General features: G+C 45.5%; 1 protein-coding gene across 3 annotated transcripts; it reads right to left on the bottom strand.

Annotated features, from left to right (window-relative positions):
• Window positions 1-17,567: 17,567 nt before the first annotated feature.
• On the bottom strand, window positions 17,568-59,156 carry EHF (ETS homologous factor). Of its 3 annotated transcripts, XM_032357213.1 has the most exons (10): window positions 58,980-59,156; window positions 47,841-47,910; window positions 38,130-38,229; window positions 34,172-34,417; window positions 31,630-31,692; window positions 28,886-28,954; window positions 28,697-28,765; window positions 23,524-23,586; window positions 21,902-22,097; window positions 17,568-21,813 (listed from the first exon to the last, which is right to left on the bottom strand). In XM_032357213.1, exons 3-10 carry the CDS (start codon window positions 38,224-38,226, stop codon window positions 21,714-21,716), a joined length of 903 nt encoding a protein of 300 aa, XP_032213104.1. In that variant the 5' UTR covers window positions 38,227-38,229; window positions 47,841-47,910; window positions 58,980-59,156; the 3' UTR covers window positions 17,568-21,713. The 3 variants fall into 3 exon arrangements, with proteins under 3 accessions (XP_032213104.1, XP_032213103.1, XP_032213102.1); XM_032357212.1 differs by lacking the exon at window positions 47,841-47,910 and having other exon boundaries at window positions 58,980-59,155; XM_032357211.1 differs by lacking the exons at window positions 47,841-47,910; window positions 58,980-59,156 and having other exon boundaries at window positions 23,524-23,583.
• Between the last annotated feature and the right edge of the window lie 12,659 nt (window positions 59,157-71,815).

Below are 71,815 nucleotides of genomic sequence, written 5' to 3'. Positions count from 1 at the left end.
ACCTTTCCCAGCGATTCCATTCCCAGGTATATATCTCAGATGATTTTTTAACCCAGTCCCAGAAGAGCCCAGGTACCATAATATTCATTGCTGTGTGATTGCAGCAGTGACAGAGCCTTTGAGACAACTAGCAGGTCCCTCAGTAAAAGAGGAGAGAGGGTAATTATGGGAGAGACTTACCCTGGGGCACTGTGTAGCAATGAGAAGCAAGGAATTCGGTGTAATGACAGTAATATGAAGAGGCTTTTTAAAAAAACGTTATACCTAGTATTAAAAAAATTAAAAATGGAGCGAGATATATAATGGAATAGAAATTATATAACATTGAAAAAAGCACACAAAAACACATTTGAAGAACATATATTAAAATTTAAAAAACTAAATGTGTACCCTAACAACAAACACATTAAGTAGAATAGAATGGTTGCCCATAAAAGTGGGACTGAAAATAAAATACAATAAATAAGTAAGTAAAACCAGAAAGAGATGTTTAGGGGACCACTAATAATTGTGTTCAACAAACTGCAGAGTGTGATTAGCTCATCACTAAAGCTATCCTTACCAAGGGCTCATAGTCTCATAGGGAAAATGATACTACAAAAGTCAGACATTTTTTATGCATTAAGGAATTCAAGTGACAAAGAGAAGATGCTTATTATACAGATGTTCCAATCAAGCCAGGTGGACTGTGATGAAACCATATTACAGAATATATTAGCAAATAATATGGAATGGCCATCTTTTTTTTTTTTTTAAAGATTAAACTCCCTAGACTTCTCCTTTTGGGAGTATGTAATGGCACAGTTCATTCTGAAAATCTGAGCAGAATTATGTGAGGCAACCCATCACAAATGCATGTGTAGGGATGCATGGGTTTGCATTAAGGGTACTGTGTTCACTGCAATTCTCATCAGCACTTTGGACTATGCACTGATAATTAGGGACAGCAAGATGAACATAGCTATTGTATGTAATATCAATAAGTCATTTATTATGCATATCTGTCTATGTTCCTAGATTTTAAGATGACCCTGTAGAAGTACAAAGTACTAGCATACAAATGAACATTTCCTCCTGCCCTATTCTCTCCCCACCCCCGCAACCTGCTGAGAATTCCTCCCCCATCATCACTGAAACATTGAAATAACAGAAATGCTCAAGGACAACTCGATTTCTCCCCCATGAGTTGTTTTGCTGGTATCCTAGGGATTTGTCTCATCTGCTCTGCAAGCACTGTTTCATTTAATGAAGTCCACACCTCTACCAACCCTTTTGGAATTCAGAATGATCGTTGCTGACGATGGCAGGTCACACATGGACAAAAGTATACAATAACATATTTCTGCAAAACTGATTGGGTGCGGGTGTAGAGCTTTGTAGAGGTATAATGCGTAATCCTGGTATAAAACTACTAAATTTCATCTATGCTAATTGATTGTAAGATACTCCATTATTTTATGTGTCATTAAGTAAGAAAAAACACTGTCAGTTACGCTATGGCATAATGGCATCCTTTAAAAAAACAATGCGTGTGCAGCAGCCTGGAGAGCCAGGATTTACACGCCAGCTCTTCTGTTTCTAGCTGGGTGGCTATGAACACACCAGCTAACGTCTCTAAGCCTCAGTGTCAGCTCTTGTAACAGGAACACCATAACAGTACCGGTTAATAGGGCTTGTGCGGGGATTAAATGAGATTGTGAATGCAAAGTATTTACATCATATCTAGCACATACTAGCCCTCAATTCTTAAAATATATTAGCAATTTTAGGATTAACAAAAAGTTTGTAATAGTATGGAATGTTCTCATGGCATAATGATAATAAAAAAGCAAGATATAAAATTACTATTATTTAATCTCAACAATATTCTTTTTCTTAAAGATTTTATTTATTTATTTGACAGAGAGAGACACAGGGAGAGGGAGCACATATGCAGGGGAAGTGGGAGAGGGAGAAGCAGGCTTCCCGCCGAGCAGGGAGCCTGATGCGGGGCTCGATCCCAGAACCCTGGAATCATGACCCGAGCCAAAGGCAGATGCTTAACCAATGAGCCACCCAGGCACCCCAATCTCAACATATTCAAAAGAATTAAAGCATAGAAAAAATGCTGCAGCAAAATATATGAATATTAGCATGTGTTAACATATATAACACGCATTTGAAGCAAAATTGTGAATTACACTTTTTTCTTTATTCTTTTCTTATTTTTCTAACTTTATTCTTTTCTTATTTTCCTAACTTCTCTCTTATTTTTTTCTTCTTTCTTATTTCCTAACTTTATTTCCTAACCTTATTTCTTCTTTATTTACTAACTTCTTTCTTGTTTTCCTAACTTTATTCTTATTTTCCTAACTTCTCTATGATAGTCATTTTAATGACTATACAAACAAAAAAGTTTTGACTATATTTCGACTTACTCCTAGATATTTCTTTCACACTTGAAAGCTTCTTTTCACACATTTGCCACTGAATGAGTAAGGAAATGCTATTACTGTAGAGTCAACAAATGTACCTACTGAGCATCTGTCCTAAGACTACTCCTTCCAGCCCAAGAAGGACGCTGCTAATCGGGCACAGCCCCTGTGATTCTCCCCCTGAATCCTAACTGAGATGACAGTCCTTCTCGGTACAATCTGCCAGCCCTTTCTTTCCAATCAAATGAAAGAGCACTGTGGGGGAAGGCATCTCTGGTCTCATGCGTCATTCCTCTCCCAGGATATTGACATCTTAACTGTTGCCATATTTCATCACTAGATCAAAACTTCAGTCTAAACACAAGGTGCCTGAGATTTGGGAGAGGAGATTTGGGAAGAGGGGGCTTTCCATCCCAAGAACTAAAACTTTTCCTTTAACAAAAGGCTGTAGAATTAATGGCAGAGTTTCCTGTCTTAAACCTATCACAGAATTCCAGATCTTCCTAAACAGTCATAATATTGAATATTCTATGACTTGTGCTGATCAGGCAATGGGTTGCAACCTCGGTTTTGCCTCTTATTTTTTATCCCTTTCTATATTCCAGGCATCTGGCTCTCAACGGGTTCTAAATCAACTGGTTTTCTGGTGACCAATCTCTCCTAGCAAAAAAAAAAAAAAAAAATGGAGACCTCTTTCTTTCCCAGCAAAGCCATGAATTCTTCTTCCTTTCAGACTTTGTTCTTTACCTTTTCAGATCTACTCTACCAGGATGGCACAGTGCAGGTGACTGATACATGAACAAGTCCTCCCAGGCATGTCCTAAAAGCCTGTTCCCCAGGAGACAGAACAGGTGGTCAGGGTAATGCCATGCCCAAGCTTTGGAAGTGACTGGTGGATGAGTCATGTGGCTGTGTCACTGTGTTTGTTTACAGGGACCAAAGCTACATTTGTATCTAAGCTTGTGGATTCAGAGAAGAAACAGTCTCATGGGGAAAAAAGGAGGGGGTCATATTATTCGAAATTACCTGCTAGAGATGAGTGTTAGGCTGCCCTAAGGGGAAGTAGGTTAGCCCTTAAAATTCCATTGAAAGGATGAAGGGTCCAGTATAGTGGGTAGTTTATAGGGACAGATGTTTATCTCTGAAGCAAAGAGGAGATTTCTTCCTTCCGTATACCCAGAGTGGGCATGGGAAGCATGGGAAGCATGGGAAGCATGGGAAGCAGCTCCAGGACAGCCTTTGGAAATGTTGGCTGGTATGGCAGAAAGAACATATGACTTGGTTTTAGAACACCTGCATTCAAGTTCTACTTTTGTCACCTAATGACAGTATGATCTTGGGTGAGCCTTAACAACACTGAGCCTCAGTTTTATCATCTGTAAAAGGGTAACTATAATTATAGACTGTTGATATGAACCATTGAGGTAGCTTATCTGGATCTCCTGGTGTGTAGTCAATGCTCAATGAACATTTCGTTCCTTCTCCAGCTTTGTCAGCTATGGATAGTAGGGCTTGGAGAGATCTTATAATTTGCCAAAGGTCTCCCCCATCAGTGGCGAACAACACATGTTGTTCTCCATGTGGAAAGTGGGAGAGCTGGGACCCAGTTAGTATTCCGGTTTAAAATCTAATTTTCTGAAAGTTCTTTGAGCCTTCTTGTCTATCAATGCTAGCCGGCGGGGACCTTGTTGGAATTGAGGTTGAGGAGGGGTCAAGAAAGGAGAAACCCCATTAAGAAGAGTTCACTGAGAAAAACCCTTTAGCTCTGTGGTTCACTAATGTCACCAGCACTGCTGAGCCAACCATGTCACTGTAAAGCAATAACCACATAATGACAACTCCCACTGACTGGTGGCTTCTTGGGTAGCCAGTCATAGGCCAAGCATTCCCACCTCACAAATTTGTTGAGAAATTGCAATAAGGCAACCTAGCTGAAACTCTCAGCAGAACTCACAGCATACAGTAAGTTCTCAATAAATGGTAGTTGCTGGCACTTTACATACCTGGTCTCATTTTACCTTTCCAACAACTCGATAAAACATTTATTACTACTCCCTCTGTTTTACCATTGAAGACAGATAAAAATAAAGGGACTTGGCCATAGGTAAAAACAATCCATGGAAATCAGGACTTAAACTAGATATGTTTGAGTCCAAAACCTACACTTTTAGCCATTAGGATATACTGGGTCTCAGTCTGCTAGGGGAAGTTGTGACCTGCTAACTAGTCTCAGTTTAAAGTTGCCTGGTTTTCCCATTTCCCATGGGGCCTGAGTCCTAAAACTGAGCCGAGCAGGAGGGCAGTGATACTGCATTGAGTCAAGGGAGGTCTGGCTCCACACTCACTCATCATGGCCAGGAGCCTCTGAGACTGAAGACTGATGGCTCAGAAGGAAGGAACTGGAATAGGTTTGTGTAGTAGGAACCTTAGAAGTTTTCTAATCATTAAGGTCAGTGGATCTGTTCATTCTACATGGACTTTGTTGGTTTTGGAAAGCTTTGCTCAAATGAAATTTTATAGGAAATCACAGTGTAAAAGTCAACAAAAGTAGAATCAGTCTGCTAAAAATGAGTGGGAGATCCAGAGTCTCAGCATCTCCAAGGAGCCCTGACGTATTCACCTCTTCATTCAAGATGGTGGCCATTCAGCTGGCGGCAAAAGAACTACGTCATCAGCACGTGCATACAGACAGTGTGGGTAGTGGGAAGTGCCTGGGCTTTGAAGTCCCTCGTTCATATCTCAGCTCTTCCATTTCTGATGTGCATGGTATGGGCAAAGAAAAGAATCTCTCTGAGCATATCTCCTCCCATGTAAAATGGCACTCTAGTCCCAACCCAAGAAAGTTGAGAGGGAAAAAAAGAGGCAGTAATAGATGAGAATGGCCTCAGACAGTAAACAACACAGAGAAGAAGAGAAAACAACTGGGGTGCCTGGGTGGCTCAGTCAGTTAAGAGTCTGCCTCTGCTCAGGTCATGGTCCCAGGGTTCTGGGATCAAGTCCCACATCAGGCTCCCTGATTCTCCCCTGCCTGCTGTTCCCTCTGCTTGCACTTGCTCTCTGTCTTGCCTACTCTCTCTGAGTCAAATAAATAAATAAAAATATTTAAAAAGATAAAAAAAGAGAGAGAAGAGAAAACAACTGTTCACTATTAGCTCACTGAACTGAGTTTTAGTTTTGGTTGGTTTTTGTGGTTTGTTGTCTTTTGTTTTTGTGGAAGGAAGAAGAAATTTGTAAGGGTTAAAATGAATAAAGAAAACATATCTTAAAACAAGCATACATAATCATCAAAGCTGAAAAATGCACATCCTCACCCTCACTCAACATTTACCTTGTGCCTAGAACATGGGATAGACAATAGGACTATTACCTGTCCTAGAGGAACTTAGAGCCCACTGTATGCACAATTGTACACACACACACACACACACACACACACACACACATACACCCAGGACATTTCCAAACTCTTCTCAGTGTGGCAAAAGATGACAACACTGCAGCCCTGAGTCCTGGACTCTGGGAGTCTCTACCCTGGTTCTTAGTGAAGCAGGAAAAACACCAGAGCCTTCTTATATAGGTCTTCTCAACAGGGTATTTTTCCTTGATCATTATCAACATCTGCCTTGATTTTGCCCAGGTCCGGTATAAGGGGATAACCTGAAAACCTTATTTTTTTTTCCCCACATGTGCCTCTTCCACCCCAACCTACTCTCTGGAAAGAAATATGAAGAATAGAATGGAATAATTTTCAAATGTTGCTTCTTTCAGGAGCTCAGACATAAGCTTTCTGTTAACATATTGAAATTTGAGATGAAAACAAACCTGGAGGGAAATAATTCCCATAGTTTCTGGGTGCATAATAAGGTCAAAATTATTCTCTCATAAGGAGAACAGGCCCAGTCATTGCAGTGGAGAAGGACCAAGCCGAGTCAAGGGACCCACGGTCTAACCATCTCGCCCCATCCGGTTGCAGGCAGGATGTGAGCAGGAAAAAGATCTCGGGAAATGCCATGATCAAGAAACAAGAAGATGACTCATGGGTATGGAAGAGGCAAGTGTGGGATCTTGGGAAAGTTACTGAATATGTTCAACTTAGGATGAGAAACCAAATATAGGTGCATTAAATTATTCCACAAATATTTATTAAGCATGTATAAGGGGTGTTAGTATCTCTAATTATAGTTACTCTATAATTTAGCATCTTAAAATAAGAAACATTTATATTCTCATGCAGTTTCTGAGGATCGGGGGTCTAGGAGCTGCTTAGTTGAGTAGGTCTGGCTCACAATCTCTCATGACGTTGTAGTCAAGTTGTCAGCCAGGGCTTTAATCATCTGAAATCTACGTTGGGGCCAAAGGATTCATTTCCAAGCTCACTGATGTGGCCATTGTCTGGAGACCTCAGTTCCTCATTACACAGGCCTCTCTGTGCTGACTTCTTTTGGAGGAATTAGTCCGAACAAGAAAGAAAGAGAAGGGAAGGCTGGATCTCTTCTGTAGTCTGTTAGAAGTGACACACCATTACTCTGCCATCGTCTATTGCTCCCACAGACCAAACCTGGTACATGGATGGAGCAGATTATACAAGGATATGAATACCAGGGAATGGGGAATCACTGGGAGGCCACCTTAGAGGCTGGCTACCACAAGTTTTTTTATAATCCTCAATGCCTTTGCCCCAAGGCAGTGAACCTGACTATTACTGTCCCAACTTAGACAACTGTAGAATTCTAAGACTTTGTCTGAACAAAGGAATTTTTTTGTTGTCCTTCATCAAACAAGATTTTAGATGAAATCTAGTCATAGTGCAAGTATCCCTTTGCATTTATTGAGTGGATGCCCTATGTCAGGCAATGTGCAAACTTTATATAGATTACCACTGGGCTCTAAGCATCTTCAAGAGTAGGGAGTCCTGTGGTCCCAGAGACAGAGGAAAGGACCAGATGCTCTTTTGAGGCCCTTTCTAAACTGGGATAGTTTTTCCTTCTTCCCAGAGAACTTTTTTTAGTATTAATTTTATAGTAGGTATGTTAGTAGCTCATTCCAGTAATTTTTTTCTGTCTGGAAAGTCATTATTTGGTCTTAACATTTGAAGGATATTTTTGATGGGTACAGAATTTTAATTTGGAAAACTTTTTCAGAACTTTATAGAAGCTACTCCGTTCCAAAGTCTTCTGGCTTCCATTATTTCTGAAGAGAAGTCATGGAACGATTTTTTTTCGCTGTTTACTTTTAAGAATTTCTCCTTGTCTCTTGCCTTTGTTTTTTGTTTTTCAGAGTGTAAAAATGAAGCCTAGGTGTGATTTTCTTTTGCTTCTTTCGTCTCAGAGTTTGCAGAAATCACTGACCTTGTGGGTTTCATCTATTTTGGAAAATTCTTGCCCATTACCTCTTCAATGTTGCTTTGGTTCATTCTCTCTTCTCTCATTCTGGCACTCCAATTATATAATTTTTAGACCTATTTACTGCCTCCATACATATTTTCTATTACTTAGTTTTTTTTTCTAGGTTTTTGTCTTTTGGTCCTAGTAATGTTTTATTGAAGTATGTATGAAAAACCATCAAGACATTGAATAATGTTATCTTCCTCTTTTTTTTTTAAGATTTTATTTATTTATTTGACAGAGAGAGAGAGAAAGAGCACAAGCAGGGGGAGCAATAGGCAGAGGGAGAGGAAGAAGCAGGACCCCCGCCAAGCAGAGAACCTGACTTGGGGTTCCATCATAACACCCTGGGACCATGACCCAGGCCAAAGGGAGATGCCCAACCAACTGAGCCACCCAGGTATCTCTCTTACCCTCCTCTTGAAAAACTTCACTCTTTTTTTTTTTTTTTTTTTTTTTTTTTGGTGAGCCAGACGGATGAGGGGCTATCAACTTCCACCAATCAAGTAATTAGCTGATGTGAAGTAGATTTACAATTATGGCAAGGATTCACCACTTGGGTAAACTCCACCTTCCGGAATTCCCAATAAAAGCCTCAGATGTTTATTGAATATTTTTCTGCCTGCTTGGTCCTGAATCCTAATCCTCAGCCCTTTAGCTTTATGACACTAACAACATTCCATTCTGCTTTTCAGAGCCCAGGTTTATTCATCTCTTACCATAAGCAGTTTCAGAATTTGGCAAATTGTGAGGGGAGGGGAATCTGATGGGGGGTTGGGATTAGTTCTTCAGTCCTCTCTTCTCATGGTTATTCTAATTGCTTAAGCGTCCGCTTTTTTTCTCACCAGCCCCACAAGACTATCAAAACTGGTTTCTCTGTCTCTTGGTAGTTGCCTCCTACCTGAGCTTTTTGTCTCAAATCCAAAATTGAAAATGACCTGAGATTAGAAAGTCACTCAAAATGTCAATTCACCTGGCATGATTCCATCTTCCTTGGGACTTTGTCCCCTCAACTCCTGGTTGCCTTAGGAGCTCTCAGTGTCTTTGAACCTTTCTAGTCCTCCTGCTATGAGCTACTGTGTTCTGGTTGAAAGTAGAAGTCTATAGTATTATTTAAAATTTGAAAAAAAAAAATTAAATAAATAAATAAAATAAAATTTGGAGAGTTGGACCATAATTTTCATCTATTTTTATGAAAGGTAAGAATGGAAATATGCAGCTAGAGTTTGATTTGTAGATAATGGGAAGACTTTTTAAAATATTTTATTTATTTATTTATTTGAGAGAGAGAGAGATCAAGCTGGCAAAGTTAAAGAGGGGCAAAGGGAGAGAGAGAAGCAGAAGCAGACTACCCACTGAATATGGAGCTTCCATGCAGAGCTCGATCTTAGGACTCCAGGATCATGACCTGAGCTAAAGGCAGGTACCTAACCAACGGAGCCACCCAGGTGCCCCCATAATGGAAAGATCTTGAAGGTGTTAATACCCAGTGATTGCATGACTGGAGCTGTGTATTACATAGTTTCCTGGTAAGAGTGTATGAAATAGAATAGAGGTGAAAGAAGCAGAAAATGGAGAAACTGGCCATTGTTTCCCCAGCTCTTATCTGCTTGAGAAATGACCCAATCTTGTAGGCTCCCATTCCTTGCTCTAGAAAAATCAGAAAAAGGTGTTTTTCTTGCAATAGTGAGCTTATGGGTGACTTCTAACAGAAGCGATAAAAAGTAAATGAGGGGTAGAAATAAGGACTTTGGAGCCTGATTGACCCTGGTTTAAATCCTATCTGCCACTAACTAATTGCATGAATTTCATAGCATCAGAAGATTTCGGAAACTCTTTTGCAACCTTTACAATGGGGGTACTAATATCACATAGAGTTATTTTACAGGTTAAATGGGATTTTAGGACCATGCTTGAGCCAAGATTCAAACTCAAGCAATCTGGCCTTGGAGCCTAGTGTTTAAGTACTACAATATTCTGCCTCTCTAAGAATCAGAGATTGTTGAAATTCCCCAAGTCAAATATTACAAAGGCAATCTTCTCCATCATGCAGGTCAGTTTAGGGACAATAGAGATCTTGCACAGTCACTCAAGTCCTACCATTGTCCTGGCTCATAGTTCCAACCAGATTAGAGATCTGTGGCTCAAAAGCTGGACTCTTTCAGGAGGTTACAAAACAGGACTTTGTCCTGTAGATAGACAAACTGCAATCAGAATTTCTGATAAGAAGTTGTCAGCTTCATTAATATGAGGGAAGGTTGCTCTTACTCAGGATTTTGTCTCTGCTTGTCCCAGGACTGAACTGTAACGAATGCCTTATAACATTCCATAAGAGAATGAAATGAGTTTCATCCATTTGGCAGGACAATTCCTTCCCCTGTTTCCCCACCTCCCCACCAGGTTCTTGGCTCTTTTACATTTTCCCAGCACCAGGTAAGACCTTCCCATAAGGAGGGAAGCCTGGGTGGCTCAGTCAGTTAAGGGTCCGACTCTTGATTTCAGCTCAGGTCATGACCTCAGGGTCATGGGCCTCCATGCTAAGTGGGGAGTCTGCTTAAGGTTTCTCTCTCTCCCTCTCCTTTTGCCCCTCCTCCCACTTGGGCTCACAGGCGGGATCTATCTCTCTCTCTCTCTCTCTCCCTAAAATCAATCAATCTTTTTTTTTTTTTTTTTAAAGACCTTCTTACAAGGAAATATTTGCTGTGATAGTCAAGTCTTCAGTCCAAGGTTCTACTCCTCTTAACAAGAATAGGGCCCCCTGTAACTTGAGAAAAAACTAAGCTCGCAAAGACCAAGCCACATGTTAATAGTTCTCTGGCCTCTAAAGCTTTGTTCATGCCCTTGCCTTTAAAGGAGTGATCTTTCCATCAATTCCTGTCACCAGCTATCTTCATTATTTCATTCACTAGTACTCTTCACTTTGCAATCAACAGAAAAGTCAGAAATCTAAAAGAAGAACTTATGTTCCTGTAACTGAAGTCCAGTAGTATGAGGGCTTCAGGTGTAGCCTGATCTAGGGTTCAGGATATCATCAGGGATCCAGTATCAGTCCTCTGAAATTTGATTTGTTCTGCCCCTCCCCACTATAGTAACTTTATCCTCAGGCTAACTTCCATTATGGAAAGAAAAAAATAGTTGCATTAGTTCTATGATTCATATCCTCACATCATACAATCCTGAGAAAGAGAGTTCTAATCCCCACCTTCCCAGAAAAATCTACTGAGAGTCACAGAGCACATGAGCTTAGATCATAAAGATATAGAATACTCTGATTTGCTCAGCCTGGGTCATGGGCTCCATTCCTGGAGCTCAAGGAAGAGCTAGCTTCCTCAAAATGACGTGGGTCCCCGGTGGAGACCAAGAACTACTGGAAAGAGAGAATAGATACACAAGAGCGATTCAAAAGAATTCACCACATTATGAAACCCAGACATCTGAGAGGTGAATCCAAATAAAGAAATATGTAAAAAAATGGATAACCAATGTAAAAGGACTGGTGACAAACATTTAACACACTTAAATTTTTAGATCTAAGACTAGACAACTTTGGGAATCAGGGTTTTGATTTTATCAAAAAGAATGGAAGTATTTAATCCTCAGCAATAGCAAAATGGAAAAAAAAAACCCACTAACTGGAATCAGTAAATGGGGGAAGGGAAATATGAGGGACAACACAGGTTAATTTTATCACCTTTCAGAGTAAGGATTCAACCAATCCCATCTAAAATGGCAACATGTACCTTTAGAAAGCATAATCCCTCCAAGGTCAATATTCTTACTTTATTGTCTTGAACGTAGAAGTATCTTTTTGAACTAAATGTATTTTATATTAAAGAAATATTTATTTGAATTCAGAGATCCTTTCTATTTTTCTGTTTCTTTTTCTTCAAACTGAGTTCAAGTCAAATTGAATGATTTTTTTGTTAAATAATGTTTAAGGTCATATTTTATAAAATTCTTTCCATCTACATACCTATTTTTTATTGAGTAATTAATTCATTAATATGGTCCAGATATAAAGTTTCACAGGGAAAAGTCATGCTTTCCCCCATATCCTCTACCCTCCTAGTTCCCAGCTCTCAATCCATCTATCTTTTTATTATTCTAGAGACCCGGAATGGATGTCTACCAAATGTGTACACTGGTTATTTTGAGTGTGGGAATTTGATGTTTTTTTAACTTTCCTCTATATTATATAACATATACGTAGGTGTGTATATGTATATATATATTTGGATATGTATGTATTATATATATGCATATATATATTAGACATCATTTTTTAAAATGATATTAAAAATGAAAATCCTGGGGTGCCTGGGTGGCTCAGTGGGTTAAAGCCTCTGCCTTCAGCTCAGGTCATGATCTCGGGGTCCTGCAATAGAGCCCCACATCAGGCTCTCTGCTCAGCGGGGAGCCTGCTTCCCTTCCTCTCTCTGCCTGCCTCTCTGCATACTTGTGACTTGTGATCTCTGTCTGTCAAATAAATAAATAAAATCTTTTTAAAAAATGAAAATACTTTCTTTCCTGCAATGGCCAATTAAATCCCACTCTTGTGAAGGCTTTGAAGGTGGTCAGGACCAGAAATTACCTCTTATCTCCATAGTCTGCATCCCTTCCTCAGCACCACTCACGCAGCACACACATATTCCCTGAGACTAACGTTGTTTGTGGACATAGAATGCATGCCTCCTGCAGGAGCTCCCTGGGCGTCCAATCTGTGGTTCCACCACTAGCATTACTGGGATCAATCAGACTCAAGAAAAGGCGGTATCTTTCATGAGTTTTGTATTTCAAATTTACTCAATACCTCAGGGACCTGCTTATTTTTTGCACTTTTGGAAAATTCTACTTTCTAATTCTAAGAAAGCCTACTCAAAAAAGGGACTTCATCCAGCAGTTGAAACCTCAGGTGGTTCTTTCCTGAGTAGTTTAGGAATTCATGCAGTAGAAACATTGTTGCAAGGGAGCTAGGTTTAAGTCCTAATTCTGCCACTTGTCAAATGCTCTAATCCTTCTGGTCCTCAGTATCTTCATCCGAAGGGGAAGATGGTCATAATGATATTACCTGCCTCATAGGATTAAATGAGATCCTACAGCAAAGTGTATGGTACTTTTCCTGATACAGTCAGCACTAAATAAACATCAGCCATCACTGTCACTGATGAGCCTTTTCCCCAGGGAGCAAACTCACCAGGTGGACACGGTTCTTAGATCTGGAAGAATGGCTTCTGCTGAAACTGGCTATATACATCCGGGGGTCCAGACTCTGCTGCTTTGTCTCCACTCCTCTCCCACTGCTACGGTCCTATAAAACCACCAGAGATGCCTCCGTGTTCACTTTAGCAACCCAACCCACCCCAGGGCAGAATCATAAACATTTACATGATATTTGGACTAGACTCAAACTTATTTTCATAAATTCCTGGATCTTTCTATTTGCAATGACTCTGGAGATGATCTAGTCCAAACTGCCAATTTACAAATGAAGAAACCAAAGCAAGAGGGTCAAAGAAACTTCCTGAAGGACCATGGCTAGTTGGTGATGGAGCCATGACCAGCTCCCAGGATTTATCTTCCTGCATTCTCCTATTATTGAGCATACTGCAATGTCATACCCAATTATTTGTCTGTCTTCCCCAGAAAGCATAAGCTCCAGCTTAGGAACTCCTGCTTGTTTATGAGGAACTCGAGTTTTAAAGAGAGAGGTTAAGTCAATTGGCCAAAGTCACCCAACTTATAGTAGAAAGAATGAGATTCGGAGCTGGAGTTGTTGCAACTCAAAAGCCTATGCTTTGTACTCTGTTGGCCTGTTTTTCAGTTCCAGTGACATAAGGGTATCTCCTTCCTAAAGAAAACATGGACATTGATGGACACAGCACAGTGGAGTAGAACCAGAAGTGACATGGGCTTCCACACTAATCTGCATTGTAAGCCAGGACCAGTCACTTGATCTTGACTTGAGTCCATCGTGTGTTCTGAGGCAGCGCCTGGTACAGTGCCTGGAACCTTGGCTGTAATCATTATGTACTTGGAAACAGTGAAGTACTTTGTCCTCTGTGCCATGCTGCCACATCCTTTACTTCTTGCCTTCCATCTCACCAGGAACTCAGTGGAAAATCCAACATGGCCCCAGAATCCTATGTATCCCCATTCAGGTGAGTCATGTCCTCAGGTCAAACTTAAGAGATCACTTCTGTTTTCACAGCTTTGGCAGGGATCACTGACTCTATCAAGTGTGAATACACTGTTTGTTTTCCTTCTTCTCTTTCTGTTTGCCATTGGAAAAGTCCATTAATGCTGAATGACATGACTAAACAGTCAAAGAGAGAACAGTTGATGTGTTAATAACTCTTAGGTAAATACCATTTGTTATTGTCACCACTGAGGCTTTCAGAGAGGTGGCACCAATCCTGGTCCAGGACTGTCCTCTTGTCAGCCCTCCATCTTTCAGCAACCTGGAAAGACGGGTTTGAGGCGGGAAGGAATCTGAAAGGGACGGGTGAGCAAGAGGAAGGAAAGGCATGGGAAAGAAGTGAGAACTCTGAAAGAGACATAGGGTAAGAGCAAAGAAGGTGTGCGCACGCACACACACACACACACTCACACACACACACACACACTGACGCTGAGCAGAAAAGTCGGAAAGCTGATGATTCATCACATCTTTTACTTGATTCTGTGTTCTCCGTGTTCCCTCCTCAGCAGTGCCAAGGACCCTTGCATTTATGGTTTTGGAGCAGCTCTAACTTGGTCTCATCTGCTCTTCCACTGACATCGAGGAAGTGTGGGTTTTCCTCCCAGACCAGGCTAGGCTCCAGAGGGAAGATGATGTTGACTGGATTCAAAGAATCAGCATAAGAAATTTGCATGGCATCGCCCTGGAGACAGAGGAAAGGGAGGTTCTTGAGGATGTCCCCATGTTGGGGACGGAAGACCCCTGTGATTATGAGAACCTGTAACGTGTACTTGTAAGGATTCATGAATGGGAAAACAAGGGAACTGGCTTCCCCTCCTAGCTAAAAGCCTGTGTGACCTTGGATCTATGCATTAAGCTCTCTGTGCTCTTAAGACAGGGTTTTGCACCAAATGATCTTCCAGCTCTAACTGATTAGGAAAGGAGGCTTTTTGAACTGAAACCCACATGACTGGAGGTAGCCAGCCACATGACACAGGGAAGAGGGAAGAGCTAAAGCAAAGCCCCTGAGGCAGCAGTGAGTTTGGCTGTGACCTTCAACAGAGCATTTTCAGTGACTTGATGTGCACGCTAGTTAATGGAAAAGCATTGACTTACAAGGCAATAGCCAATAATGGGTAAACGATTTAAAAAGTGAGTCTTGAAAAAGAGGAAGAAAATGGCATCAGTATCATTTGTGGCAGACAGTGGGAGCTCCCAGGCATTCCTGCTTACGGACCTCTCATTTCCCTGCCCATTTTGGTGATCTTCCCTCAATGCCAATATTCCCAACCAGAAAGCCGCATCCTTAGAACACTCGTATTAATGACTGTAGGGTATGTGTGGGGTTTGGAGATAAGAATAATAAAATCCTCCCACTCCAAGTCTCCACTGACAGCATCAAACTTGTTTGCACTGGTAGCTACTGTCACCATTCCAGCAAACACAGAGAGATTTGCTTTGGATCTTTATTTTGATTGTTCTCTACAATTCAGGGTCACCTTTAGTTTCCAAGGTTCCCTGGATCTTATTTCAGCCTGGGTTAGTTTTGTTCACTACCCTTTCCACCCTTAACCTCCTCCTCCCAGTCAGATTCTCCATCCCGGCTGTCCCTTCGATCTTTCTCTGATTATGGAAATGTTCTACGGCGACACCATCCATCACGGGAACCAGTGGCCATATGTGGCTGGGCAGCGCTTGGAATGCAGATGGTGTGACTAATTTCTATAATTTTAACTCATCGATGCTTCAACAGCCACATGCGGCTAGTGCCTGTAGTTTGGGACAGATAGTCCTAAAGAGTTAAAAATTCAGGGGGGTTCACAGTTTCCCAAAAGGAGTCACTTGGCAAGTCCACTGTGATTGCTGACCAATGCATCAACGCAAATAAATAGCACCCAGGGCAGAGAGGGAGTTTCTTCCTAATGAGAAAGAAATAGAATATATTCGAAGTTGGCCAAGTGTGATATGCATGAATATTACCAGCATACTAATTTGGCCCAAACAGGAAAATACTGCTTCTCCAACGTCAGCGAAGTCATCTCTACATATCATCCTTTCCCTGGGTGTCCCTTGATGAAAAAGGTCCATTTTGCGTACATTTGGGAAGTTGGGAATGCTTTCCCTCTCTTATGGGTTCACAGTGCTTACGATTATCATAAAGGCTCTAAGAATTCTTAAAGAATAACTTCATAAGATTTTGTGTGACTCAGTCTTCCTCCAATATATTGAACCATGAAGCCGTGTGTGTGCATGTGGTATAAATTAGCATCCCAGTGAACTAGAGAACATCAGAATTAGGAAGATGGGTTTTGGGGAACTGAGGTCTGGGTGCACAAGGACAGCTTTACTGCTAATTTCTAGCTGTGTGACCTTAAGAAAGTCATTTAACCTTTCTGATCACTGTTTCCTTCATGTGAAAATTGGAGATCATATCTATATATCTGAGACTTGTGGGAGGATTTAATATAATTATGTATGTAAAGCACATCTCATGGTTCCGGCAACAAGAGGATCTTCCCCAAATGCTCACCTATTATTATTTTCATCTTATAGGCTATGAAGTTAAGAACTGAATGAGACTTTCTGGGCCCCAGGAGACAACATAGCTCTACCTTTGTTAGGAACAAATAGAACTCACTGACTACCTTGAAATTTTTGTTAAGCATCGTATGGGAAGCCTGGGTATGAGTGGGAGCTTTTCTACCTCCTTCTGTTCATCCTTCCATAAGAACTATGCTCGGTGTTGAATGACTCCCTGCAATTCATTTGCAACACAACAGCCAGAGGGGTTCTTTTAAACCAGAGATGAGAGCATGTCACTTCTCTGGGGCTCCCCACCTCACTCAAAAGAAAACCCGGAGGCTTCATAATGTTCTCTGTGTTCTATGTCATCTAGCCTGCCAGTGACTAGTTTACATCATTTCCTACTATTGCTTATGCTCTGGCAAATAGACTTCCTCGCTGCTCTTCGGACAGGTCAAGAACACCTGAAGGAAACTCAGGACCTTTGCACTTGCTGGTCCCTTCAGTATGTGACCATTCCCCCTTATCTGGAAGGTTCCTTTCCTTTCATCTTTCAGGTCTTCACTGAAATCCTTCCTCCTTACCCCTGGTGAAACTTGCATATATCCCTATATATCCCAGCACTCTCCAGTCCTCTTGGTTCCGCATTTCTTTATGACACCTCTGATATTTGCTTGTTAGTGTTTGGTTTCTTGTCTGTTTCTATCCAAGAAACATGAACTTCATGAAAGTCAAGATTTTTATCGCTTTTATTTTCTACCATAGCTTAGAGTTTAGGATAGTGCCTGGCACATAGAAGATGCTCAATAAATGCTTACAGAATAAATATGTGCAGCAATTGCATGCGTTTTGTTGCTGTAGACCAACTGCATTTCCTCTGGGCGATTTGCTGAAGCATGAAACACACAATTACAGGCTGATCTCTGTGTTTTTTATTCATGTTTTCTGGGACCCATCGAACAAAAAAAAAAAAACCATACTTCCAAAAATAAAATTCTTTCATACAATAAAAATACTCAGTTTGAATTTCACATAGTTTAAAGGATAAGATTTCTGATTTTTTTTTTAAATAGTGGCAGTAGGATTGTTTCCCAGAAATTGTTGACCCAGAAGCCAAATGGAAGAAAAGCAAGAATTGTGCAGATAGCTACGGAAAGATTAATCCCAATTAAGCTAAACTTGTGAGGGCTTATACGTTTCAATGGTTCATAAGGCACAGTCCCAAAGGGTTTTTATTAAATGCTCTATCTCCTATTCCAGAAAAGGCATCCTGAGAACCAGTGCTGAAGCTAATCCAGTTCTGGTATTGTGACTACTATGCCGTTCCTTCTTTCACACCGCATGTATCGATGCAACAGCATCCTGTGGAACATCTCTTAACGTTCTGTAGAATTAAAGACACTCCTCACATAGATGGCTCCATTCTGTGCCCACAGTAGGCACTCAACAAATTATTTTTTAACTATAAAATAATAAGATAATTGCCTTTCCCTCTTACTATTTTACCTTTTCCTCTATTGTATAGATTTGAAAAGCAACACACTTGCAAAATTAAAATCTAACATGCACGACTAACCTTATCAAAAGATCCCTTTTTTCAAAAAGACAAAAATATATATATAAACCAACCCCTAAACACTAGAACTGCTTTACACTTAAATAGCAATGTACATCATATAAACACATTCATAACCTTCATTGGTTAAAACAGGTCAAATGTCCATTACTGGCTTCTCGTACCAGATAAGTCTCACAGCTCCTAACAAGGGAACAGAATTCTCATTCAACATGTGTTGACTGGTGGAACCAAACAACCTGACTGTTTGGTTTCATTTCAGGACAAGTAGGAAGGCAAAGTAAAAAGTCTCACAGTAGAATGCTCATCTAATACATAATATGTTCTCGAAGTTTTGGCCATTGTGCTCTTATTCCAGTAAAGAAATGATTCACATCCCGATTGTGGATATGGACAAGTCTTCCAGAAGACGTTCATTTATTAAGTCAACACATACTTACCAAGGACTGAGCCCATGCAAGGTGCTGGGAAACAATATGGATAAGATCTAGTTCCTGTCCTCTAAGAGCTTACAGTCTAGAAAGGCATGAACTTTGAGGAAGAACCAGCATGTTCAAAGGAAAGCTCATCACCCATATCTGCCCTGTTCAGAAGGCAAGTTCAAGAATCTGTGGGTGTATGTCTCTGGGATCCAGGATCTTGCTCAAATTTCAAGAAAAATATCCAGGAGACTCAGATTATGTGAGTCTGGTAAAATCTTAGCAACACCTTTCTTGCCTCAGAGTCCCAGGAAAATGGCAAAAAGGCTTAAAGCCTAAGCTTTGGAGCTCAAGGAGACCAGATGTAGGGATGCTGTGAACATCCAGCAGAGCTAGGCTTCTTGAGCGAGAAGCTGTGAGTGCCCAAGAGACTGGAGTTTGGGGGGAGGCTTCATTTGATGCTGGCTTATCTCTGGGATTTTGCTCTCCCTTGCAACACTGTGGTGGGAAGTACTCTGTTCACACCCCAAGCTGGCATGGCTCAATTCCCTTGAGTTCTCCAAGTCACGAACAGCACATAGAAAATGCATCAACTCAAGCCAAGACAATAGAGAGATATGCTGAGAACTTAATACTCTAGCCTATTTAAGCAGGAACTGGGTGCCAAGAAACCGTCACTTTCAACAAATAGCACAATCTGTTAATTATCTGCAGAACTGTTCCAATCAGTACTCCCCAGATTTTCTTACTGCCGAGCAGAAACTGCTCTTCAGGGGGAGGGTGCAGAAAGAGCCAAGGCCAATTTGGAGGAATGTGAGAAACTTGCAGGTGTGGGGAAGGGTGAGCTCAGGGAAGGATCTAGCGCCTCCCCCGCCCCCCCATGATAAATAGGCAAAGCCAGGGAAGAAAGAACAGAGAACGAAATAGCAGACGTCCCTAATAGCGCCACACGGTTCAGATGTACACAGACATGCAAACATTTATGCATTTATACCAGTTCAGATGTTTGCATGTTTAATTTGTTCCAGGTGAAACGTAGTAAAATGCTGGAAAAGCCTCAGAGTCCTTCAGCTTCGCTGGGAAAGCAAGGTGTGTCTTTTAGGCAGTGTGCTTCGGGTCTGTGTGGCTCATTGTTTTTTCTCTCAGGTCCCTCGGTAACTGTTCCTTGACAACACCCAGTAACACCTCTGTGGAAGTGACCAAGCCAGGCAGAAGCAAAAACGGACTTGGTTGTACCTTCAGAAGATCATCTCGCTAAGCTGCCGCTCCAAGGTCGCCGTCCGTAATGGTTCTCGTTATGATCAGGACAAATTCTGAATTCTTACTTCCAACCTTCTGAATACATTACAAACACTCCACAACCTTCGACTATGACTCGTTCACCTTCGTTGGGTGAGACACCGCGGTGGGTGTTCTCTTCGTGGATGACATTAGCTGTCTCCGTCCCCATATTATTGCTCAAAATAGAGAGGCAAAAGGGGGGAGAAAGCGAAGGACGTGGGGGGCCAAAAAGAAAAGGTGCAAAAGGGATCTCAGGGTTCAAACCCATTCTCAAAGTGTCTACAGGCTCATGTTCCTCCCAGGCTGCAAGGCCCAGGATTAAGTCTCCAGGCAGCCCAGAGCAATGCCACTGGAGAAATCCCCAACTCCTTACTGGCCATAGCCCCTGAACTGAGCATTCTGTTTCTCTTCCATCTACCTTTCTTTTTTCTGTTTTTAAAAAAAAAAAAATCCTCTGGACACAAATCTAGGCAACACACCATTCACTTTGGGATGAGTCCAGATAAGACAGGAAAGAAATCATCCAAAAGAACAAAGATTTTCCCTGGATCTCTCTCTCTCTCTCTCTCTCTCTCTCTCCCCCCCCCCCCATTCTTCTCTCAGCATTTCCTTTTGCAATGTAAATTTTACTCTGCTTTGTCATTCTAGTGAAATGTCTTCTATTATAATTCTTGTTACATAATTCTGTTTAACTTCTCTGACTTTGGTTCTCATCTGGGATTCTGAAAATCCCCTCTAGATTTCCCATTTCTAACATTCCCATTGTCCCTAATATTTTAAAACGTAAAAATTGATGGACTTTGAAGTCTTACTTTTACTTCACTCTGGGAGCTGAAAGATCTACACATATTTTTGTTCTAAGAGTAAATCGCCATCTTTGTCTCGGCGGGCTGCCTCAGTGGTTCTCAATCAGGGACAATCTTGCCCTTTTTCAAGGGAAATGTGGCAACGTCTGAAGATGTCACAACTTTGGGGAAGGGAGGGCAACTGGCATCCAGTGGGTAAAGATCACAGATCCCGCTAAACAACCTACAAGCACAAGACAGCCAAACAATGCACAAAAAAGAATCACTCAGCCAAAAACATCCACATTTTGTTCATCGAGAATCGATGGGCTGTAAATACAAGAGCAAACTCATCACCACTTCCTTTTTCCCATTTATTTTCAAACAATTGGGATTGAAAACAACCAAGGCTAAACTCTCTCTTAAATACCTAGAAATGAGCAGAGACAGCATTTGAAGTTTTTTTCCCCCAGTCATCGACGAGGGAGGGAGAGAGACAGCCTTGGCGTCAGGTAAATCATTCTTGAATGAGTAGAAAGCCTTCACCATTATTCTGCTGATTTAAGCGCGGCAAGTCATGTGATTATGAAGTGATTATAGTCCACTTGGATTTTGGAAGTCTTCATGCTCCCCTCACTGGCTCCAAAAGGTCAGGTTAAACTTCCAGCATCCTTGGGTTCATCCTGTCAATCTGAGACCTTGGAGTTCACCTTAGTGACCTCTCCCGCCTCTCCCGATGAGGCCACGTGGATGCTTACACGCAGAGGACATGTCACCTTTTCCTAACATAAAAACATTTAATGCCCTCTAATTTTTTTCTCTTTCTTTTAGCAAGAAGCACAAGGCTACAAATCCTGCCCTTCTCGCCGTGGAAAGGAACTTCACAATAGAGGCAAAAACCAATCACGACCACATAGAGCATCATATTTCACAGAAAACTGTGTACGTTTGTCCCCCATATAGGACATACTTCAAAGTAACAAAATAATTTTATCAACTGTAGTGTTCCTTCTTCCCATTAGAAGTAGATGGTTTTCCCCCTCAAGGTACATAAATATCAGAGAAAAGTAGTCTTTGAAATACTTATGTCCAGGAGCTCTTTGCTGGCTATCATTTGGGGGAATGTTTGGGTTCGTGCTCAGTGTTGGCAGGTTCAGTTTTCATTTTCTCGCCATCCACGTGCATTCTTCCCAAATTTGTATACGAGTCTTCTTCCGTCTACACGTTCCAGAATTTCTCTTTTGTAGTAATATCTGTAACAAAGGACATCACATAAGGTGGCCATCAACAAAGACCACCAGGGGAAACAAGCGGTCATGGTCAGGGCTGGAAACACCTCACCTCATCGCTCGGCTGAGTTTTTCATAGGTCATGCTGCTGTTGTTTTTCTTTTTGCCCCATAGCTGAGCCACAGCCTCTGATTTCAAGAACCTGAAGATGCCCTCAGACCGGTCTTCCCACTTGATTAACCCTGGGTTCTTGTCTGGGTTCAGGAGGATGTCACGGATGAATTCCCATAAGTGGGTCCCTCGTGGATCTGAGGACAAGTTGAAAAAGGAATTTATAAAGGGCCTAAGTCACAGCAAAGAAGGGGGAGAGGAAGCATAGAGTTGCCACATCTTCTATCAAGGAGAAGAGACTCAAATTTCCCCTATCCACCGGCACAGTCAGATCACAGAATCATCAAATATTATATCTTTTAAAAGGGCATTTGAGAACAAACTGGCACAATTGTTTAGTTTATACATCAAGAAACGGAGACACAGGGGTGCCTGGGTGGCTCAGTGGGTTAAAGCCTCTGCCTTCGGCTCAGGTCATGATCCCAGGGTCCTGGGATCGAGCCCCACATGGGCTCTCTGCTCAGCGGGGAGCCTGTTTTCTCCCAACCCCGCCTACTTGTGATCTCTGTCTGTCAAATAAATAAATAAAATCTTAAAAAAAAAAAAAGTAAAAGAAACGGAGACACAGAGAATTCAAGTGACTTAACCAAGATCACCCAATTAGCTAGTGGCAAATCTAAGACAAAGGAATAGATCTTAGACCTCCTATGCCAGGGGAGTCTCTTTTAATTACTGGAGGATTCCTTGCTCAGGATTCCTTGCGCTCTGTCCTTTCCCAGAAGAGCAAACTTCAACCACTTTCATTTAGAACCTCAGCCCAGGTAAAGCACTCTCACCCAGCAACTATGGTTCAGTCCAATGCACATCAACAGGGCTCTAGAACTCGAGCTCCTAGATTATACTGGGACAGGGTCTGGTAGGAGTTGAGGGGGCCAATTTGACAATGAAGCAGCTACTACAGTAAGATTAGCAACCAAATCCTACTTGACCCCCATAAGACCTGCCCTACACAACTCCTCCCTGCCATTTACTGTGCTGTGTTCGTTCAATTCTCGGGAATGACATGGAGTAACAAATAGTAACAATGTCCAATTGATTTCTTTCTGAGCCCTCCTCCTCTTCATGGCTCTGACAGCTCCTATATTTTCTTAAGGTTTTATTATCAAGGGAATGACGACTTCCCAAGAACACTGTTGACTATTAAGAGTAAACAGTCCTTTCTTGGATCAATCACTCAACAAAGGTAGGAAGCCAACAGTCAACAAAAGAGAAAAAGAATACATCTCCATTGTTTCTGCTCATTTTCTCTTCCCATCCACTTTTCTGGAGAGAGTGAAATGGCTAGCCTCGTGCCTGCAAGCAGTTCTCACTCACTGGGTTTCTCAGTTTTCGAACAAAAAGAACAGCACAGGGAGAAAATATCCAGGGGATCTCCACTTCGAGAAACTATAGAGAGACTCACCGTGCCAGCAAGGGGTGCTCCCACTGACTCACCCTAACCAGGCTGAGATAAATAAGAGGAGGGGACAGGCAGAAGCAATATTTGCATAAAAACTAGAGGCCTCCAGTTACACCCACCCTGAAGGGAATGGGCAACCGCCACCCGAAAGCCAGCCCACTTACTGTGCTTTTTGGTGTGGGACTTTGAAGAGTGGTCTTGCTCCTTTTTCATCTCAGGTGACTCTGCTGAAAGGAACAGTGAGAGCTGCTTAATTTACCTGTCACCTACAGTCATCCATGCCACTCATTCATCCAGTCATTTAATTGATATTTATTGAGCACCTACTACATGCCCGGCACTGTTTGCGTGTGTGGTATATGAGCAGAACAAAACAGATGATATGTACTATGAAGAAAAATCTTGCAGGGTAAGAAATGGGGATAGGAGTGTGAAGGTGGAAATAATCTGCCATTAAATATAAGGCAGTCACAGAAGACATCTCAGAGAAGAGGACCAGAAGATGTGAGGGAGAAAGCCAGCCATGCAGAGAGCTTGCAGAAGAACTGCCAATGAATAAGAACAGTAAATGCAAAGGCCCTGAGGTCAGTATGTGTTTGGTACATTCAGAGAATAGAAGGATGCCAACGTGACAGTAAACAAGGGGCAGAGGTTGAGATCAGTAAGGCTTTGTGGGACTCTTTTTGGATTTTAGCTTTTATTCTGAGAGAGCGAGGAAGCCACTGAAGGATATAGAACATTGAAAGAAGTATGTGTGTGTGTGTATGTGTGTGTGTTTTTACATAATACAAAATGTAAACACTTATAACAAAGAAAAATGGCTTTTAAGCCAGAGGAGTGCCCTTTTTTGGCATGCAAAGTTATATTTTAATCAGTCTGACAAAGGGGCCATTGACTGGTCTGCACTCAGTACAGAGGGCCACCAGTGGACTATGGAAACACAGATTAGTTAACAAATGACTCATTATGGTAACCCTTGTGAGTATCACCAAAGACACAAGGACAGAGGCAGATCTGGTGAAATAAAACTTCTTAAAAAGAAAAATAAGTGGTCTGGCGATGCCTGTGCACACGTGTGCGTGTGTGTGTGTGTGTGTGTGTGTGTGTGTGTGAGTGGGCACTTCAGGCGTCAGGAAGACCAGGGCATAGTTTACCAAAAAAATCTCTCAATCAGTAACCCAGCAATCTGAATACAGAGCAGTCCCTAAATGCAAGCCAATCCTGTTAAGCAACCGGGCCAGTAAAATGCATCTCCCAGTGCATAGTACATCAGCGCTTCCTAAGCTAGGGTTCACTGATTCCCATGTGGCCTTCCAGGGCATTATGAACTGACTGAAACTGCATGTAGATGGAGAGGACCCATGGCATTCACTTCATTGTCAAGAGTGGCTGATGATTCGAAAAAGTTAGAATAACCATTAGGTCCTACTACGACGGTTAAGAAGAAGAGCTACTATTTACTGAGCCCTTACTATGTGCCACCACTGTGCTAGGCTTGGTACAAGAATAACCTAGTCACCTCACTCAGTAGGCTTCTGAGGTGGGGACTATTACGAACCAAAGATCTGACACAGAGAGGTCAGGTGACTTGTCTAAAGTCACACCGCCTGAAAGTGGCGCCACGATGTGAAGACACATGATTCAAATCCAGAGGCTTTGGTCACAACCACCATTTGGAACAAATCCCAGAGACGATGGCACCTAAGAGATTTCACAGAAGTCTTTCCTGCTGAGAATCAGGCTCAGTTCTCTAATGCCCGAGTTCGTGGGAAAAAGTAATTCCAGCTCAGTGATTCTGGATTCCCCAGCATGCATGGACACATCCTCACACACAGTCACCTATAGGAGCACCCGGCTCATCACGGCTCAGCGTTCCCGGCTGTTTCTCCGTGAGCCATGGTAGGAGGAGGACAGGGATGTCATAAGCTCTGGTCAGCTGAGAAACCTCTTCTTCAGGCGGAGGATCTCTCCCCCCGCACTGTCGGCAGATGGGCCTGCACCTGACTTGGGTTTCTCTGAAATCTGGAAGGGCAAATTCGCAGGAAAGGCAAGGAGACTCCGCTCTCCCGCCCTGTAGGTTTCAGGGTGAGATTGCGACATCCCGTCAGGATGTGACAATATTGCGACAGGTCTGGCACTCACCCCGGTTTCCAAGTGATACATCACTCTGACAGGGCCGCGTTGTTCTGCGGACAAAGGGTGGCATTTACCCAGGAGGCCACAAGCAAAGTTCATTTTCCAGAGGCATCCAGAAGGGATACAGGGCCATTACTTCAGAGCCAAGGTTGAATTCAGGAAAACTCAAGGGTTTTCAGCGTATTGGCTTCCATCACTGTTCAGGTGTTTCAAGCTGGTATAGAATCAGTTACTTTGGGGGCTCAGGCACCTTTGTGACTAAGACGGAAACCGTGGGCCCTCTCCCCAGAAAAACGCAAGTATGTGTATCCTTGTGAGAATCTGTAAGCAACTTCAGGGATCTAGGCTTTCTCAATGAGTCCGTGGACTCCAGACTTAAAGACCCCAGACCAGACAGACCATGAGGGAATGTTCCTGTGAGATGCCAGCCATTTACCCAGAATGGACCTCCATCCAGCTTCAAGAAAAACCAAAGACAGAAAACAAAATAAATCCCCCAATAAAAATGTTTCCATCATCACATGGAGGAATATGCAGCCAAAGGCAAAAGAAACTCGGATTTCTTCCAGCCTCCTCTTCCCGTCCCCAGTGTGTGTGGGCAAGCTGTGGGATCACCGACCTGCCTTGGCACTGAAGTCTTTTGATCTGAAACCTCCCCTTAATACGATGGCCTCTCCCCCCGTGTCTTCCCCTCACCCTAAAATAAAAGCCAAAAGCTTTGAAGTTAGCCGTGTGGTTAAGTGATTCACTCCTGTAAAATAATGGCTTGCTCTGGGGAAGTCATCCGGCCCGGCTTTCTCTCGCTCTGCTCCCAGGCACCTGAGGCTGAGGTCCAGTCTGGGCCAGGGGAGCACCAAGCCATGGGTGTGTGACGCAAGTGCCAGGGCATGACTTCAGCTATGCCGCTTTGCAAGAAGCGAAGATTAGAAGCATTTGCATGTGATTCAGCTGTGAGCCATTTCTTTACGGGATATACAAATGTCAGTGTTATAAGAGACCATGACACCCTAGCTCTAGGCTCAACAAGTCAGTGAATAAACACATCAAGCCTGAGTTGGCGTGATTGGCTCGAGGACTATCGGGCAGATCAGGAACATGGGCAGCAGCCATTTTGTGAAATGGGCAGATGACAGAGAAATCAAAACAAAGCCCGCTTCCCCACCTGCGTTTATCACAGAGGGCATCAGTTTATGCCGAGCCTCGCCTGCTTGGCTTGTAACTTGCTTTAGAGCATAGCAAGATGTTTAACTGCACCCGATTTCATGGGAACTTGAAATCTACAGACTCTGACAAGTGACAAAGGTCCTTTTTTTAGGCAAGGTGGTGTTCTGGTCCCCTCCAGTAGAGATTAAACCTTTCCGAAAGGAATGGACCCCCAGGCAAGGCTGTAATTAACTAGCCTTCTGGAGGACCCAGGGCTAGTTAATTACTCCAAAGAAGCTGCCAGCCCCAGACGCTGAGTTGACTCTATAAGGAATAATTCCAGTAGAGGTCCCCGGTTTCTTTACCGTGTTACAATCCAAGGATAGGAATGGGCGACAAGGGAATCCAGGGTCAAGGGACATAAAGGAGTGCTGATCTGCAAAGCCCATTTTAAGGATTATGTAAAAATGGAATAAGGGGACAGCGAATTCCCTATTCCTGCAGATATGAAAACAGAATGGTCCGGTGTGGACTGTGAAATTCTAGAGGGCTAAGTCAGGACACAGAAGAGAGAAGGGCGGCCAGGCAGAGAGGGCAGGAGGGTTGTGACTATGGCTTTTCTGTTTTCCAGGCACCTCAGGACCCAACAGGCCCCGAGGCTCAGGAAGTGGTTGGTGCAAGTTTATTCTAAGCTGCAATTTTTTTGCCATAAGCCAGAGACAGAACTGGAAGGACACAGGAGGTGCCACCTGACAAGGTGGGAGAGGAAGTCAGTGTGTGACCTGGTGGTTTCCTCGGTTCTGAAACCCTTGGTCTTGACTGGGTAACAATGATTGTTGCAGAAATTCCACCCCGTCCCCGATTGGCTCAGTTCCCCCAGAACAGCAGACCCACCTAGAGCCTTCCCAGTATCTGATCTGTTTCCAAAGTGGAACAAATACTAAGAGTGACACCTAACACGGTACCCACTGGGGGAAGTCGAAAAACGAATTGCCCCTCATTCTTAACCTCAATTCTAGAACCACTGACATTGGTTCCCATCCCTGTTTCATTCAAAACCTCAAAACCTCATGATTTCATTTCTTAAAAACACACTGAACAAAAGCAAAAACAAGGGAAGTTTTCCAGGGAGGAGAGGCTGTGTGATTCCATGTTCCTTCACAAGCATGCGTTTAAATCCTGATTCTGAAGATGCCCCACCTTCAATTCCAGGAAAACAGCAATTGACCCATGACAAGTCTAAGCTCCAAATCTCATAGACCCAAGCGGTTTTACAAGTTCGCACCCAGGTCAAGGGACACCAGAAAACCCTCTGTTCACCTCTCCTGCACGCTCATGCTCACTGGGCATGTGCCAATGGGCTTCTTTGTAAGGGGAGGGGGAATTGTCATCTGAAAGTCCCTCTCCAAACTCTCGAGGGACCAACCGTCTCAGGGGAACCTTGACTGGGAGTCAAGGATAGCCCCCACTTGCATCCATTTTTTACCAAGCACAACTATCGCCATAGTAATTCATAAAGCACAGGGGTTCTGACTAATCAGAGTCTTAATGAGCCATCAGGGTTCAGGCTTAAAGGCTGATCTGTGATAGACAGGGTTCTAGAAATTTCCAGCAGCTACCCCACTACCCAGAGATCATCCCTTCAGGTTCTCTGACCTTCGAAGGCCACTTTTAGGTTTTCTTTCTCTGAAGTCAGACTAGTTTGTTGAAGATTCAATATAGCCTTCTTCCCCCATACATAGACCCAAGTCTGAACACTTTTATCAGATAATTCCCTAAGAGCAAGCTTTTGCTGAAAGGATTTTTTGTTGTCTCAAGAGAGTGACTTGATTTCACAGGGGACAAACACTTTTTCTAGAGGCTTCCTTGCTGGTCATTTTCAATGTACAGATATTGGCTCAAAAACAGACCTTTTAAAAATAGTAACTCCATTCCCTTCCCAGTGTTTTAACGAGAAAGACTCCAGCAAAGTGGAAACATAGGGTATTGTGATTCTCATTAGTTTTCAGTAAGCACTTGCACGAAGCACCCTCAGCCCCTGATGTCAGGACAGCTTACCGACAGGAAGGTGACCCGTGCTCGTCATGGAGATCTGGGCCCGACAAAACGTCTTGCTGTCCAACAAATCTGTAGCAATGAAATGACAAACGACATTAAGAGCCCTCTCCTTAGAATGTAATTCTGTGGCTATTAGAAAACAGAATAAAAAGAATGTCAAAGGCCCTTAAGTGTTGGGGAGTTAGTTACCTACTGTGCTACCATAGTTGGTGTCATATAAAAAGTTTTCTTCTTTCCAGGTGTTCATGATGGAAGGGTCTACAAAAGACAGAAAATGGGAATGGTCAGTCATCATATTTTCCTAGGTGATGAGTTTGCCTTTTCTAACTCACTGCTCATCGGAGAGGAGCTGGACCTTGTGGGTGGTCCTCTGAGAGGCAGGAGAACGTTCTGCTTCTACCACATATTATTTTATAAGAATCTTAACTCATTTTTCTTCCAGTGTCCAACGGGAGATGGGCTTTGTTTTGGCCCCAACTGTGTGTTCTACACCTATGCCTCTTTAGAAAGGTGAAGGGAACACTATAGTGAGACCCTGTCCTAGGTCCATGCTTTGGCTTCCTGGGGATCTTCCCAGCATGCACACAGCTGGCAGTGGGCTCTGGAGCCTGGCCTCGTCCTGCCTGCTGTTGTATAATCACCGGAATATTCTTACAGTAGAAAAAGAAATTATTATGGTCAAATAATTCTTAATTAATGACCATCGTTTCCTAGAAATATCTTCCTGGGAGAATTAATGTTTCTCTCAGGAAAGTCTAGTCAGTCTTGATCATGGTGTTTTCATGACTGAAATTCTGGAAGCTCTCCTTCCAGTGGGGTGACACCTCCCTTCCTTCAGCATTTCTCCAATTAACTCAAGCGATGACATAAAATTCTCAAAACAAAACAAAGGAGAAGGCAAAGAGAGTGTTACCAAATCAAGCAGACAACTTTTAAGAGGGAAGCCCCATTGCCTCATCTCTGAAAAAGAAGAGCGCTCCCTCTCCCCCCACCACACCCCTGCAAAGCTGGGGAAGCATGTCTGACTCTTTGGATTTTGGATTCCAAGGAAACTCCCGTCCACCTACCCCAAATGAAGCCCAGCTCCTACACAACCCCCACGTCTGGGCTGATCTCCAACAGGAGCATATTCTTTCCTGGCCAAAAGCTGTGAGACCGGGCAGGTGTTCTCACCTCGTCCCCACCAGGAACTTCCTGCCTTCCCCCCTTCACAGACGGAGGCTGCCCTCAGCTCCCCTCCTGTCTGTCTTCTGAATTTCAGGGTCAGGGTGGTAAGCCACTGGCCGAGTTTCCTTTTGTTTTTATAGCATAAATAATATAAAGCCTGACTCACCGGCTAAGTCCTCCTGTTTACGACATAGGGATTTAGCTGGTATTTTAACTAATAGCTACGTGTTTGGGCACCCCAAGCCCGATCTCTTGGGGCTACACCCTCTCTCCTCGTTGGGTCACCTCGTACACCTGTTGTTGTCTCTGAAAACAAACTGAACCGAAAAGGTTTGGGGGGTGTTGGCCCCTCTAAGAGCCTCTTCTCCCCTCCTCCTAGGGTGGACCTTCTTCTCCACCCCTTGGCTCAGCTTTTCTGAACTGGCAACACGAGAATGTCTGGATGGTCAAGGAGGAATTACCGAGTTATTTGGACCCTCTCCAACACCAGCAGGCTCCTCCAGTGGGGCTATCTGTCAGGTCCCGGTGGGAATGGGGGTGGAGCCCCAGCCTCTGGGCCAAATCCTGTGTCTGCCTCTAGGGCAGTCAGACCCAGAAACACAAGCCATCCAGGGAACCCAACCCCTGGCTTCTGTGGTGGGTGGGGGTTGGGGGTTGTGCAGGGCGGGGTGGGGGGCAAGGCCAGGAAGACCTAATGAACATGCTTAACAGCTGTTGCTTTTTCTTTAATAATGGTGACTAGCCCCTCATAAAAGAGTAAATAACTGCATGGGGCCAATTTCAGCCCCTAGCAACTCTCAAACCACCCCGGGTCAAATTCTGTCCATGGTGACCTGCATGCATGCCTCAAGGAGGCCTGTGGCAACCTCGGCCATCCGACATGGCTCCCAGTCTCACTGCTGTGGATGTGGGGAGAGACTCTGGGGCAGCGGCGGTCTTATCACAGCCAGGGGACCCTGGGGGACTTAATGGAGCTCTCCCCGGACTGAGAGGTCATAGGTCAAAGGTCAACATGCAAGGATCTCTGATGGATGCAAGGCGAGGCCCTCGGGCGCATTTCTCCAGGCAGTACTGCCTGCCCCTCCCCCTCACAACCACCACCACAAGTCCAACAGGTCTCCAGGAGAAAGATTTGGGACAGAGAAAGGAGGACGGATTGGATCGGGAAAGGAGAACAAAAAATAAACGTAGATCCTATGAGACCGCAGACCCTACTCGGAGTCCAGAATAGTGTCATTTGTCTAAAAGTGCACCTGAGGTAGGAATGGGTTCCGCAGCTGCTTTTGGATGTCCCCCAGACCCTCCAGAAGCTATAGAAACTGCAACAGTGAGTCTGTAGTTTCCTCCTTTTTGGGAAATGCACTCCCCCCAAAGGACGAGCGGGGAGGAGACGCTGGACTTTTCTTGCCCCTTGTTTCTCTTAACTTGGCCCAGTCCAGGACCCTGACTCGCTTCGTGTGCGAAGGAGGCCCTCCCAAACCCTGCATTTTCCCCAGCTCTTGGACTCCAGCCTGGAGGATGCCTTAACCAGCAGCGGGAGGTGTGGACGGAGGTGTGGACAGCTTCAGCCTAGATAGGAAATAGTTGGCAGTCCCTGGTCCCCAAGGCAAGGAACGAGACTCACAGTGGGGTGGCCCATTGGAGAGAGCCAAGGAGGAAGCACCCCTTGGCTTCCTGCCAGAGCACTAGACTCGCCCTGCTCCCACTTTCTCCTGATGCCCTCCCAGTTTCCTCCCCAGGCTTGGCCTCCCAAGTTGCCTACTCACCACTTTGTTCTGTCTTGACGATGACATTGTGTGTGGACTGGAACAGGTCACTGCTGCACTGGCCTGTGGAGGACAGATGGGGAAAGTCAGAGCCAGACCATATGAAGCCAGAACTAAAACCAGCTGCAAAAGATCCAACAAAGACAAAGCTAGCCTTTTGGAAGGGTTTCTGCCAGTCCTGCCGCCAGTCCACCTCTGTGTGCTTAGGTCAGCGGGCTTCCCTCTCAGCGTTTATAAACTGGAGCCTGGAGTCCCTGGCCCCGAAAAGCAGGAACTAGGGCATCTACATCCGATGCAATTATTTGACCGTGTCGAGGGAAGCTATCCCAGGATGGTGGAAATAGAACTTAAGAAGTCAGAAGGCCAGTTCTCCCACTGATAGTCACAGACACTTGGCCTTTCTGGCTCTTGGTTAGCTCGTCTGGAAATGGAGGGGATTAAACCAGATAAAGGCAGTGAAGGTCTCCAAGGTGCTTTCTCCTACTAACATAGGATACAGGAAGAGAGCAAAAATCCAGGAAGAATCATTTTCACCAGCTTGATTCTTCTTCAATCTTAAACGTAATCAAACCCATTTTGATTAGATCCAGTCTATGAGATATATCTGGATAAATGAAGCAATACTCCTCTTTTATGCCTTGCAACTATATATATATATATATATATATATATATATATATATCTCCATATATATTTATATATTAAATATAAAAGCATATATACATTACACATGTGAATGAGTTTAGCATATTTTTTCCTCCCCAGTCAGATATTTTTACAAATATCTCAGGAGCAGAGTCATAACTTTAACCTTTCTGACCTTCACGTTTCCCATCTGTAAAATGGGTACAATGTTTATTTTTCATAAGGTCATTAAGTGAATCAATTCACTTAAAGTGTCCAGTATTAACACTCAATGAATATAAGCTAAAAGAATGTCTGCAAAAAGGCAAACAATGAAACAAAGGAGAGAAATCTGGTCATTAGACAGTCAGAGGCACCGACAGCATGAAGTGGGGACAAAGAAGTTATGGAAGGGCAAAGAGGGAAGGTCAAAGATGGCCACCACCCTTTTGCCACTCTGCCTCCTAAGCCTCTGCCCCTGGCTTCAATCAGGGCTTTGAAGGAGTGGATCTAATTGAAGGTAAGGAGGTAAGTATATTTACATCTTCAAGTGTAAGTCTGCTCCTTCTGAAGACTCCTGGGGGTTATTTATAGAGCCTTGTTTGGTTTGGTTCTAGTAAAAGAAAAATGAGCAACCATCTCTGTGAGGTGGACGGGAAGAAGGGAGTGCCGGGGAGCTGAATGAGGTCATCCAAAATGGCCGCCCCAGCTGCCAGCTTCACGGCCAGACCCTGGGTCCTTCTTAGTGTTGATGCAGCTATCAGGGTCCGAATCTGGTTCATAGCCCTGGACCTCACTCTTCCCAAAGTTCCAGCTACCTGCCCAAACGTAGGTTCTGCTCAGACGTGCCTGTTCTGATATGGACAGACCAGCGCACTACTCCTGTATAATATTACTGTCTTCCAAGATGCTCAAAGCACCCAGAAGAACTTACTTTTTTTTTTTTTTTTACTAGCATTGTCAGGAGAACCTTATGTCAGTGTCAAAGACATTCTGCAAGACTGGTTGTTTGTCCTGTCGTGTCTTAGAAGCCAGGATAAACGTGTGTGAAGAAACAACCGCAGACGAACAGCGTTTGAGGCACTAGGCTTCATCCGCTCTAGGTGCGGCCTCCAGAGAGACACATAGGGGGCTCTAGGGCAGCACTAACTCCAGAAATCTGCAGAAATGACCCACACGTGTCAAGACCACTGGCTCTAACCTTTTCCTTCCCTCTCTTCTCTCTCTCTTCTTGAGTTCTGGACTCTTTAAGAATCTGCTGAAATACTGAGAGCCTTCTCTTTTCCCAAAACAAACACAGACCTAATTAATCCTCCATCACTTCTTACCACATGTAAGTCCCATCTTAAGAACCTTGGTCTAGAAGTTTAAAGAAAAGAAAAAGCACCCATGATGATCTCAACAAGCAAGTGACTGGAAACTAGGCTATCCAAACCTGTTTGTAGAGGTGGGGCAGGGGGCAGAAGAAGAAAAGGTTTTCTTTTTTTTAAAGATTTTATTTATTTATTTGACAGAGAGAGATCACAAGTAGGCAGAGAGGCAAGCAGAGAGGGGGAAGCTGAGCAGAGAGCCCAATTCGGGGTTTGATCCCAGGACCCCGAGACCATGATCTGAGATTGTGACCTGAGCCAAAGGCAGAGGCTTAACACACTGAACCACCCAGGCGCCCCAAGAAAAGGTTTTCTGAGAGCAAGTGTTCTGTGAATACCCAACTAGCCTTGTCTCCTTAAAAATTAACCAGAAGGAGAAATGCAATGACCTTGAGTTCCTGTGGGCTTGGACACCTGGAACCTCAGATTGCACCTGTTCTCTCGCCTCCTCTCTCCTTCCCTCGCTCAGGAGACAGTGATTTGGAGGTGAGACACACACACCCCCACCCCAGCCCTGGATGTCTAGTGGGGTAAAGAGAGGTAATCACCATTCCACTTGAGGTGCTGCAGGTTGCCGTAGAGAAGCTGACCCGCAGCCCCCGCTGCCCGCGTGAACTCCTGCAGGCTCATGCTGCACAGGTGCTCGCCGTTGACATCGAACTCCTGGAAAGGGATGCAGGTGGCGTCCAGCTGGTTGGTGTCCAGGAGGTGCTGGAGCCACTCCCACACCTGGTACTTGGTCCAGTACTGAGGATGGATTTCATGCCACTGGCCTCCGAAAAACCCGCTGGCAACTGTAAAACAGGGGGCGGTCCCGTGAGTGACCCATGGTTCTTCCGGGACATAATCTCGGACATAGGGAGGCACTGCTCGGCTGCCAAGTGTGGGCACAATGGCAGTGGGGGCGTTGGAGCATGAGACGGGCTCTAGAGAGGAGGCTGTCTGGAATGTGCCTCCCTGACTCTTCCCGCCCTCCCTAGCAGAGTACTTAGCCCTGGGCGCTTCAGGAGGACACAAACCTGAAATGCCCCGAGATTAGGAGCACATCCCACAAAGTACAGAGAAGGCTAACACGTTGTTACAGTTTCACCAACCTATTACCTATCATCCACACCCACACAGTTCCCTTCCTCTCTTTTCTCACTCCCATTTTTAACTGTCTCTTACACACACACACATACACTCATAACCCCAAATTCAGACCATTTTCAACCAAAACCGAGGCCTGAGAGTAAGATTCTTTTTCTCCATGATGCCTTTGCTCCTCCCCAGAGTGGTCCTGCTTAGCTGTCAGCTAACTGTGCTGATCTACCCCAGCCCCACAAGGGCTATTACAGCCGCTGTGATGTCACTTCCCTACTCTGCTGCCTTCAGGAGCTTCCCGTTACTCACTGAAATTAGGCAAAAAATGGCCAAGCCAGGCATTGAGGCTCTTCCGTAATTCTCCTCCAAGTGACCCATCACTTCTGCCCTTTTTCTCTGGCTCTTTCAGCCTGGTTTATATTCTGCCAGTCATTCCCTGTTGAATACTTACCCAGCTTGCAGAGTCTGGCCACCCCAAAAACTCATCACAGACCACCCCCCCAAAAAAATTATCATTCAGGGCTTGATGTCCCCTGATTCTCCAACAGATGTTCTTGGTATTTCTCCTAATGGCTTTTGTCATGTTCTGCTTTGCTTTACGCATCTCTAGGTTTTGGTTTATTCTCCTTTGTAAATTGTAAAGCCAAGGTCATGGACTCTGTCTTAGTCATCTTTGCCTCTCCTACAAAAACCACCTCAGAGACTATGCCATCGTCATAGGTACTCTCTGTATATTTCTTGGTGGAATTTTTTGCCAAAGAAGAGATAATGTAGAAATCTAGAAGAGTTCCAGATGCATTCACAACCTGATTAAATTAAATACCAGTGAAGAAGTCAAGTTCGTCCAAGCTAATCGATATTGCTGAACTGGAGATGGGTTAAACTTCTACATAAGGAACTTCCCCGTGCTCCCTTCAGAGAACATCACAAAGTTAGCCCAAAGTGCTGGGAGAGGATGGAGAAGAGAGAGCCACCCTCTGGGCACATGGTAACGGACCTGAGATCTTACCGACCCCTTGAAAACAGAGGTCACAGGGAGGAACTCGAATCCAGGAATGAGGAGGGGCAGGGATGAGGGGAAGACACTACTGGAGCCCACTGAGCTGAAGTAGGGAACTGAACTGAAGGATAGACCAACAGTGGAAAACAGAGGGCAAGAAAACTGTCCCTACTTTTTTTTCTTCAAAGGCACATTAGATCAGTACTTCTCAAAGTCTAATGTGATTGTCAATCACCAGGAAATGTTGTTCCAATGCAGATTCAAATTCCATAGATCTGGGGTGAAGCCTGAGTTCCTAGCAAGCTTCCATACGATGACGATGACGGTGATGATGACGATGAAGATGATGGCCCATGAATATGGTTTGAGTGCCAAGGAGCTAAAGATCTCCGAAGGTTTGAGTCTCATAATGGCCATTCCCTGGCCCTCAGCACCCCCAGAGAGGCTGAAGGGGGAATGTGTCCAACCCAGTCCCACTTGTGCTCATCCCCTCTGAATCCATCCCCTGCTTGCAGACCTCAGGAGCACTAACAGCAGGAGATGGAGGTCATTTAGGGATGAAGATGAGTGCCATGGGTCATGCTTACCACTCACAGTACATCTTCACTCCTCATACATCATGGCCAGACAAAAGCAGCCCTAAAAGCCTCTTCCTGGGGCCTGGAGGGGAAGCCAGTTGTGGTGGGGAACAGGGGCAAGGATCGGAACAATCCTTATAGAAATCCTACAGAAATATTCCCAAATACACAAACACACGGAACTCAGACTGAATACTTCCATGTCCCTCCAATTTTGGGGTGTCTCACAAAAAGAGCTGTTTAAGGATGGGATGTGGTTTTACGGCTCCCTGAGGCTTTGATCTTTTTTTCCAAAATAATTACATGACTATGACAGTACAGCTCTGAGTCTGCCAACAAGAGACAATAACTCTCAACAACCCAACAATAAACTGCTCTATTTCCTCTTCCAACTTCACATGATCCAGACTAAAGGACAGTTCCCGATATCGTATCCTGTTAGAACCTGGGAGAACCAGAGGATTTTGTCTCAAATCGACCAGGGAATTCTTTTAGCTGCTGGGAGGCTCTTTACATTCCCTAAGTTTTAGGAGAAGCTGTGAAATGCCTCTGAGTTCAGCTCTTGTCTGTTGATCAACTTACCTCCCTCACGGCATCAATCATGATTGGGAGCTGGGCCTTCTCTGGGGCCTCTGGAAGTTAAAACATACAAGTGGAGCCCAACTTCTACTCCCTGACAAGCACACTGCTCCAGCTTTCTCCAAAGCACGCAGGAGGAACGCTGCCATGATCCAGGGCCCAGACTGGGAACGCCAAAGGCTTTCCAGTCTGAAGAAACTTCCTACCCAATTGGGAACCCTCCTTTGAGAGCCTCACAAGGAAGCTGAGGCCTGCCACAGCCAAGTTCACTGCCCAGAAAGGACAGCAGTTTTGTGGCTAAGTGACCAAGTAAGGGAAGGTCCCTTGACCACACTTCCCAGCCCTGTTTGACTGGGGTTCTGCTGGAGAATACAACCCTTCCATTATCCTCCGCCTCCTGATTTACAGACTCCGCTCAGCGGCAAGTCCTCTTCTTTCCTCAGGAGAAGCAGGAGCAGCAGGACCTCCTTCAAGGAGATCAACAGCACGTATAGGGCAGGAGAGGGCCTGGAGCTCCTTAAACCCAGGGCAGCCTGAGGCACCGGAGTCTGCCTAGACCTAAGGCTTTCACGGCAGGGGGTGGGGCCAGATTGGGCAACATCTGAATTCTGCTCGCATCCACAGTAAGCCACGGCTTGATCCCCAAACCCTCTATTAAGCCCCAGAAGCAGGCCCTCCCTTTTCTGACCCAGGGCTCTGAATGAAAGCGCTTAAGGGAGGCACATGGTCTGCTAACAAATCTCTCCCTTTACACAGGGAGGCCACTGGAAGATGAAGCAGAAAGGATAAAATGCTGACCCTGTCTTCCCTAAGTTCCATGCCTCTGCACAACACACACACACGCAGGTGCACACGCACACATGAATGCAAACACGAACATACATGCACACGTGTGCACACACATACACACCTTCCCCCACACACACACCCCTTTCTCGATATCCTGTCTTGATATCCCAGCCAAACACTGCTAAAAACATCCACAGGTGGCCTTCCCTTCTGGCATATCTTCTAGCACCTTCTCTGCCAGGCTGCCTCGGATACTGGGAAGAAATGATGGAAAATCTCCAACGGGCTTCTGTCTGGAGCCCCGGCAGCCCTTGGGGACCTCCAGCATGATGTGTTCTCCGTTTCCCTGCATCCCCACACCCCTGCTGAATAAAACCTGTATTTTTCAAACATGAAGTTGGGAAATGAAGCCTAATGAGAGCAGAGGGGGGAAAGTCCCCGGGGGGAGTGACACTGACACCCATTAGGTTCCCTTACCATTGCACGTGGGGTAGCCGTCTGTCCAGGCTGGCTGCTGGTGGAGGAGGTTGTTGCTGGGGTTGAGATTCATCACACCACTTCCTTCCAGAATCATGATCTGTAAGGGGACCAAACAGGGCACTCAGTCAGGGCCTCCTGGACTAACGTCGTCTGAGAGCACAGATCATAGAGTTAACTCAGGAAGAAAAAAAAAAAAAAGAATTTGTCCTTCTATCCATTGCCTCCAAAGCGTGTTACCACAGCGCTTTCAGTAAAAGCAAAACTCCCCGGCAATTAAAAATTTCCAGGTTCAACTTTCATATGCATGAGGCAAGTTTTTACAGCCCCTTATTCATAAATGAATAATCTCTGATCAGGAATGAAGCAGAGGAAAAGGCAATAGCTGCTCGCAGGGCGAGTCTGGCCAGCAGCCACGGAGCTGGTTTTTGGGGGTTTTTTTTCTTTTTTTTGTTTTTTTTTTGTTTTTTTCCTTTTTACAAAAGTGAAAATGCCAAAGAGATTTTGTGTGAAGTGGAATTACAATCAATAAAAATCCAAGCCTGTAGCAGCCAACCCCGGGCACCTGTGCGGGAGCTCGGATCTGAAATCCGACGTTCACAAGTCCCCACTGCAGAGCAGCCCTGCACTCAGACACGTGGACACTAAGATTCCTTAGTGCAGACAGCTGCCACGGCCCAGGGCCATGGCCATGGTCATGTCATGGCCACACCTCTGAGGACTTGAGTCCTGTGTCCCTAGAGCGCCTCCAGTATTGGGCTCCATGATAACATCAGGGATCAGTCGGTTTCTCCAACAAGACACTGCCCCTGTCCTTCCTTCCTGGTGAAAATTCTGACAACTTTCTCTCTCCTTTTAGAGCCCTAGAAGAATACCAGAGGCTTCAAAGCCAAACTGGACGTGACTTTCTCATCTCATTTTTGCAGGAAAGGGCATGGAGGAAGAGCCTTTCTCACATGGGGCCATTTGGATTTTTTTGAAACGACGTAAAAATGTTGCACTTTAGAAACAGTCCCCTCTGTCCTCGGAGTGTATATTGTTCCCTTTCCTGAGGCCGGCCACCCTCGTCCTTTCAGACTCAAGCCCTAGAAATGTGTTCAATCACTCAAAAGAAGAGTTGCCTGTTTCCAGAGGCCACCGAGCGTCCCTCAGGGCCTGTAAAGATAACTTGCTCTTTTTAAGCTGTTGGGGCAGGGAGAGGAGGGAACCTTACAGCAGCAGCTCATGGAAATTTTTCTGCCTGTTTTGGGGAAATCTTCATCCTTGGGTGTCACCAATGTCCCCAGGGTTGAAATTGATCAAACAGGGCAGTTCCAGCCCCCCAAAACCCTCCCTCTAACTTAGCTCTTACTTCTCTTGGTTCTAGGTAGGGCTTCAGAGAGAGGAAGAGGGGTCTGGCAGAGGTATAAAAATTCATTCGTGTATTGATTTATTCAACAAATATTTACCTGCTTTACAACAGGCTGGGTACTGTTCCAGGGACCAGGGACAGAGCAGTGACTGGGAGTCAAGCTAGTCCAAACAGGACATTTGTGATGATTATTAACAGTGTCATGGTTGTTAGGCAAGTAATTAGGCCTGAATTGTGCCTAAGTAGCAGGTAGAGAAGGAAAGATAGGACCCCAGCAGACCACGGGCTGGGAAGAGGGCAGAGCCGGGTTCTGGGTGGTGGCATCATCTACGTGAGCTTCAAAGCTAGAAAGAGCTTCATTCCAAGCTCTACCCCTTACCGGATGCTTAGTACTAACCCAGACAAGTCACTACCCTCTCTGAACCTGTTTCCTCCCATGCAGACTGCAAGTCGCCGTGCCTACTGTGTGCTTTGGCTGGATGGTTAAGTGGATCTCTATGCCTGGAGTGCTCAGCACAAAGTAAGGCACAGCTATATGGCCGGTGTGATGAGAACGAGACTTGCTCCCCCTCTGGTAACTCAAACCAGAAACAATCACAGGCCTCAGTTTCCCCGCACAAAAATGTAAAGAAGGTGACTACTTCGATTCTTCCGTGCCCGACCCAGGAGCCTCTTTTTCTCAATCCCGGAGAAGGGAGACCAACCCAAATCAAACCTTCTCTCCTTTTTCCCATACAGCTTTCTAGAACACTTGCCCTCAGCTAAGCAATCCGATGGGGGAACTCCAGGGCAAAAGAAAACCTGCAGGTCCCCCAGAGAGGTGGCTGGGGGAGGGGAGGGGCATGGCCTGGTGTCCTGTTTGCTCAAGGCTGGGCTTGTTCCTTGCCGGCGTTTGTTCAACCACAAGCAGTAGAAAGGTTACTGTTTAACCCTGAAAGAGCTGAAGCTCGGAGCCCTGCCCATCTGTAGAGAGAAAGGACCGGCCTTTAAGTCTGGGCTTGGGGTGGGAGGAGGGGGCGGGGGGAATCTTCCCTGAAACCCTTTCGGAAGGGTTTGCCTGCAGGGCTGTTTCCAAGTGGCCGTTCAGCGGGAGCAGGCCCTGGGCCAAGCCCTAGCTACTCCTCAGCCAGTTCAGGGTTTCCATTCCCAACCCCCGCCCTCCACATCTAGAAGGCAGGCTGATATGAGGGCTAAGCACCCCAACTTTGGATCTGGGGAGAGGTGGGCTTAGAGCCTACATCCCCCACTTGCCGTGCATGAGGTCAAGCCAGTCCCAAGGCTGTATAGCCCCCCAAAGTTTCCGATGCTCCCTTTCTTTCCCCAGCCATAAAATGAGAACAACCCCAGACTCAAAACTGAGAGAATCAAACGAGGTCATGCGTGTGGAAAGCTTAGCAGGTTAGAACAAGGAATTCAATAAATGTCGCAGGACAGCACGGGCCACTTCTCCACTTGTGACCAAACGCCCACAAGCCCCTTCCCTTGGGGCAGGTGCTCTTTTCTCTCTGCCATCTCCTGAAGGCATCTGGAACTACTCTCAACCCACAGAGAAGCCTTTAGGACCAGGAGGTCCCAGCAGCCCCAACACTGCGCCCCCCCCCCCCCAAACAAGAGGCTGGCCTATGTGCAAGAGCACTGCTCCCTTCTGCTCCCCTCCCCCATCCTGTCCCCCTCCACGCCACCCCTCCCCCCCCAGGGAAAGCAGCCAGCTCAGAGAAGGGCCTTTTTTTTTTTTTTTTTTTTTTTTTACAGGGCACAGTAAATGGTTACTACTCATAAAAGAGTTTTATGTATCTTAACCCTTACTGAGTCAGAGTTCACTTGAGCTCACCCAGGCTCCTGAGAAAAGGAGGTCAGCCGTCATGGCGCTGCCTGGCCACTGCCCTGGGGTGGGCCCAGAAGGCCCAGGGCTAGCATCCCTCAGAGCCTCTCCCCAAGTCCTACTCCCTCTGAGGCCCAGTCCCTCAGGTGGAAAATGAGGACATTTGCCCCCCACCAACAGCCTCCCAAGCGTCTTGAGGAGATCAAATGAGATAATAGATAATAAATGTCCCTGGAGAATTGTAAAAAAGCATGATTATAACCAGCTCACCCACACTCCCATATACTAAAGTACACTTTCTAAGACACGTAGGGATTACTTTATGGGGTATAAAAAGCGATCCTTTTAATTACAAAGTAGGGGGATTTTTTAATGCTCCTCTGTAAGCTTCCCAGTTTACCATCAGAGTAGATTTTATTGTTTCTTGAAGAAAAAATCATCACTTAGATTCAGGTAGAGAGCAGACGTCCCATCCATACATCACGTGACCTTGAACAAGATAACCTCTCCAAACTGAGTTTCTTCTCTGGCCTTCAACGGGGCATGGAGGGGAAGGTCGATGTCCTGTTTTGAAGGATGAATAACCTACTGGTCTGAAAGAGGGCTAGTCCAGCACGGCACACGTGTCCTCCAGCAAAAATTAGTTTCTTTCCCCTTCTTTAAACATCAATTCTGAAGGTGTTTCTCCACCACATTTAGCTTGTTCCCAAGACTGGAAGAAGTAAATTCGGAGCCTCAATAAGAACAATTCCACCTTTTGAATCAAACGCAAGCAGAGAAAAGAACCCTCGTCTCCTCATCTCTAGCTCAAGGGAGAATTCTGGCAATGACCCTGGCCTCGTGCTCAGGGTGAGAAGCCGACTTTCTCAGCGTCTGTGAAACTGACATCCTGGGCTGCAAGGGCTCCATGGTCGTCCTGCGCATCGCGGGATGGTAACCGTCTCCCCAGACTCTAGCCACTGCAAGCCAGACACAACCCCTGCCAGGACCCTCCCCCCAAAATGTCCCTGGGGCCACATCACCCCCCACCACCACCCCTGGAGAACACTGGTTAAAAGGGAGTCTGTGGTGGCCTCAGGCTTTGATCATGCTGGTGTGGCGACCTTGGGCTGTCCCCTAACTTTTCTGAGCTGCTAAGAGCCTCCCCTGGGAGGCCAGCATGGCATTAAGACCTACCACAGAGGTTTGCTAGAGGATTAAAAAAGATAAGGAGCTTTAAAGCCCCTGCCCCATGTAGTACTTGGTACAAATAAAGAGTAATTGCTTGGTAAGTGGTGGTGAAGAAAATGCAGGGGCATCCGGGTCACCTTTGTCTCTTCCTAGGTGCTGTGCGTTCTGGGAACAGAGCAGAAACGTCTTTCAAACCCAAAGTGAAATGAAATGTGGATTATCCAGAGGTTTTTTTCCATCTGCATTCTCTTACCCCTCCCTCCCTTCACAAGAGGCATCAGGGAGAATGGTGTTTGACTCTGTGCCCCAACGACTGGTCCCACACTCAGCCAGGACCTCGCCCTCTGCACTGCATTTCCTTTCTTTCTCCCTCCGCCCCTCTCTTCTTTCCTTCCTTTTCTCTCTCTCGTTCTTTCTTTCTTTCTTTTTTTCTTTCCTTCCTTCCTTCCTTCCTCTCTTTCTTTTTAAAGATTTTTTAAAATTATCTTTAAGTAATCTCTACACCCAACACGGGGTTCAAACTCACAACCTGGAGTTTGAGAACCACATGCTCTTCCAACCGAGCCAGCCAGACGCCTCGATCTGCACTGCAGTTTCTAAGACCAACACTTTTGGAGACAGAAGCCTGCTCTTCATTTGTAAAGGGGAAGGCACGCACGCGGCCAGGAGACTGCACCGACGCCTACCTCTCACGCCGGGCTTCCAATCAGGACGTATTTGACCTTAGGCATCAACTCCCCTACAGATGATGAGCCGCTAGAGTTTGGCCAATCCCAAAGGCATTTTTGCAGAGAGACAGCGCTGCCGTGTGCTGGGGCAGCCACAGCCCATGTTCTGGGGGGAGAGACAGGCCACTTCCTGCTCCCCCCACCACTTCAAAGCTGCAAGTTAAACACAATCCCCACAGTGTCCTAGTCGATAAGGACTTGGACCACGTCTGCATCACTCACACAGAGAGACGAGCCACCATCCTCGTGGCCAGTCCTCCTCCAGGCTTCTGTCAAAGCCTGAGTTCCCATGTAATACCAGCTTGACCCCAACGCAGAGGATGGGGTAGGTGGTGGGGGTGGGGCAACTGGGGGAGCCAAAGGGTTGACGGGGTGACCCAGCACCTGGCCTGGCCCTGAAGTTTAAGAGTCTCACACTTTGGCTACTGCTCAGGGACGCAAATGGGAGATGGTGGAGCCTAGCAACAGAGACTGAATGTCCCTTATATAGTCAAGGTGTGGGGAGCTCCAGACCTCGCCTTGCGTTGCTCTGTCCCTCAAGAATGGCTCGTTAAGAGGAAGAACTCATGCCTCTGATGGTAAGGGTTGAAACCTTTTTTTTTTTTTTTTTAAGATTCTATTTACTTATTTGACAGAGAGAGACACATGAAAGAGGAAACACAAGCAGGGGGAATGAGAGGGAGAAGCAGACTTCCCGCTGAGCAGGGAGCCTGATGCAGGGCTCAATCCCAGGACCCCCAGATCATGACCTGAGCTGAAGGCAGACCCTTAGTGACTGAGCCACCCAGGTGTCTGGGGTTGAAATCTTCATTCTGAACCTTGGCAGGTTGTATTGACCTCCAGGAAGTACTATTTTCTCTAAAGCTTCAGTTTCCCTATATGACAAAAAGTGGGGGGACATGGTGCTGATGTGTGGGGAAAGTGAAAATGTTTGTAAAGTTCTCACATATTAGCTTGGGCGTAACAAGTGCCCCCCACGCGTCAGCTATTAGAAGTTCTGCCCGTGAGTTTCTCTTTAAAGTGTGCTGGTTGGCTTCAAGGACAGTCTTGGGATCTTGCAATTTTTGGGAGCACCAGGCTCTGGGGTCAGACAAACACAATTCACATTCTGGCTTTGCCAATTTGCTAAGAGGGCAAGTTTGGACAAGTTATTCAGTTTCTCTGGGCCCTAATTTTCTCATTTATAAACTGGAGATGATATGAAAAGGGTTGTTGAAAGACAAAATGAGATGATGCCTATAAAATCCTTGGAAAAGTGTTCAACACGTAGTAAGGACTTGGGGAATATTAGCTGGTTTTTATAATTATTATTATTATTATTTATTTATTGTGTTATTACTAGGATTTTATTGAATCTCCAAGGACGAAATTGACAGCCAAGTTTTTTCAAGAAAGGCCTGGAACTTCTACCATCTACACAATGTTTTGCAATTCTAGCTTTAGCTGGCACAGTCAAGTCTATGTTGGACCTCCTGCCTCCCCACCCCTCGTCTGGGGCCTCTGTGTGGAAATGCTGTTAGGCTCAGCTGTGAACCGCCCCTCTTGGCCCCGGTTCACAGAAGCCGTGCTATGGTCCTCTGGGCATGGTCCTTGCTCAGGGACTAACAGCCATTCCTCCTGCTCCCCTTCCTCCTAGCAGACACTCCATCCTTGGTACTGCCAGGAACCATGGGAGACCACAGCCCCACAGGCTTTGTGTTCTGGCCTCCGCATCGGACTGTCACCTGGTTCGCAGGTGCAAAGGACAGCAGCATGTCTAAAATGGGGGTTCCTGGCAGAGGGTGGCCAGAGAGCTGCTCTGTCCTCCAGGCTCCCTTAGTACAAGGAGCCCTCCGTCACTGCAAAGCTGGGATTCCAGCTCACAGGGACAGAAAAACAGTGGGAAGGTGGCACTCCTGAGACTATGGCAGGTTGCTGGAGCCATTCACCCCAGAACCTAGAAGGTTCTGCCCATCTCAGGGCCCCTGACAAGGCCAAGGACTGCTCAGCCGCTCTCTCATCTTAAATATACAGAAAGAACCTGCCAGCAGAGACAAACACAACCAGCTTGGGTCAGGAGGGAGGTATGCCTTTTGCTTCGTGGTGTGGAGGACTGGACGCTTTAAGCTATAAAAATACATACGTACATACACACATACATATGTAATAACTATACTATAGAAGCTGGGGTTTATTGAACATTTAAGATGTGTGAGCTCTGTGCTGAGTATTACATGCATTATCTCAGTTAATACCCACAATAGCTCTGTAAGGTCTGATATCATTAAACAGATGGCCTATCTAAGGCTCAGAGAGGCCAGGTAACTTGTTCAAGGTCACACAGCTTAGCAAGAATTAGAACTAGAAGAGATTTCAAACTCAGACTGTCTAGCAACAAACCGTGGGAAATGAGCCACTTTCTGCTGAGAAGGGGATCCTTTGCCAGAGCACAAAGTCGCCTTCAACCCATCCTCACCCCCACCTGCTGTCCATACATAGTCATAGCCTTCTCCCTGGGCCATCTGGGGCCTCACATCTTTACCAGGCTTCTCAAAAATTATAAAACTCTCTGGCTCATTCAATTATGCTGAGACCCTGGTTGAGCCCCTCTTCCCTCTTTGTCAGATCAACCTGAAGTCATCTCTCTTGGCAATGTATCAGAGCGAGCCTTCAGAATGAAAGAATAGAAAGTTGCCTTCATTTCGCCACTTCATGATATGAGCAGGTAGGAATGCGTTAGTGGCTTAAAAGCTAGGCCGTGATACTCCTTTAGCCATTAGAATAGATCTCTGCATATGTACAGTATATGTACACACATATATATGAACATATATACCATGCATACATACATAATATAAATACTTTTCCTATGACTCAAAGTTATTTTTATTTTACATTTTGGAAATAAACTACCCATAATTATTTTCTTCAGCTGAATTAGACCTCAGGACAGAAAGCCTGGTGTTTGCTGTGAAGGTGAAAATACACTGGGAGCAATCAGGGTCACAGAATAGATCTTAAGCAAGGCTTGGCCTGCATTCCCTGTCACCAGGCTCAGAGGACTATGAGTCAAAGTCACGGTCTGCCTTCCTCCTGACTCCTTTATTCACTCAACCACATCATCCCCGAACTGCCACAGAATTGGCTATCTTGTGGGTATTTTTACTTCTCAAGCCAGAGAAGCAATTAGGCATTTTAAATAATTACTTTTATGATGACAGCGATATACAGACCATTCTCAGGCCTTAATCAAAGTTACCAGCAGGTGAATTCACAGTATTTGCCCTAAGGATATTGCAACAGTGTGCTGACTTCCTGTTTCAATATGACTATCATTTCAAAAGAACTACTCACAAAGAGGAGAAAAGAAAATCCACAAACATGTGAAATTTAACTGGATTAAGACAGGCAATAATTCATGCTTTCCAAATGAATCAAGATGTGAATCAAGCTTAGGGAATGCATTTGATCCTCTCGGGATTACATCACAGGTAATTTCATACCCTCATAATGTGTTTTGAAATAGACATTTCATGTTCCCAGGGGCAACATCTGAAGTATTATTCCTGGGCTTTCAAGCGTTTTCGTGAGTGATGATGTCGTGTAGGGAAGCCAAGTGTTGATCCATGATAGATACACTTTCCTGACAGTAAGCCATCTGGAAATATACATGTTATGCCGATCGTTATCATTCTTGGTGCCAGACCCAGACGAGACGCAGATACTGACAGAGGGCAGGCACCAAAGTCGGTCCAAAGACAAGATCGCCTTACATGACTTTCAGGGCCTTTATCAGTCGCTTTCAGATGTGGCAAACTAAGAAGAACGAGGCAAGCTTGACTCTAAAAGGTCATAGAGCCTTTTGACACTGGGGCTCTCATCTACACTCATCCGTACCTTGCTTTGCATATATTCTGGGGGGTGCTGGGCCCTCTGAAGACCATCTCTACAGATCATTGACCCCTACCTCATGGATCTTTAAGAAATCTCTCTTACATCCAAGTTGGATTGAAATCTAAAGAAAATTTTGTAGTGGAGTCAGGTTTAGGAGATCTAAGTTTATTCCAACCTATGAGAGAAAGAGATTTTATTCTTATCCTATCAGAGATTTTATTCTTGCTCTCTCTCTTAGCATGGGCGTGGCTTATTCCCCTACAGTGACACCGGGAAGAGCCCCACTGTTCCTCTTCATTGACAGGTGAAGCAGGAACCAGACTGTGACCAGCAGGGCCATTCTGGACCTCTGTTTGGTAATGCAGTAATGAATTCACCATTTTCCCCACATCGCGGTCTCCCTGCTAATCCCCCTTCTCTAGTCTAAAACCAAGTAATCATAAAATAGAGAGGAAAATGAATAGGAGAAGAAAAAGAGGCCTTGCTTCCTGTACACCCTTAGGTCTCTGTAGGTCTTTGGAAAGGCACAGATATGGAGACAGGAGCACCCAAGATTCCCAGGATGCTTCATTTCCATCCAGGCTGAAGAGGCCATACAGGGCTTCTCAAGGTTTGATCTATAGACCACCACCACCATCATCATCACCCAAGGAGGGGCAAAACGTCAGGTTTCCTGGGGTCCTACCCCAAACCTCTGAACGAGAATCTTCATTTTTTAGAACCTCCCTTAACCAATCCTCAAGCATTCTCATGGTTGAGAACCTCACCTTCTCACCTTCCCTCAATGTTCACAAGAAGATAACCGCCTCCAGGAGATAGTATCCTTGAAGGAAACACCTATGAATGGAAATCCATGTAAAGCCAGAGACAACACATCCCATCCAGAGAATGGGAGCTCCAAACCAGCTGTGGAGACTCCGTCGATATATTATTCTACAACTTGAAATAGATCAGCTCCCGGGGCTCAGTACCACCGAACTGTGAAATTCACCAGCGCTGGGTTACTCATAAGTACGGGACTCTGATCGCTGAGTGAGCAAACCTAGCCTCAGAACACAGCATTTGTCAAGGATTTCTACGACCATCACTTCCATCCAGAGAATCTCATACCTCGCCGAGACAGCCCTTACCCAATCCCACCCCCATCTTAGACCTTCAAAAGATGATTTAGCCTCCCTGGATTGCAGGCCTCATACCCCAACAAAATCAGTGGAGAGAAAGGGTCAAGGAGACGTGCTTGTCTTGCTAATATAAATATTCATTCATCCCCTCCAGTTACTATGTATTTATTCAATGTCTACCAGATGCTGGGCAGTCTGCTAGGGGCAGGGGACACAACGATGAACAAAATACAGAGCTGCTTGCCCTGATGGGACTAATTCAGCAAAGACACCGCTTCCCAAACAATGGTGGCTCTTTCCAAAGTCTTCTGAGTTTATTCCCCACCTCCTGCTGTGGACAGAGTGAAGCTTGCCCGGAGGGGGCCAGGCCACCTGTTGGCATTTGGAAGCAACCAACCTTGGAAAGAACTGCGACTATGTCGAAAAGCAGGTCCTCTTCTGTCCGGTAACCCCAGGGCCTTGCCTTCACGGGAAACCCTTACTGAGCTGTCGAGTTGGCGGCCAGGATCATGCCCCAAGTTTCACAAAGCAGCCTCAGCCAAAACCAGTCTCCACTCAGGGCAGGATAAAGTAGTTAGTTGTCTGGGTGGCTGATTGTCTCTCCCGGAGACAATGGCGTGTTTATGTGTGGGAGGGTAGGGAGCAGGTTGTTAACACAAAACCCACCGTAAACAGAGCTGTTAATTCAGTTGCTGGCAGGGTCTTCTGTTATCTTCTGAATACCTCCCAGAGGGTATAAGCCCTACCTTTTCATTTGAGTTGGCAGCAGAGTTATTTTTTTGCACCTGTTGCTCTGCTCCAATAACAACGCAGTTAAGCATTGATTTGTTGGAAAATAAACAGAAAAAAGCAAAGAAAGGCATCTGCCCAAACAGCCTAAGCTGGTTCGGCTAAGCATTCATGCCAATTTGTTTTTCCTATAAAAACCGAAGAAAAACCTGTGCTTTCAGTTGGGATGCTACCTTCCCACTCCCTCAGAAGAAAAGGAGGTATCGAATTGACCCGCCAGAGCTGGCAGGGCCAGGAAGCCAGAAGACACTGTACTTTTCCATTGGCTGGTCCTGTGAGGGCACTGAGGGGTGTCTAAGATCTGCAGAACGACATGGCCAGGCTCCAGTCAGCCTAGGTTAAGCTCATGAATCAGATCAACAGGGGCAGAGAAGGGACTGCCGGGATATGATCAAAACCCAAACCACACCCTTCCCAATGGTTGACTTCCGAAAGTCAACACGGCCCAGAGAGTAGGTGTGGTCTACAGGTAACCTAGAGCAGAGACTTAGCGTGCTGTGCCGAGTCCCAGTCCAGCCTCTCCCACAGACTTCCTACGTCCAGCCCTGGGCAGCAGGCATAATTTGAAAACCTCTGGTCCCTGGACCAGTTTTTCCATCGGTGAAACGAGGCTAGCCATACCTACCTTGAAGGTGGGCTGTGCAGACACGCTCATGTCCTGCTAAGTGACTTGAGATCCCACATCCCAGGTAGAAAGGACTTGAGATGTCCGGGTTCAGGGTGTGATTTCTGTGTTAACTCAAGCATCACCACACTCCCTTTCTCATTGGTTTGTCAATATCACATGATGAGCTCAAGCCAAAAAGGGCCACAAAGTGCTAAACAAATCACTCCAATGCAGATCACAACAACACTAATTAAGCAATGGTATCATCACGCAGCCTTCAACAGACACACAGTCGGAGAAAGCCTCCTGACGCTGCTTTGTAAGCCCTGAGAAGAAAGCGCAGGACATCACAATGTGCGATGTCCCCCTAGATTGCCACCTTCCCCCGGCTTTCTCTCAGCCGTTGGGTCTTCGTTACCACCAGACCACTGGCTTAATGGGGGAGTCATGGCAGCCAGGGGAGGCCTCTGAAACACCGCTTCTCAAGGAGCGTGAAGAACAGGGTGTTCCGACAGAGGAGAGATATGGCTGGCTGGGCAATCCCTGGCATTCTTGTAGTGAGCAGGGCAGGGAGTGGAAAGCCTCAGAACCAAACTGGGCAGCCAGAAAAATATGACATTTAACGACACCCTCCATTGACTGAAAAATAAACAAGACCAACTGTGCAGGAATGCGGGAAGGGTGGAGAGAGGTAAGAGGTGGGGACTGGAGCCAGGGAGGGGCTGGGAGGGCCTGGAACAATGGATTTGACCATTTCGAGATTGAAATTTCTTTCCAAGAAAAAATCAAGATGTTCCAGCCAAAGAAACATCAATAGCAGCTACATGGCATCTCACGGACTAATGGAAAAATAACAACCAAAACTACGACAGCGATGATAGTTTCTATTCTTGGAGCATCCCCAGTGTGCTAGGAATTGATTGAGCTAGGCTTTACATGAATGATCTCATTGAATCCTTGCCATACTCCCGGACACGGGTACTCATATTATCCCCATTTTACAGATGAGGCCCAAGAAGTTAAGTGACTTAGCCAGGGACACAGAGCTAGTAAAGGGCCTGGATATATTACAATGAATGTCCTGGGGAGTCGGGGAGGGTGGAAATGACGGGAAATGCAGCATCGTTCTCTGTCACTGAAAATGGGTCCTTGTATTTCTGAAGTGGAAGAGGATGTCTTTTAGAACCTCACACTTCTGTTTTGGGAACTGAGATCCTTTTAGAATGGCTCCCATTGTTTTTTTCCCTAAATGTGAGCAGGAATCACACCTTTCCTCCTTGTGCCCAACAGTAAAACTTCCTTTAGGTGTCCAGCTGTCCCAGCGTTATCGAAAGAGCAGATCACGGCCACTCCAACCCACCTGTGAAAACTTTAGTCTGACTTCTTGTTGAAAGCCCCAGATTGACTCAGGGGCTGGGCTTGGCTGCTTGAAGCCACCTCAGACTTATTAGCCATGATAAAAAAGCAGTAATAATAACAAGGGGAAAAAAAAAACTGTTGAGAAGTGAAGGGGAAGTTATGGCTCCTCTAGAAGAGCTCTGGACATCTGGGCCGTCACACAGGGATCCTGATGACAGACCTGCTGTGTCATGTTGTAGATATCACACCGGGGACAGACAGACTGTGGAAGTGTCATTTGGGAGCCTGAATTCCATCACTCTGACCAAGAGATCTAGGAAAGCTCCGCACCCCCCCCGCTTCTTCCACCATGTCCATGACCCTGGAACAGTTTGTAAAAACATAGCTATAGAATACAGACGGAACCTCACAAGGCTTATTCCATGATCATCTTTGAACTTGAGAAGCAACTACTATCTGAATTTCCACATAGATTAGAGGATCTCCTCTTTAGAAGAAATAGGGTCTTCTTTCTGCACAGATAATCATTAAGTGACAATAGCCAAGAAGGCCAAGTTCATGCACATCACCCTCTTAACAAGAATGGTAGTCTCTCATCGCACCCAGTCTCACTTTCCCTTCCAGTAACACGCTTTGCTCTGCTTCTCCTAGCTCCCTGTGTATATAGTAAACACCCTGGAGAATAAGAAATGAAAAAAACCATAGGAAGGTAAGCAACTCCCTACCAGAAAGACTTTCCAAGGAACCAGGTATCTTCCAGCCAGTTATTCAGCCTTTCCTCCAGTTGTTTTGGAGGAAAGAAATCTTTATATTAAAAAAAAAAAATCACAAAATTCACCAACTCAGAAAGTACAGCATCCTTCAGCTTTTCAACAAAGGTCAGCTAGATGAGTACAGGGGATCTCCAAGCAGATTCCCAGCTTCCCAGTATCAGGAGCTGTTACACATTACCACAACTTCATCACACGCAGGAATGGACCAAGCTTTGTAATTCACAGGGCTCGGTATCCCGCATTCGAAAGCTTTTTTTTTTAAGAATTTCAAGACCGCAATAGCAGAGCCTTAAACCATGCCCAAGACCTTTCTAAGTGTGGAGCCCTGTGCTACCGCATGGGTTTGATATCCAGGACACTGACCCTGTTCAGGGGGTCAGTTCCATCCCTTCCCTTTATCTGTAGCAACACTCTGTCACCATGGGGAGCAGGGGGGAGTCTTTTGTCTTTGCCCCATAAATGACCTCCTGAAGTAGGTGGTAGTATTAAACAAAGTATGACATTGAACATGCCTGTAATAACACCTGGCTTACAGCAGGCACCCAGCAAATGCTAGCTGTTATTACTATTATTATTATCATTATTAATTATTATTAATCATTATCTCCATTATGCCAAGATCCCTCCACAACTCCAGAGCCACCCATAGGCAAAAACAATGAGTGGGAAGAACATATACCCTTGTTTTAACAGAGACCATCTATTAGCTGACATCATTCACAAATCATTTCAATGGCCCCATGCAAGAGAATGATATAAACTAAGGGTTCCTCGACTTTTTTTTTTTTTAAAGATTTTATTTATTTGACAGAGAGAGATCACAAGTAGGCAGAGAGGCAGGCAGAGAGCAAGGGGGAAGCAGGCTCCCTGCTGAGGAGAGAGCCTGATGTGGGGCTCGATCCCAGGACCCTGAGATCATGACCTGAGCTGAAGGCAGAGGCTTTAACCCACTGAGCCACCCAGGCGCCCCAGGTTCTTTATAATTATATACATGGACCCCTTTTTCAGTCTGCTGAGACCTATGGACCCCTTCCCAAAATAATGCTTTTAAATGACAAATTAAAATTACAAGATTAGAAAGGAAGTTTATATTGAAATATGATTATGAGTGTACTTCTTAAAATTAATGTGTGAAATCATAATAATATAGGTGCTTCTTTATTAAACATTAAACATCGCATTAAACAAGAATATCTAGTGCAGGTCAAATAACGTCCAGGAAATCAAAGTAGTGATGAACATTGATATTTTGAGATATCTGCAACAGGCATAATGTGATACGAAAATGTCTGTTAATCTCTCTTGGGGACAGTCAGTCACAGCTAATACTATCCTAGATTTTGCCTATATTTATATTGAGAGAAAATGTTAAATTTTAGTTAGGTTATTAAGAATAAAAACATCATTCTCTTACACATCCAAGTTCACCAACTCCCTGAATTTTTTCTACGGACACAAGGAGTCTCTTGGATCCTAGGTTAGAATCTGGCACTTTGATTAACCGCAGGGACTGTTTGTTCAACTGCTAGAAACCACGTCCCCATGACTAAAACAAACTATCAGATACTACAAGTGTCATTTGAACAATTTACCAAGAGGCAGACCCGATGGGTCTTGGTGATTTTTTTTCAAAGCCTCTAGAACCCCAAGGGTAGTAGTCAGTATACATCTGGAGACCCTATTAAGAATTTTAAGGTTGGGCAATGGTATATGGTGTTGTGATTAGTCAAATGAACTGCCTGGAGGGAAATCAGTTTCTTCTGGAAGCCCCTTACATGCCAGGCATCAAACGCACAGACAGGAACGTGCTGGGTGCCCACATCAGGTCTTCCGTTGTACTCCCCCAGGCTGTGGTTTGCAGCCAGCTCAAGACAAGCTCAATCCGGAGGTCCCCCATTTAGATGGTTCATCCCATGTCCCTGCTGCCTGTCTTCCTCGGTGAAAACTTTATCGCATTTCTTTCCCAAGATCACAGTGCAGAACCTACGTCGATCACCTTGAAAAACAGAATCCCAGAATTCTACATCCAGTCTGACCCAAACGAGGTCCTCTGAGAATGCCCATATTGAAGACCTATCCTCAATTTCCACTCTACAGATTACTAATTATTTACTCACAAGCATTTGTCCGGGTGTTTTCAGATTTTTCTGTAATAATTTAATCCTGACAGCAGCCATGGGCAGATGCCATTAACCCCGTTTTCCAGATGAGGAAACTTATAATCTAGAGCTTACATAACTCACCCAAACTCACTCAGCTACTCGGTGGCAGAGTCAAAACTGAACCCAGGTACTCTGACTCTAGACCTGGTATTCTCTGTAACACATTCCAGCTGCTTCCAGGCAACCAAAATCTCATAGCCTCCTGCCTGGTTCAGATACACAAGCGGCCAAAGTCTACTACTGTTCATCAACATCTTTCCACCCACAGCCTGCCAGCTGGTGGAGTTAAGACGGGTGAAAGGTGAGCTAAGATGTTTGGCTGAACTTGGGGCCCAGTCTGAAGCCCCCTGCAAAGACAGAACAAATCTCGTGAGTGGTCATCATGAAGACTGCGCCGAAAATAGCCTTCACCTTCCAGACCTCACTAACCTCATCTACCAGAATCTATTGTTGGTCCTCCTGAGGGAGTATTTTCAAAGGTTCCTGAGAGGGATCACAAAATAATCTCTACAAGACAACCATATTCTCCAAACTCCATTGTCATATACAAAACATAGAAAGTCCTCTCTGTGTTCCCTGAAAGACCCAATAGGCTCTTAGAAGACGTTTGTATCAAGTTGAGAAAGAGCAGGCAGGCTGGCAGAAACTTCTCTTATCCACGGTTGACCCAATGAGACCCAGCCCCCAAGATTGTTTGTGGTGTGACCATGACACAGAGTGAGGGGGAAGTGACAAAAGATGTAATTTTAAGGTCACCACAATCACAACAACTTCAAAAAAAAAGTGGGCATCTAGATGAGGTCAGACAAAAGTAAAAATAAGCAGCTATGGTAAAATAATGGGGTTAATGAGGAGGTGTCTAAAAATATTATGATAAGCATTTAGGTTCCTTTTTATTTTTTGGCTTTGTTTTCCTCAGAAAACATGTTTTAAATAAATAGGTAGATACTCTAAATAATGTTGAAGATGCTTCTAAGAAAGACAGAGAAGGAGGCTCTAAGGGTCTGGGTGTGCAGGAAGATAGGAAGAGGAGAGATAATGTGAATCCAATGAACCAGAACAGAGCGCCCAGCCCACAAAACAAACCGAAGACAGAATGTGGTTAGGTGCTAGCGAAATGAATTTTCAAAGGAATATTTTACAGGGTGTCTCTTTCAAAACAAGACCAATTAACCCCCTGGAGTCTCCTGAAATGGGCCACTCTGTCTGACCCTGTTGCCAGGTCTGGTTACTTCAGATTCAGGCTGAGGCCCTCTGAGAACACCAAGTCTCCAGGGGGGCTGTCCAGCAGCTGGGCGAGCCATGCTCTCCTTCTGCTTGCGTCTCGGCTCCCCTCTAGGAGATGGGAGTCCATCTCTGGCTGATCATCGCTGGGCAGCCAGTCAAGCAAGCTGATCAGCACCCCACAAATGGAGTGGGCTCCTCTGGGTGCCCGAATGTTTTCAGCGGGCTACTCTGGTGTCCTACAGAAGACAGCATCAGAGCGCCTCGTGGCCACGTGCTTTGGTCCACTTGCACACCCCCACCCACCTCGGATGCCCGAGGCACACTGATAGAGATGAGACGTTGTCACGCAAGCAGACGCTGACACCCTTAATGAAGACTCCAGGAATCTGGGCTTCGTACCTCCCCCAGGGAGATCCCTTCAGCCAAGTTCCAAAGACCTTAAGGAAGGGCTCCCACTGACCTTCTTGCCTGTATCATCCTTACCAGGGTATCCCCCAGCCCTTCTCAGCTGCTGCAGACTCAAGCAACACCTGCTGACTGCTAGGCTTACCTGCCTTCTCCCAGCATCAGTATCTGAAGGTGGAAACAGATCTTAAAAATAATCAGGTTCAAATGCCTTTGTCTGGACGAAGGAACTAAAGCCCAGAGAGGTGGGGTGTGCTGCCCTGGGCACCCAGCTTTGCCAGGACTAGAAAACCAGGTCTCCTGACTGGCAGGTCTCCTGACTGGCAGTCTGGTGGACTGCCTTATGCACACTCCACTCCCATCATTCCAAAAGTCTGAAATTCTTTGGGGGAAGATTCTTGAAGAAATATCCTTTTTTTTTTTCCTTCCCCTCTGCAGCCCGATACATTTTATATCAAATAACTCTGAGGGATCCATGAAAATTTCTACTCTAGCACCTCTCAGCATCTGACATTAATGCCATTTGGCTTGAACATACGTCTCACCCTAATATCAGCTGCTGTGGGAGCCAATATCTCCACTGCATTATTTGTTCCCTGCACACCCCAGTAAGTTGGTCTTTTAAAATCCCGTCAAACGAAGCAAACATGATAGTCACCTATGTCTAGCGAGAGCCCAGTCACCTGCATCTTAAAACAGATCATATTATTTAAAATCATATTACTAAAAATAAGACAAGAAAACACTAAATAAAATTTATTATCGTCCTCATCTCTTCCCTTGTTCGGCAACAGATTCAAGACAACACTGGCAAGATTGTGCCTGACGTCCTCCCTCTGTCTTCGGAGGGCAACTCCCTACCTCAGACTCAGTTTACTCAAGCTGAAAGCCTCGACGCAGCATCAGTTACCTGGTAACAAACCAGGGTGGCAACACGCAGTCTCTAAACACAGAGCCCACAGTGGACTCCATGCCTCCTGACCGGAGCCCTACCCAAGCAGGAATGACTATCACTTCAGTTTTACCAGAAAGAGATCTCAAACTAGGGAAATGGGCTGAAAGAGCCACCAAAAGGTGTCACTGATATCAAGTTCCAAGTTCACATTTGGTTTCCTACAACCGTGGCGTTACTCCTCAAATGTGTTAGCCGGTTCTGCCATGATTTTCTTGGTATCCCCCCCACCCCACCGCTCAGGGTTCTCTGAAAATCACATCTGTTGGAAAGGGGGTAGAGAGGCCTTCACCTGGAGAAAGAGGAACAGAATGGAGGGCTTCCAAATGATTTGTTTAACCTTTTCTGTCTGTGTCTGATGCTTTGGCATCGAGCAGAGGCAGTCTAAAGGATACAGCCCAGGGCTAAAATTCCATAATTTGTGGAGCAGAGGGAGAATGAGAAGAATATAAAACATTACAAGAGTCCAGAAAGCTAAATTCTACTTCCTAGAAGTGAACTTTGACCCAAAGCACTCACATTCTGACCTGGGACCCAATCTGAGTTTCTTCCACTTTCCAATTAGCTAATTGAATACAGTTGAGTAAATATTTTAACCTCTCAATTTCCTTTTTGTCTCAGCGTCTCAAGGGTCAAAAAGATATTGAAAGGTAATTTAATGGGAGCCGAAAGGGCATGGAACCATTAAGTGTGAATGTAGGGCTTCTCAGAGGTCTAGAAAGATCCAAGACATTTCCATTTGGGGGAGCTTACAATATATTAAAAAATGGAGCAAAACTATCAAAAACCTGTTGTTTGAATTTAACAAACAGATGCTTTCTAACACGAAAGGACAAATAGAATTGAATTTGCAATCTTCCATACATACAAGGCCTGAATCAAATTCCTTGCTCTGCCCACAGTCATTCTAGAAGGGGCCTAATGCCGCCATCCTGAACAGCAATGCAAGAGAACCTACAACAGTCATGCCCTCCAAGTTATTTTCTTTTAAAACACTTCTATAAAATACTTCAAAAACATGAAGAAGGATTGTCTCCATTATATTTGTTATTTTTTCCGTTGTGATCACAGACTTCCCAGGGACCCTCATTTCAGGTTCCCATGGTTTTTCACATCCATCCACACCAGTCATCAGCAGTTGCTGTAGAAATGACGGTCTTACGCCACGCTGGATTATAAGAACACAGAATGGATGACTTATTTCATAGTCTCAGAATGCTTCATCTCCAAAAGAGGACAAGTGAAGCCTTCTGTCAACTTCAAATACAGCTGCTAAAATTACTCTTGAAATCTCTGAAGAGCCTTTTTCTGGTGGGACATCTTACCCATGAAGTGCTTCCTAATGACCTCATCCTCCCTGGAAATCAACACGTCCCTTGACCTCAATGGCGTTAATGTGTGGCCACTTACGGTTCTTGTCTACCCTTTTACACACTGAAAGTCTCTATCTGAAGACGTCTTCACACCCATGCCTGCAGAACCAATTCCTGAATTAGTCCTCCCATCGGAAAGTTCTCAATCCAAAATCCCCCACTTTCTCCCTGTGACTAAGGTCAGCGCAGATGACTAGCAGAGACACCTGTGAACATAGACGCACGGGGTCTTCCAGTTCATCTTAGAAAGACACAACCTTCCACAAAACTCAAAGGCAGGCAGTGAAAATGTTACTTTCCTGACTCGATGTTGTTATTTACTCCCAAGGTAAGTCCACACTGTTCCCAGTTCTACCCTCATTGAGACCAACGACGCTTCCCTTTGGTGGTCAAACAAATGAAAAGAGTCCCTGTTTTGGAAGGCATTTGGTGCTGCTGACGCACGTCCGCCTGTCCAGTCTTAGTAGCCCATGATGGCACAAACGAAGGGTTAGTCTGTCCCCTTGCGTTGTGGCAAAATCCTTTGTCATTTTTTCTGGAAAGAGCCATTTTTAAGTGTTCCGCTCTCCCCAGGGTCCTCGCCTCCTTGGGCTGCCTGACCACTTTTTCCAGTGTGAGTGCCTACGCCACCACCCGTTTCCAGCCATTTTCCAACAACAGATTACACCAAAGACAAATCTGCCTTTCTCTCTGACCGATGAGTCAGAAAAACTACCAAGAGAAGACGTCTCTAGAAAGTGAGAACATGTGCTCTGAGCCCCAATGGCTATTCAGCCAACCCCGTGTTTCACTGAGTTATCGCACAGTCACCTGTCCCTGTCTGTTTCAGAACTCAACCCAGGGACACGGCTTTGCCACGCAGAGAGAGGGAAACCAGGGAGCTCTTTAAATTTGTGGTGGTTGGAAGTCCAGACTCAATGCAGCATATTCACAGATAATATCCGAAGAAGCCCAGCTGCCTCCCAAAATAAGACTCCAACCGGCCCCAGTGAAGTAAGCACAGGTGAGGCGAGCTGCACTTCCTGCCAGCTGCCTCCGGGAGCCTGTTTTATTTTCATCTGATTCAAGGCAGGCTGCCCTTTCCACTCAGGTGTTTGAATTCCAGGTTCCAAAGAAGGTTTAAAAATAAAAGACTTACCTCATTTACCTAAAGATTCTGGGTGGGAAATCCAATAGCTGTGGCTAATGGAGGGGAGGCAGCAGGCAGCACGCACGCCAGCTCCCACGGGGACAGGGAACCACGGGTGTTATCACGTCTGAGCCCTCATCAGAGTGAAGATAAATGCATATGACAATAATTTTAAATCATTTTGTAGGATGTTAAGCAATAAGCCACCAACCGGGAATTCCCTAAGTCACTTCCCCCTCTTCTGATTGGCTGCTGGGCTCTTTAAAAAAATAAAATAAAGGATTACAAACATTGGCTCATTTGCATTTGGCCAACTCACACGTTAGTGTTCAAACAAAACAGGTCTAACCAGGTTATGCCTGTGTCTCAAGAACAGAGAGACGACCTGTTAATGGATGAGGAATTGATTTGGTGGTGACTGTTCTTTTCAGCTTAGAGACTGTTTCGGGTGAAAAGCGCCGTGCTAGCCCCCCGAAGACACCATCTCCCCCAAGACACGTAGAAGCAAACTAAGCAGAGGTTCAAACATGGAGGATATATATGATGGTACTGGGGAGTGGGGGCCCTCTTAAACACCTGTCTCGTGTACTAATCTGTATTTAGTCAACTCTGCTTTGGTATTAAGACCTGTGTCCTGGCTGTGCAGGTATCAGGGTCTGATGGGGCTCTCCCCAGGCGCCATGATGACGTCTTTGACAGAGACACTTGGCAATGTCGATGGACTTGGAAAAGTCAGGCCCCCCCCACCCCAGCTCCAGATAAGAGCTTTGGGAAATCTGAAGAAAGAGTCCTGAGAGGAAGGGTCCACTCTGAGCTATTCAGGCGGAACAGTCAACCCTCAAGGGCTGACGATCCAGCTGGAGGATCACCCAGCTTCTTTATCCCTTCTTGACACTTAATATGTTTTTTTTTACATTGACACTCCCTATAGGAAGGAACTAGAGAGAAAAAGAGCTGAAACTGGAAATAAAACAAAACAGTGTGGACAATGGGGCGCCTGGGTGGTTCAGTGGGTTAAAGCCTCTGCCTTCGGCTCAGGTCATGATCCCAGGGTCCTGGGATGGAGCCCTGCATCAGGCTCTCTGCTCAGTGGGGAGCCTATTTCCCCCTCTCTCTTTCTGCCTGCCTCTCTACCTACTTGTGATCTCTATCAAATTAATAAATTTAAAAAAAAAATCTTTAAAGAAAAGAAAACAGTGTGGACAAGAACTATACAGCCCCAGTCTCTACACGGGGGTATCCTGGAGAGGATCCATGAATTTCAAGTGCCCTGGCAACTGCCATTCCCCTGGGCCAAGGGCCTGCTTCACTGGGTCACAAATGCATTCCCGCCCCGTAGGTGAGTGATGGCTGCTGGCGAGGAAAAATACCACCCCCTAACCATTAACTTTCTCTGTTGGGTCTTCCTGGACACTGGCCTGATATGAGCCAAAGGTCCATGCAGACATCTTTAACTCATCAGAACTCCCCTTTGTGGGAAAGAAAAGGGAAATTGAGTTTTGGCAAAGAAACAAAGATTTTGTGATCAAAACCAAGAAGTTCCTTATATAAAAAAGAAAGTGTGTATGTGGGCAAAGACTGAATAGAACAAGAAGTAAGTGTCTGTGCTATTCAGGTGGAATGGTGAGGGGAAGCAACGTTCCCTCCTTGCCTGTGTTCCTACTTTATGTAATCTGAATGCAGAGGTTTGGGAATGTGTGAAAAACTTGATGGGAGAGCAGGGGTGCATTGGGGAGGGTCTTGGAACTCAGGCAGGTCTCGGATGTTTGGACGGTTTGGGGAGTGCAATTTAGGCAGCCCTGAAAAGCCCCTTTGCCTCCTAGCCTCCACCAAACATCTCCACCCTCCCCTGTTGTCCACCTGTGTGTTTCCCAAGGGCCCTGTTAAAATGCAAATGTCTGATAAAAACAGTAAATGTCATTACTGCGCATTATCACATTAGCCCCAATTAGTCTATCAGCTCCAGATCTGAGAGCAGAGCCCTGAGGGAACAGACTGGTGATGTTTAGCTTGAGAGATGAATCAAGAGCAATCTCAAGGAGCACCTCCACCCACAGGGGAGTACTTGAGCGAGCGCGTGTGTGTGCGTGTGTGCACGCACGTGCACATGTGTGTAAGGGTGTGTGTGTGTGTGTGTGTGTGTGTGTGTGTTGGGGGCAGGGTGCTATGGGCTGTTATTAGTGCCAGTGTGATTCCAAGAAGTGAACTTGGCCTTCTTTACGATTTTGCCTGAGATGAACCTGAGACCACGGTGGAGCAGGTGGCAGCGAGGGGCTGTGTGGTCAAGAGGGTACACTTTAAAGACAATCCCAAAAGTGGTGTGGCTCACTGTTCCAGGCCCAACCACTTAAAATATACATTCCCTTTCATTCCTAGCTGAAGAGTTCCCAGTACATCTGCATTCCTTTATTCACTCTTCTTCTGCTATTTTCCATCAAAGGACTACTCCCATAAGGCAGTCCCCAGAAGAGCCATTTGGGGATGGTGGCAGTGGAAGGGGATGGAAAGATGTTACCTCATACTCACCAGCTATTCTATTTGTGGAGTCTTCATGTATATAAAGTACCTAGCGATGTATCTAGTACTGGGTTCTTGTCAAGTATTGGTTCTTTTCTTTACCTGGATCTTAGCTGAACCTTCTAGAAGAAGGACAAAAACAATACTTCCTCTCTCCCTCCCCCCACCCAAAAAACACCCAACCTGGATTTTTTTTTTTTTTTGGCATGTTAAATCCATAGAGAAATTTCTTCAGAGTATAAGGTCTTTCACCCTACCTATGGTCAGTTTCAACAAGAAAGCACTTGCATCAAATTAGATGATTGACTGATAGATGATAGATCAATAGATAGATCGATAGAGAAAAAAATGGGTGGAAGTCCTGATTTTTCACTGAAAATGCTACAAGTTGGATTTAGGGCTGAGAGCTTCTGTTGCAAGAAGCTTGCAACAAGCTTGCAACAAGAAGCTTGTCTCTCCTGGATATGGAGCAAGTCTCTCCTGGATATGAAATTTACAAGTGTAACCACAAAAACATCAAGTGCACCAGAGCCTTTACACAGATACGTCCTTTGTTTCCTAAAAGTCATAACCTTCTTGAGGAGGAATCAGGCAAGGTTCTCATTATCATGTCAGACCTCCAATCCTAACACAGATGCCTTCCATTCTGTGCTCCCAGGACTGGGGTGGGGGGTGGTGGCGCGAGGAGAGATTGAAAAAGACACAGGAATGTGAACAGAGCGCTGAGACAGAGCCGACTGCCCGAGCTTTACAGATGGGAAATCTTAAAAGAGAGGAAGAAAATGTAGGTTGCTCTCAGGTCAAGATCCAGATAATACTGGGATCGAGAACCAGCTCTACAAACCCAGTTAATCTTCCTGGTCTTCCCTGCAGACCCAAGGCCCCATCTCCCTGTCCCAGATCTGCACAAAGACACTCGAATCAGGTCCTGATGCTGGTTCCCACAGAAGAAAAGAAAGGTAGAGCACACCAGACCAGGCAGTGGGCAATAGCCCGGGACCCTGAGTTCAGTTGGGTTGTCTACTAGGAGACTCCCCTTTTCTAGTAGACATAGAACCAAAGAACCCCAGGAGACCTTACTTCCTAAAACAAGGCCAAGATAAAGAATCTCTCCAAGCCAAGTATAAAGCCCTAAGGGGTCTGAATTTTAATACCAACACAGGCTGTGGTTACAATAATGAGAGTTCCGTGCTTGCTTTGCGAGAAAGAAGATGCTTACTTACTTTAGAAAGCACCTTTTAACTAGAGGCCCTATATTTATTTTTGAAGGCAAGTGTGTGTTTGTGTATATTTCTATCATCCCCTCTTCATGACATGGAGTTGCCTCCAGGGTAGAACCTGACAACTGTGTAGTGAGAGCCACATGAGAACATCACTGTAGGACAGACAGCAATGAGAAGTTCTGTCTATGATGGAAGGAAGGTTACATAGAGCAGAACATGATCACCAATTATGCTGGCTAAAGTCAAATAAAGAACTAGGATTCATAAATAACATCTTGCCTCTTAGCTTACTCCCCTCTAAAAGCCATGTTCCCCAAATCCTTACATTTTGACTTAGATTAGATTCCCAGGAATCTTCGAATGCCCCGAGGAGAAGGTTCTGTCTAGGAGATCTGACACTGACAGTTGTCCTAACAGATTTGCATGGCACCTCTCTGATCATGCCTTTTGCCATCACTTCTGTGCCTACAAGCTGAGCAAATCTTCCACCAATGGCACATACCATGAGCCTCTGAGGTGGGGGACAACCCTAGTGCTAGAGAGGGACAGGGTGGCTTATCCTGTCTGGAAAGGATGACCCATTTCCCACCGGCATGTATGCACACCCACACACACACATAGCTCCCCTTCGGGCCACGGAGTAAATCGCCAGTCTCAACCAAGCACAGACTAGAGTTTTCAGAACTCCCCCTTCATATTTAATTATTCTCAACATACCCATTCTTGCCTGACTTAAATCACCCTGCTCTGTTCCTTCACCTGCGAGGTATCCTGCTCTTTCTTACCTTATCTTTCCTCGCGAACAGCTCTACGCTCAGTGCCAACTCCACTGCTGAGATAAGCACTTCCGTTCTCCAACCCAACAGCTTTGAGTATTGAAACAGTATGCCCGTCAGCGACTTCGAGAAGGCACATTTCTCATTCTCAGAGCAGGAGGGGAGACGAGGCAAAAGTTGGCCACTTCCAGGCAACCTGCTTGTAGCCAGTATTTTCTTTTTTTTGGGGGGGGGGAGGTTTCTTATAATTATAGCAGATGTTTTATATTGTTTTAGCATAAGAATCCTGTGTGCCACTCTCACGGAACCCCCAGACAGAAAACAGAATGAAGAGATGCCGCTGTGTGTGAATGAGGGGACACAGCTGGCCTCTCCCCTAATCTATTGCCCTTCCTGGCTTCCCCCGGCAGCACACAGCTCTCTGCTAGATGGTCCTTCTGACTCTGTTCCTTGCTCTAAGCCGACGGAGCCTCAGAATCACCTTCACAACTCCAGAGGCTCTCTCCACGCCTACCAGAGTGACACCTGCAGGGGTCGGTGACAGCAGAGACAATAAGAAATTTTTTGTTCATCACGATCTATTTATATTTTGTGGGCTCCCATATTATTCCATTCATGATAAACCAGAAGACTGGGTTCCTATCATCTAAAAGGATATTTTAATGGACCTGACCTTGGGTGAAGGTCTCCCTGCTTGGTCTCTTTTACCCAGGGACGATGAGAGACAGCGGACTCTCAGACCCAAGGAGAAAATGTGTGAAATCACTGCCTAGATGCCTAATGATTTGGGAGAACCCATCATTTTGGAAGGCTGGTGCTCGGAACCTATTCTCTCACCCTAAAAACCAACATGGCTCAGCTTTCTCAGGAGAGGAAATGGATTTTGGAGTCAGAACAACCTTGTCACATCTACTTAAACTTTAGGTCTCAGTTTCCCTAGATGTTCTTTGGGAATCTTGACTTCTGGGGGAACTGTAGGGAGTTAAGTGAGAAATTGTGTAAAGCATTAGCAGAGTGCCTGGGACTCAGTGGGCTCTCAGGAAATGTGTACTGTCTCCTCTAAGTAGGAACCTTCAGTCTTCAGTGATCCCCTTAATGATACATGAGGCTGTGTACAGTGACCAGCAAACTAATTCTCCATGTTTCAAAAGACAAAAGAGGAAAAGGGGGTTGAAGATGGAAAAGTCATAAGAACAGCGAGTGATAATAACTACTCACATTTATGAAGTTTTAACCATGTCCTGGTCACTAGACCAAGAATTTAATTTGCATCTGCTCATTGAATCCTCATAAAATTCCATCAGAAAGGTGCTATTACCAGTCTTACTTCGCAGATGAGGAAATTAAGCCTCATAAGGCTGAGAAGTAATTTGACCAAGGTCACACAGTAAAGCTAATGGCTAGAGCTCAGACCACAGTCAGTGTCATTCCAAAACGAGATCTCCAAACCACAACCCTCTACCAAAAAAGAGAAGCTTAACAGCTTGTTGAAATTTGGACTATAATAACTTACTGAGGCAGGGAAAACCAAGCTCCATTCTGGAAGGCAATTGGAAATGTGAATGTTTCTTGGAAGAAGGAGATGGTAAAGTTGAAATGAGAGAAGTATGAAATAAACAGGTCTGGATCCTATTATGAAAGTTCTCAGCCCCTGCCCTTCAGTACCAAATACGTAAAAAGCTAAATGCTCAGAGTAAGAGTAGAGGGGAAACCCATTGGAAAAGCTGTGACTTGGTCTCGCCTGGGAAATCATGAGACTCTTTTGACACAAAGGTCACTGTGCCACCCACCAGGCTTAATAGCACTAGGCAGGCTAAATACCACAGTGAGAAGCCCGTAGGCATCTTGGTCCAGAAATAGCAGAGGTGTAGATCAAAGAGTCAGTGCAGTGATGAAGCCATTATTATGAAGCTTGAGTGGAATCTAGTCGAGGGTACGAATTGCTATCAATTCCTAGTTTTCTTCCATCCCCGTTCTCCATAAGCAGTTGAGAGTGAGTCAAGGCAATATTAAATGCTAATTAATCAGATTCTGCCCCTAAATGCATTCCAGATAGAAATTAGGCGGAGAGCCTGGGTGTCAGTGGGTTAAAGCCTCTGCCTTTGGCTCAGGTCATGATCCCAGGGTCCTGGGATCGAGCCCCACATCGGGGTCTCTGCTTGGCGGGGAGCCTGCTTCCTTTCCTCTCTCTCTCTGCCTGCCTCTCTGCCTGCTTATGATCTACTGTCAGTCAAATAAATAAATAAAATCTTAAAAAAAAATTAGGAATTCTGGGTCTGCTCATGCCTCTGGAAAGAATGCATCTAGACACCTCCTGGAAACAGTATCTGGGAGTTGACAAGCACATCCATTGGGACTGTGCAAAAAACTCATTTGCATAAATAAATTATCCATTCAGTCCATTCAAAACATGTGCACCTGCACACTGGTGGAATGTCAAGAAAGAAGCCCTCAGAATTATTTCTGAATAATTATCCCATTTTTGGGGGAAGTCCAGATGAAATTTTCCCTCGTGTATCATGGCATGTCTATGATTTTTCTCCCCTCTCTCCCTCACCCCCATTCTTAGCAACTACATGTGAGTCCAGGGTTTGAAATTACTCAGTCTGTCTTCCTGGACAAGGATAGTGTACCACACAGTCATATTTTGAGACCTAGTTTCTTTTATGACAGTGCCCCAGGAAAGTTTTATGAGAATCTCGATTTAAGGTTTGAGGTTAATGGCTCCGAAATTCTGAGAATCAAAAAATATTGTGTAGGTGGGTGTACAGTAAAACTGAAATGAGGAACTCCTTCTCTACAAACTTAACCCAAAATCTGTACTGTTGGTTCATCTGAAAACTTCTCTGTCAGTGGGCGGGGGGCGGGGGGCAGCCCTACTTTAAAAGGGACCAGCCACAGTCTATCCACTTCCTTACAGTGGAAAACATGGATGCCATCGAGTTCTATTGTGCTAGAAGGAAGGGGACACAGAGGGTGAGGGGCAGGAAAAACCTCTGACAAGATGACTGTGTGAGAAAGTCACGGTCATCTTCCTGGGGAGGTTCTCAGTAACAGCAAATTCGGTATTGATGGACTTTTTCCAAAGGACTTCAAGGTCTGCCCAAGGCTCACCGTCCTCAAACTCACCAGTTTGTGGGTCTCCACGTTGCTGTTGCAAAGCCACCAGAGCAGAAAGCCTCAGGGACTCCAACCCCAGATCTCACAATTGTGTGGGGTTGAGGTGGAGGGGGGGTACCCTTGGCAAATGTCTGATTTTTGCTGATGTCTTTTCTTTCCAGCTTGGCAGGTCACCTTAACTTGGAAGCTGAACGCCCAGCTAGGGAAAATGGGCTGGTTAGGGGATGGGTCAATGCTCTGCAAGCCTTGGCTGCGGGTAAGATTCTTTGAACAACCAGGTAAGACAAGTCCATGCCAGTGTGGATATAGTCAAGAGACTTCCAGACCCACCACGGATCACTACACGGCCCACGGCCTCACTGAGAGTGCGCCATTCCCCTAACCGCAGGCGTCATTCTCCAGAGCTCCCGGCAGCCAACGTTAGGTCTTAGGGCTGAGCTGCTAGGAAAAAGGGTGTAGGGAGACCAAGAAGGAAAGAGACAGCTGCGTGTTTTATCCTGATGCCCGCAGACAGACTGGGAAATGCCCCCACAAACTCACCCTGGTAATATTTCTTACCATTTTTGTCACAACTGTACCAGAGTTTCATGCCCATTCTTCATGTCTGCCGCCTTCTCAGAAAGCCACTAGATCCTTCCCTCAGTCAGCAACCTTTGCCACCTCTCCACTCCCTGGTTTCTCAGAGAGAAGTCTACCTTACAGAGGGTAGTAAGCGAGAGATGACTTTCAGTGCAAATCATAATTTTTATTTTTTTAACAGTTCTGTGTTTTCGACGTGAAGTCAAATTTAGTAAAGCATAAAGGGGGTCCACGTAAGTCAATGTGAAAACTATGAAGTGAATAAATAGGGAAGTACACAGACATGGCAAAAATAGTGTCAGAAAATATAAGATGGAAATTGGGAAAATAGTGGCTTCAAGATGCACAGTTCTAACTCCCTGAGGGCAAGCCACTTACCTGCCCTCCCCTACTTGGTCCCCACCGATGCCTGAAGTCCGCGGGCCCCCAGCTGCACCTCACTGGGTGCCTCCCAGGCGCAGTGGCCTCCCACCACTCCTGCGCATGCGTCCCGAGCTCGTCAGCTTCCAGCATGTCCCACCCCTGGCCCCATCCCGTCCCCATCTTTGCCGGGTGGGACGCATCCCGTTTCCTCCCTTCGGTCTCCTACAACTGCTTCATCGAAGTTGAAATCACCCAGAACAGTTCGTTTGTACGGATGGCCCCAACTTACCATGGTTGGGTCAAATAATTTTTCAACTTCGTGGTGGGACAAAAGTAATCCACATTGAATAGAAACCATACTTCAGATTCTGAATTCGGATCTTTTCCCTGGTTAATGATACGTGGTCCAATCCTGTCTCGTGATGCTGGGTGGGGCAGCCACCCCATCAGCCCCATGACCCCAGGAGTCCACAACCAATACACCCAAAACACTCGTGTGCCCACCCAACAATTCTGTCTCTCACTCCCAGTACGGTAGTCAAGAAATTACATGAAATATTCCACACTTTATTATAAAATAGGCTTTGTGTTAGAGGATATTACCCGACGTGGGCTAATGTAAGTGCTCTGAGAACACTGAAGGTGGGCTAGGCTAAGTTAGGAGGTTTGGTAGGTCAGGCTTACGAAGCGCATTACGGACTTCATCATTTTTCAATTTACATGGGTTTATCAGGATGTAATCCCACTGTGCATCAAAGAAGAGCTGTACTTGGGACCACTCAACAGCCAACAGTGAGCTAAAGTTTACTGAGGTTCTCCCATGGGCCAAGTTCTGGGCTGGCAATGGGGACGCAGCCGTAGGAGGGGAAAAAAGGTACAACTCCTGCCATCCCAGAATGTAGAATCTGATGAAGCAAGATGTCAGCACGTTCCCTATTCTGTTCTGCGGGGCCACTTTAGGGTTCTGCTTTTCCCCTCCCCCAGCCAACATGCCTTACGCAGACAGACAGGGTTTTCACTGTCCTATCCCCAGAAAGACTGAACCTGACTCCCTCTCGAGCAGCAGGACTTTGAATTGGCCATTCCCAGAGGTTGAAACTCCAGACCTGGGGCTCAGCATTCTAGAAGCAGTGATATAACCCCCACACCCTGTGGATGTGTGGTGGTTTAGAAACTGTTCCCTCTGTGTATCTCCTTAGAGCTTCCCAACATCCTGGGGCATGTGACACACCCAAGATAGTTGAATTGATGACCCTATGGGGATCTTGAGCCTCTCTGTGCAAAGTTATTTAGCAACTACTGAAAAGGAGGACCTCCCCCCCAAGAATCCTGTCGGGAGCAGGAAAAGCCCTGGACATCCTTCCAGAAACAGTGCGAAGTTGCTCCTCTTGTTCTCTCCCTGCATCTCCCTCTTGTCCTCTGTCTCACCCCCATCTCTTTTCCAGAACCACGGCCAAGCCTCGGCAGGGAGGCTGCAGGTAGAGTAACCCACTCATCCTAGACTTCCCCTGGGTTTAGCAGGAAACTCTGTGAGCCCAGGAAAGCCTAGCTGAATGTTACACAGACATTCTGCTCTTCTCTAATGGCTGTGTGACCTTGGGCAGTTACTCACCATCTCTGAGTCCCTATTTTCTCAGCTGCAAATGGAGATACCACCCCCAGATCTGCCACAGGAATTAAAGAGGTGATGTAAGAGGTCTAGGGAGCCACCAGTGCACCATAAAGTGCTGCCATGAATACCTTTGCAGGAGGACTGGGAGTTGTGTAAAAAAGGATCGCTGCAGTTCAACCAAAGGAATTATGAGCCAGTGGGACCTTGTGGCCAAAACAGATAGCATCTCACCAGGGTCCCTGATTGAGCAGGAAACAAGAGACTTGCTGGCAAAGACTGTAAACCAAACCCACAATCCACTCAGCGCTGCCTTATTCTTTTTCTTAAGCACTTATTACGTGCCAGATACGAAACACTTTATTTCCATGCGATTTCTCACTTAATCCTCAAGGTAGCGTTATAATCCCCTATGTTAAGGATGAGGAAGCTGGAGCTGAGAGATATTTAGTAGCTGGCCCAAGGTCACACTGCTGGAAAGGACAGACAGAAACCAAGCCTGTCGGACCTTGGAACCTAGATCCCTCGCCGCCACCTGCCCGTATATAGGAAACATCCTCTTGCTGTGCCTCAGCAGGAGTGGACACTTGATCTCCACCAGCACAGAGAAGGAAACAAGGCACCAAGCAATCTCATCAGCCTTGGAGAGAAGGGGAGGTAGCAGGTGAGCCCTTGCTTGCTGGGGGATGGCTTGCCCTAAACCCTGCTGGGCTTCCTAGAACCCTGAATAAATATTTCCATAATCTCATTACGTTGCTCCTGGCTTCAGACTGAGGAGAGAACACAGGACCAACTCACACCAATGAAAGTCAAATTGAATGGGTTGTTTTTCAGTCCTCAATGGTCTAATACAGAGACGCATTCCTGAAGACTGTCCATCATAGGGGAAAGGATTCCTGACTTAGAAACAGACAGGGTTTGTTTTTTTTTTCCTGAAAGATTTATTCATTTATTTGAGAGAGAGCGAGAGAGCACGAGCGCATGTGAGAGCATGGGGAATAGCAGCAGGAGAGGGGGAGAAGCAGATTCCCTGCTGAGCGTGGAATCTGACCCAGGGTGCGATCTCAGGACCCAGAGATCATGACCTGAGCCAAAACCAAGAGTCAGACCCTTAACCCACTGTGCCACCCAGGCACTCCAGACACAGACAGTTTTCATCCTAACTCTACCACTTAGTAGCTATGCCACCTGGGACAACTTGAGTCTCAGTTTTCCCATCTGCAGAGTGGGTGTGAACTTTGCCCTTGGATTATCAGCAATAACATCATCCCTCATGGAGAATTCACACCATGTGAAGCACGATACTGGCATCTTAACCTCAACTCCTCCCAAAAACGCTTTGAGGCAGTCACTGTGTTTTTTTTTTGTTTTTTTGTTTGTTTTGTTTTTAATTTGTTTTTTATTTATTTTCAGCATAATAGTATTCATTATTTTTTCATCACACCCAGTGCTCCATGCAGTCACTGTTTTAATCTCCGTTTACAGTTGAGGAAATCGAAGCTCAGAGAATTTAGGAAATGGAGCCAAAGTCAACATGGAGTAAACGAACCAGCCTGGGTCTGAAAGGCAGGCCATCCAAGACCCTTGCCCTCTCTCCCGCTTTCCCTCCTCGCCCCCACATCCTATCTCTTGTAGCATGTACCTACCCCATGGCTTTCCATGAAGTGACCCATGTGAACGTGCCCCACTCACAGGCCCCCTGTGGTCACGTCCTTCTTCCCCAAGTTCTCAGCCCTGCCTCCTGACAAGTGCCGAGACAGAAGAGAGGGGTTCGCCACTGGAGCACCCTTGCCGTGGGAGCACCTCGCTCTTTCCCAACTGCATCACCCTCCCCAGTGGCAGTGAGGCACTGACTCCTCAGTCCCGGTAGGTACATCTGAGCCCGGGAGTGACAGGAATCCCAAAGGACCTGCATCTCAGGGATGAGCTCCTCACTGTAGAGGAAGGCCAGGCAGCAGCCTGTGGCAGAGCTAATTAGCTAATTAGAGTCAGGAGAGGCACCATGAAGGCCAAGGGCTCTACCTGGCCACTGTAGACCCCACTGGAGTTTTAAAAGTGAATCCTCCCCCATCCTGACCAGTACACCACACAACCCTCTTGCCTCTCTTCCCCTGGAAGTTGGTGCCAAAGAATCCAATGCCAACCACCCCTCCCCACCCCCCCCCCACACAACTTCACCCAATATTCTCAGAAAGTGTGGGAGGATGGCTGGGATCGCACTTTGGGAGTGTGACAGAATTGTCAAATACACAAAAACCAGCCATGTGGTTGAAAAACGGAAGTCGTGGTTCTTCATGCGGCCCTACCACCGGGCAGAAATAGATCCTTTTTCAAAATAGAAAATGAAAACCTGCCGCTATCATATCGGGCAATCTGGGACAGCATCCCCCATCCCGCCAAGTGAGCCCCGCCACACCGAAATAGAGGCTCTACCAGGCATTTTGGTTGTTAAGTCTGACAGACATAAGTTTGGTTCCGGAGCTGCTATTTTCAGCTGTGTGATTCTGACCAAGTGACTTGACCTCTCTGAGCTTCCGCCTCCTCATTTGTTAGATGCGGACTCTAACAGTACTAACACAGTTAGTACTGTTAGAGTCACTAAGTGACTGTTGGGTCACTAAGGGGATTACCTTAGATAACCTATGTAAAGAGCTACTT

Source organism: Mustela erminea, chromosome 9 (genome assembly GCF_009829155.1).
Source record: "Mustela erminea isolate mMusErm1 chromosome 9, mMusErm1.Pri, whole genome shotgun sequence".
Classification (NCBI taxonomy): Eukaryota; Metazoa; Chordata; class Mammalia; order Carnivora; family Mustelidae; genus Mustela; species Mustela erminea.
The sequence above is the reverse complement of the archived record's forward strand: the minus strand, read 5'-3'. Positions and strand labels throughout refer to the sequence as shown.

Bases quoted from the DNA above. Each gene is read 5' to 3' on its own strand.
- EHF (XM_032357213.1), bottom strand. From the start codon at position 38,226: ATGATTCTGGAAGGAAGTGGTGTGATGAATCTCAACCCCAGCAACAAC. The intron at 34,418-38,129 runs GTAAGGGAACCT...CCTGTTTTACAG, and splicing joins CGGCTACCCCACGTGCAATG to TTGCCAGCGGGTTTTTCGGA. The intron at 21,814-21,901 runs GTGAGGTGTTTC...CCTTTGTTACAG, and splicing joins AAACTCAGCCGAGCGATGAG to ATATTACTACAAAAGAGAAA.